This window comes from Euprymna scolopes, chromosome 13, assembly GCF_053919585.1.
Source record: "Euprymna scolopes isolate OS-2025 chromosome 13, ASM5391958v1, whole genome shotgun sequence".
Taxonomy (NCBI): domain Eukaryota; kingdom Metazoa; phylum Mollusca; class Cephalopoda; order Sepiida; family Sepiolidae; genus Euprymna; species Euprymna scolopes.
The window spans coordinates 146,286,054-146,358,142 of record NC_136494.1 but is presented as its reverse complement, the minus strand read 5'-3'; the positions used below and the strand labels follow the sequence as shown (position 1 = coordinate 146,358,142).

The window sequence follows — 72,089 nt, the reverse complement described above, 5'->3', positions numbered from 1 at the left end:
ACAAAACCTGAGCTTAGGTCTGCCTATGTCTCATACCCCATCCTCCAGTTGTGAAAACAGTATCTGATAGTCGGGAGTTCTCCATTCTGTTTACGTGCCCGGCCCATCTCAGGTTTTTCTGGATGAGCAGGTCATACATGCTTGGGAGGTTGGCTTGTGATAGGATCTTCCTGTTGCTGACAAAGTCATACCACTTGACATTTAAAATCTGCCGGAGGTGTCTCATCATATAGGTGTTGAGCTTGCGGGCTACCAGTTTGTACACTGGCCAAGTTTCTGCACCATATAAGAGTGACGAGAGGACGATGGCATAGTACACCAAGCATTTAGTTCTGAAAGTCAAGTCTTTATTTTGCCAGACCTTCTGTTTGAGTTTTCCATAGGATATGGAGGCATTAGCCATTCTTGTAGAAATCTCCTCGTCCATTTTGTTGTTGTTCATGACCTTGGTCCCTAGGTATTTGAATTTGCTGACATTGTAAAGCTCCTGGTCTTGAATCTTATTGGCTGACTTGTTGCTGGTGATTCAGGGGATTGTTGATACATCATTTCGGTTTTCTTGATATTAATCTTCAATCCGAAGGCCCTGGCTGATCCTGCAAAGCAAGTTATTATGTCCTGAGCATCTTCGTGACTATGCGCTACAAATGCGGTGTCATCAGCAAACATGAGCTCCCATATGAGTATCTTTGTTGTTCTATTTGCGGATTTGTGTGCATTGACATTAAAAAGGTCTGTTTCCGGCCTAGATCGTATAAAAACACCCTTGTCACAATTTCTAAAGGCATGCCGAAGCACAACTGACAGGTAGAGTGAGAAGAGGGTTGGAGTGAGGACGCAGTCCTGTCTGACACCATTCTGCACGTCGAACAGTTTGGAGAGCTCGCCCTTCAGCTCTGTGGCTTTCATGCCTGAATGAAGGGCTCTGACAAAGCTGGTGAAGTGTGCAGGAAAGCCAAGCTTCAGCAAGACTTCCCAAAGAGTGCTTCGATCTACCATGTCGAAAGCCTTCATAAAATCTACAAAGATCATGTACAGCTCCATATTTTGCTCCACACACTTTTCCTGGATCTGTTTGAGTGAGAAGATCATATCCGCTGCAAAAGATTAACCGAAACTGAAACACGCTATGCCAACATAGAAAGAGAGTTGCTAGCAGTAGTGTTTGGATGCGAAAGATTCCATGCTTATATATATGGGAAAAAAATACAGGTCGACTCCGATCATAAACCCTTAGAAAATATTCAAAACAAAAACATTTCATAAGCACACACCCCACCGACTATAAAGGATGCTACTAAGGTTACAATCATACAACGCGCAAATCAAATACAAGCCTGAAAAGAAAATGTATATACCGGATTACTTATCAAGAACCCAACCTACATCAGGCAAGGAAATCGAGCTGGACCTAACAATATACATCATAAACATGACAGCTAAGAAACAAATAGAATTGCAAAATGCAACCGAAGAAGACAAAGAACTAAGAGTCTTCAAACAGGTGATATTGAGTGGATGGCCAGATGACATAAAGAATACACCAAAAATAATTAGAAACTACTGGTCACTAAAAGAATGCCTATCAGTACAGGATGAAATGGTCACGAAGGGACAGTCCATAGTCATACCGAAAAGTATGCAACATACAATGGTACTACAAAGAATTCACGATGCACACCAAGGCATCGAGAAATGTCAAGTGATGGTAAAAAAACAGTGTATTCTGGAGAGGAATGCACAAGGATATAGAAACACTAGTGAGGACGTGTGAGATCTGCAGAGAGCATCAGAGAAAAAACTCTAAGGAAACAATGATCATCAAGGAACACGCAATGCGGCCGTTTCAGATCGTTGCAGCTGACAATTTTGAATTTAATGGTAAACAGTTCCTACTGATTGCCGATCAATATAGCAAAATGCCATTCGTTAAAACACTAAAAAGCATAACTAGCACCAGTTGTATCGAATACTTAAAAGCAATCTTTGCCGTTCATGGCATACCTGAAAAGCTATACACGGATAACGCCAGGTACTTTGTATCCAATGAATTCCATAACTTTGCCACAGAATGGGAATTCACTCACACCACATCAAGCCCAGGTACCCACAATTAAATGGATTTATAGAACGCATGGTCCAAACCGTAAAGAGAACATTTACAAAAGCCAAACAATCAAAATTGTCAAATGGCTCTTCTATGCCTCAGAACAACCCCACTTGACAGCCATCTGCCATCCCCGGCAGAAATCCTACACAATAGGAAAGTAAGATCAAGACTTCCAACCCTGTTAAACATGGATACTTCAAAAGATAATGAAATCAGGGAACGATTGTGGGCCAAAAGCAAAAAACAACAATGACACTACAACAAGAGTGCAAAAGACCTCCTGGAATTAATTGTTGGTAGTAAAGTGTCTGTCATACAGGAAAACAACACCTGGCAACCAGCGACAGTGGTCGAGAAATGCGCAGAACCACGCAGCTACATCGTCAAAATGCACAGTGACGGAAGATTGCTGAGACGCAACAGACAACACCTACAAGAGCTACATAATCCCCAGAGACAAACCATGTGTAACACACCCATGCAACAGAACAGTTGGGATAATATAACACCACCGTCCCAACAGCACACTGACCCATTGGAGGCCAGAGCTCCATCTAACATCAGCGATGGATACATCCCATCAGACAACCCAAGTCAACCAATTGAATCGAACTAACAGCCAGAAATAACAACCCAGGGCCAACACAAAAGAACACGGCGAGCCCCCCAGAAATACAAGGACTTTATACTATTCAAATAGATAATAAATAATATATATATGTGTAGATACATATATATGGTAATAAACACCTTTTCTCAACAGAGAGGATGTAACAGTAGGATAACTCTGTAAATTATAAGAGTTACCTCCCTTGTATTGAGTTGTAGAGGCAGTAGTATTTCCTCCAAGATGGGCGAATAAAGCAGTTACTCTTAACCTCGTGTCTTAAGAGTATTCATTACAATTATATACGTAACTTCGTATTTCAGTCATATTTTGAAATGTGTTATAAATTGTTTAATACATGTAAAATCGTAAATTTGACGATGTACTTTTTGAAAAAATATACAAACGGATTGTTAAACTTTTATATTAAGCTGTCTACATGTTTGGATTGGAAACAAATATTGTTAAAAAACGATTTTCAATTTGTATCTATAATGTATTGTAATTTTGTACTCAGGAATTCAATGCTGATAATTAAATAGATAGAAATTAAAAGGAAAAAAAAAACATGTTATAAAGAAGAAAATAATAATTAAAAACGATGACTTAGACGAATAGTTGGCCTAGCAACAATTTAGAATTTTAAAGAGCAGACAAGAGTAAAATTTATGTTAACGGGTATTTATGAGAGGTTCGGGAAGTGATAAGCCAAAAGATAAGAATTTTTTTCGTCCATATTTTTTCCACAAGAAAAGTTACTTGCTAGGTCTTAGCACAATAATGGGGTGCTCCTGTAGGGAAAAAACAAATAGACTCTGCAATATTGTGTGCTTTAGTTAAAGCAGGCAGTAAATACCGGCTTTGAGTCATGGTAATTCTCGACACAATAAATTAAAAATGCAGACGTTGGAAGACACAAGAGATATTCAGGTACATAGATGACTGTTGCATGCGGGATTAACAAGAGTTTTCACCGTCTCGAGTTGCGTGCCTTACCGGTGTACGTTTTTTCTTTGTTTACGAATGATAAATAAAGACGCCATTATGTAAAAGCCGATCGATCGTTGTGTCTTTTCAAATCCATTGACATCCTGAATAAGATAATGAACAATGCCGGCAGCAGTGAGATGGAAAGAGTCCAAGTAAGATGTAGAAAAGAATAAGAAGCAGAAAGTTATTTGCAGAAACAGATAAGTAACTTTATTGTTCTTGTTTCAAATTGTAATTTATACGTACGTCACGTGGACGAGAAAAAAATGTTGGAAGTGGACATGGAAGAAACAAACAGACCAGTGGCTGGCATAAGGCCTCCGGCGCCCCTATGTATGGAAGTGTTACAGTGTGTTTTGTATGGATACGAAACTTCCCAATAGCACTCTCCCTGATGAAGCGCTAGCTCTGTATACTACTCCAGTAGTGTCCGCTATGTTACTTTATAGTGTTGACATCAGACCCAACATATCGTTCTTTTGTGCTAATAAAAACCTTTTTTAAAGAGTATACAGTATTTGTTTTACTTACAACAATTTTATTAACACAGAAGGGTAAAGAAAAAAGTAAAAGATTTTAAAAATGGATCGTGCCCTGAGGCCTTCTGGATTGGACGTAAACCCTAATTCATCTAATGACAAGCGAGAGTTTAAGCACTGGCTTGTTACGTTAAAATATTTTTTAGCATTACCCCAGGAAAATCTCAACAAGTTGTCGGTCCTGATAAATTTTATTTCACTGGATATTTTTGAATATGTCAGCGATTGAAGAAATTATGAAGAAGCCTGACTCAAGCTGGAGGAACTCTTTATCAAACTAAAAAACGAGATATACACACGGCATGTACTCGCCATGAGGCGTCAGCAACCAGGAGAAAGTCTGGACGAGTATCTTCGGGCATTACGAGTCCTTAGCAAGGACTGCAATTTTAGGGACGTCAGCGCAGCAATATACCCTAATGAATCGATTTGGGATGCCTTTATTGCCGGAATTCAGTCCCATACAATTTGCCAGCGTTTGTTGGAAAATAAAACGCTCGACCTGGACACTATGTTTGACCAGGCCCGAGCACTGGACAATGCAACAAGGAATATGGAATCTTATTCACCAGCACGATACCGGAACAAACCGCTGCAGCCCTCGGGAAGGAAGAAACATCGGACTTGGATTTTAATCAAATAAACCTAAATGCTGCTAAATCAGAAATTAAATGTTGTAACTGTGGAAATTATAAACACCCATGTGATAGGACAGGAGAACTGAGTGAGCTTAAAGTAAGCTCTATTTCACTAAGAACAACGCGGAGAAACAAGTCCACATGTTCTACATTTCATATATAGGATAAAAACTAAAGGGAAATAATTCGCTTCCGGTAAGGGAAGTAATTCGCTTCCGGAAGGCATAGAAGAGAATTCTTCTTTTGTCAGCACATTCTCCGCCACTCAGAGGAATCCGAGGCCGTATGATGATCTTAGGATGTAGAGTTACCAGGAACTGCAGGAGCGGGTTTCTGTTTAAGCTGCAAAACAAAAGAGAAAAGAAAAGTTCAAAGCAGATAGTTTTCAGCTAAATATTGGGGGCTTCGACGAACTCTAGTAGAGCGTCGAAGATTCGGCTCCTCATTGTCCTCCAATGATCTCCTCTGTGGATCATCTGATTGGGGAGAAGTAGGAACCGAATTCTCGAGGGGAGAGTTTTCGTGTACTCGTGGCAGGGGGTCCGAATCGGGCTGCTGAGGTACGTCCTGTAGCTGTTGGTTCTCCGGCACGGGATCTATTTCTGCCTCTAGAATGCTCGATCTATCACCCAATGGAGATAAGTGGCATAGGGACACTGTCGTCTCCCGTCTGTTATTGAAACGGATATGAGCATAGCTAGGATTGACTTAAAGTAGGTCTACAGGCTCGACTAGGGGCTCGTATTTGCTCCCGCGTACATGTCGCTTTAAAAGAACAGATTTAGCATTTGTTAGCCAGGTGGGCATAGAATTCCCAGTGGCTGATTTCCTTTGGAAATTAAAGAGACGATCGTGAGGAGTGCTGTTCGTAGAGGTGGAAAGCAATGAGCGGATGCTGTGGAGGGCTACATCTAGCACACTTTCCCAATTTGTAACATGGAGATTTCTTGAGCGTAGAGCTAGACTCACTGTTTGCCAGATAATACCGTTATATCTTTCCACTTGTCCATTACCTTGAGGATTGAAGGCAGTTGTTCTGCTAGTAGCAATGCCACGAGAAAGTAAGAATTCTCTTAGTTCGTCTGACATGAAGGCTGTTCCATGATCAGACTGTACAAAGGAAGGATTTCCAAACATGAAGAATAAGCTAATTAGGTGTTTTCGGACAGTAGCAGCTGAGATGTCGGCACAGGGGAAAGCGAAGGGGAAACGAGAGTATTCGTCAACCACTGTCAGAAGGTACCGGTTGCGAGAATTTGAGGGTAATGGCCCCTTGAAGTCCACGCTTATTCTTTCAAATGGTTGACTTGCTTTAATGAGAATCTGAGGTGCCAACTTAAAGAACCTAGGTTTTACTTCAGAACATACCCGGCAAGTCTTCGAAACAGCTCTCACCTCCTCCACAGAGTACGGCAGATTTTTGGTTTTGATGAAATGTAGCATCCTGGTTACCCCCGGATGGCATAAGTCTGTGTGTAATGAGTGTAATTTGTCAGCGGAGGTGGCGGAAGAACAAATTCGAGACAGAGTGTCTGCAGTAACATTTTGTTTCTCTGGTCTGTAATGTCTTTACCAAATAAAGGGAGACCACCGCAGGTGTCACAGGAGTTACGGCCCCTGGCGACATCCGGGGTAGTAGTCAGTCTGATATCCACCGAGCACAATATTCCTTGTTCGTTTTCTCTCTCTCTTCAATCTCCGTCCATCCTACAACCTCACTATGGTAATAACCGATATCTAGCAAGTATCGGTTACTTACCATAAGGATTATCACATTGGCGACGAGGATAGAGTAATTTACAAAAAATAGACATAAGAAAACACGAAAAAAAAAAAACAACAACAAACAGTCACACGTGTTGCAAAACAAACATGGCTGCCCTACCTCACTACCCGGAATTCGACTGCGAGTCAGAAGCCAAAGCAGCAAGATGGACGAAATACATTAGCAGATTGAGGAACTATTTTATCGCCCACGACATAGAGAGCGATAAAAGACAAAAAGCAATTTTGCTAACGTTTGTTGGTGAGGCGATGAACGACCTCATTGACGAATTACCAGCCGAACAGACCACACCAAGAGAAAACGAAACCCACTTCGACAAACTCGTCTCGGCTGTACAGGCTCATTTCAACCCCCAAAATAACACGGAATACAACCGATTTGTATTCCGTAACATCAAACAAACCACGCTGAATGTAGAGGACTTCTACCGGAAATTGAAAGAAGCAGCAGCTACATGTCACTTTGCAGACGCAAACGCTGAGATAAAGTCTCAACTGATAACAGGCTGTTCATCAGAAAAAGTCCGGCAAAAGGGTTTAATAAATTCTAACATGTCACTACACGACTTGATAAATTATGCCAGGACGACGGAAATAATAACAGCGCACCTACAACAAATGCGCTTAGAGGACACGACAATACAAACTACTACTGCAGTAGTAAACAAAGTCACGTACGGACAGCGACAGACACATGACTGTCCCCGGCAAATTCAGTGCAGGAATTGCAACGGAAAATATCCACATGAACGAGGACCAACGTCTTGCCCAGCATTCCAGAGCCAATGCACTTATTGCCGGAGATGGGGGCACTTCGCTTCTGTCTGTTTTAGAAAAATGAACGACGAGGACAGACAACGTAGAACAAATCGTCCTCCACGTCCACAAGTCCAAACCAGCCGCCGACCGGTGAACTGCATCGAGGACAACCAGCAGGACTCAACCAGCGGCAGTGACACAGAATATGTGTTTCATACAGGTAAGATGAAAAACCTTCCCTGTTTTGATATATCTTTTGGCAATAGCCACCAAACGCTCAATGTGTTAGCCGACTCAGGAGCCACTATCAACATTTTGTCTGAAGCAGATTTCAAGTGTTTAAAACCGACACCATGTCTCCGACCGACAAAAACTGTGATATCTGGATTTGGGGTCAAGCAAACTACTCCAGTTCTAGGCCAATTTAGGACTCTCCTAGAGTTTGGGGGCATCTCCTGCCAAGCTAACATACATGTAATAAAAAGCCCAGAAAAACCTATCATTAGCTGGGAAACATGTGAAAAGCTTAAACTTTTATCAGCAAAAAAGCTCCCAGTTAACCACATCAGCAACTCTGACACACAAATCCCGCAGACAACTCTTAAGTTTTTGGAGGACTATGCAGACCTATTCAATGGCTTAGGTAAACTTAAAGAGAAAAAAGTCCATCTGCACATAGATGAAAATATACCACCCATCGCTCAGAGATACCGCAGAGTCCCCTTTCATGTAAGGAAAGACATAGAAGAGCTAATACAGAAAGACGAGAAACTGGGGGTGATTGAAAAAGCGGAAGGACCAACCCCGTGGGTATCCCCTATTGTGGTGGTACCTAAGAAAGACCAAAGTAAAATCAGAGTTTGCATTGATATGAGAGCGGCAAACAAAGTTATCAAAAGGGAACGTCACCCTACCCCCACACTTGATGAGCTGAAGGCCATTCTATCGGGAGCCAGTGTCTTTAGCAAGTTAGACCTCAATCAGGGCTACAACCAGTTGGAACTAGCTGAAGAATCCCGATACATTACCACGTTCGCAACACACCTGGGCCTATATAGATACAAAAGACTATTTTTCGGTGTCAACTCCGCCAGCGAAATATTTCAGGAAGAGATTAGCCAGGCACTCGCAGGGATTGAGGGAGCCATCAACATCAGTGATGACATTCTTTGCTTTGGATTGGACCAGCAAGACCACGACGGAAATCTCCAGAAAGTATTTCAATGACTATGCGAAAAAGGCCTAACACTGAATAGCAGCAAATGTGAATACAACAAGAGGTCATTGGAATTCCTCGGACACACATTCGGTAATGAAGGCATCAGCCAAAGTAACCATAAAATAAAAACAATGCTCGAATTACCAGACCCCCAAAACGCATCAGAAGTCAGAAGTTTGTTGGGGATGACCAACTTTTGCGGTGCACAATTCATTCCAGACTACGCAACCCTGACTCATGAACTGCGTCAGCTAACAAAAAAAAAAACACTCAGTGGTCCTGGACTGAGCACCACACTGAATGTTTAAAAAACCTCAAGGAGGCTTTGAGTAAAGCATGCTCACTTGCCTACTTCGACCCTAACAAACATACTGAGATATATACCGATGCCAGTGTTGTAGGCATATCTGCTGTACTATCACAAGACGGGCGGGTAGTACAATTTGCAAGCCGAGCACTATCCACAGTTGAACAAAGATACTCTCAAACAGAGCGGGAGGCCCTCGCCATCACGTGGGCATGTGAACACTTTCACATATATATCTTTGGGGCCCCATTCACGGTTCACACAGATCATAAGCCCTTAACATCGATCTTTAATAACACCCGCTCCCAACTATTTGCGCGCATTGAACGCTGGGTTTTGAGAACACAGCCATACAATATGACTGTCACATACCGACCAGGTCATGACAACCCAGCCGACTATCTCAGCCGCCATCCAGTACATCTACCACCAAGCAACAGGGAGCAGAAAATAGTGGAGGAGTATATAAACTATATTCTCTCAACGTCGACCCCCAAAGCAATGACAATTGATGAAGTTGCAATGGAAACTGCGAAAGACAAGACGCTCACTGCAGTCATTCAAGCCATCCTCACCAACAAATGGCAAGGTGCCAATGACGGCATAAACAAAGCTACGTTTCTCACCCTACATGCCAACCGTGATGAACTATCACTAGCACATGAGGACAGTATTATTCTGAAAGGGCGCCGGATAGTGCTACCTGAGACCCTACAAAACAGAGCTGCCAAAATAGCCCATGCCGGCCATCAAGGCGTCGTGAAATCCACGGCCCTCCTCCGGGAAAAAGTCTGGTTTAAAAACATGCAGCCTTTAGTAGAAGAAAACATCAGGAACTGTCACACCTGTCAGATCAGCACTCACAAAACGGCAAGGGAGCCACAGAAAATGTCCCCACTACCAGCAGCCCCATGGACAGAGGTTAGTGCTGACTTTGGACATCTCCAGAATGGGAAATATCTTCTTGTTGTCACAGACGAGTACTCACGCTATGTTGTTGTCGATATCCTGGACTCTATCTCAACAAACTCGGTCATACCCCGTTTAGACAAGATATTTGCCGAATTCGGGGTACCAGTATCCCTCAAAACAGACAATGGCCCACCATTCAACAGCCATGATTTCAAAACCTACGCCTCCGTCACCGGTTTCAGACACAGGAAGATAACACCTCTATGGCCCCAGGCCAATGCTGAAACAGAACGCTTCATGCGCACTGTAAAAAAATCCATCAAAGCCGCCTTAATCAAAGGCCAAAGCTGGAAGCAGGAGCTATTCAAATTCCTGTTAGATTACCGAACGACACCGCACTGCACCACCGGTGTTTCCCCAGCCTCAATTCTATTTGGCCGGACCATAAAAAACCGCCTGCCACACCTAGTTGCACCTATAGCTGGAGACCATAGCATTAGGGTACGTGACACTCAAGCCAAGAAAACAATAAAGAAATATGCTGACAGAAAAGTATACGTAAAGCCCAATAATCTGAGTGTGGGTGACACCGTCGTTGTAAAAAGCGACCACACTTCAAAGGCACACACCCCCTATCAACCTAACCCATTAACCATAACAAAAAAAAAGGGATCCATGATTACTGCCACACACAAGGACAACCAAATTACAAGAAATGCCAGCTTCTTCAAAAAAATCCCTAAGCCACTAAGAAACATCACACATGACCCACCTGAATACTCTTCATCTGAAGATGAGGGACACATGCATGTGACAGCATCACCAAAATCTAAAGAAAACCAGGGACAACACTCTTCAAACTTCAGACGCTCAGGCCGCACAAGACGGCCACCCAAAAGATTTGATTGCTAAATGCTACAAATACCCCTGTACATAATAATGCATAATTATCATTTTCTTTCCCTTAGGTTGACAGATGCTTCCCTCCAACCCAGCAACGCAAACACTCCAGTCACACCACGCATGAACAAACTCCTTGATGAATATAAAAAAAAAATAATAATAATAAAATAAACTTTAAAAAAAAAAAAAAGAAAAAAAAAGAGCATTGTAATGTCTTTACCAAATAAAGGGAGACCACCGCAGGTGTCACAGGAGTTACGGCCCCTGGCGACATCCGGGGTAGTAGTCAGTCTGATATCCACCGAGCACGATATTCCTCGTTCGTTTTCTCTCTCTCTTCAATCTCCGTCCATCCTACAACCTCACTATGGTAATAACCGATATCTAGCAAGTATCGGTTACTTACCATAAGGATTATCACATGGTCGATAGGCAATATCATAGCTAAAACAGGCAAGTTCTAACTTCCATCTTGTTATCTTTTCATTTTTTATTTTGCTCTTTCCTTTAGGGTCGAACATAAAAGAGACAGACTTTTGGTCAGTGGTTAGCTTAAAATGCTTCCCGAGCAGTAAATGTCGCCATTTTCAGATCGCCTCCACAATTGCATAGGTCTCCTTTTCCACTGAGGAGTGCTTTTGCTCGGCGGAGGTTAATGTTCTTGAAAAGAAGGCCACTGGCCGAGAGTTCTGGGTCAGAGAGGCAGCGATGGCATGTTCCGAGGCATCAGTTTCAACCTCAAGGGGAAGAGAGGAGTCTATGGCTACTAGAGAGGATTTAGCAATAATGATATTTCGTTCTTCCGGCTTGATTGCAACTTGATGATAAGCACTAGTTAGATCAAGAGTGCTAAACACTTGATAAGTGGCAATCTCATTTACCATGTCCTCCATTCGAGGAAGAGGATAAGCATCTAGGAGAGTGAAACGGTTTATCGTTTGAGAGTAATCCACAACAAGTCTCTTCTTGTGATTCTCAGGAGTCACTACGAGCGTTTGGGCTCGCCATGGAGATTGGGAGGGCTCTATAATACCTTCCTTTAGCATGCGGGTTATTTCCGATTTAATAAATTTGGCATCTGGTAGGGTATGTCTCCTGGATTTAACCGCAATTGGGCGACAGTCTGGGGTTAAGTTTGTAAAGAGAGACGGGTAAGGGACATTTTTAATGGCGGTAAGCCCACAAACAGTGAGAGGGGGGAGGGGTCCTCCGAAAGGTATTTCTACCGACGAGTGTTGGTTCAGAAATGTATGTCCGAGAATTACATCACTGCACAGGTTGGCCATAATCGATAACTTGACATTATCGTACTCCCTTCCATTCAGACCCAGAGATACAACACAATGACCGAGAGTAGAGGATGAATGAGACTGCTAGCCATCAAAATCTTCTCGGAACTTGGCAGGACCGTTAACCCGAGTACCTTAACTTTGTCAGGATGGATAAAATTTTCTGAGCTCCCAGTATCGATGAGTATCCTCATGGGTTCACCTTTGATTTTTCCCCATAAGGACGAACGAGAGAGACTCTCCGAAAAGTTAAGAGAAGGAACTGACGAAGCAAGAAGAAACTCACCGTAGTTTATAGCAGCAGCAGCAGCAGCCGTTGGCGATCTGCAGACACGAGCAAAATGCTCTTTCTTCTTACAGTTTTTGCAAAAAGAATTTCTGGCAGTGCACCTCGCCCGGTCATGCCTTGGGTTTCCACAGAAGAAGCATTTCTGTCCTGAGAGTGACGCTACTGTAGGTTGCTCCTCGCATCTAGACTGGTTGTCGTCTTCTTCCGTTCCGACTGCAGATATCGACGCAGTCAAGGAGTCTGACTGAGCGTACGATGACAACTGTTTTTGAGCTATCTGGAGCGTGAGAGCCAGTATGCAGGTCGAGTTTCTTATTCTTCAGGAGCCTCTGTCTGATGTGGGATGACTCGATTCCGTTTATGAATGCATCCCTGATGTATTCATCCCTCGCTTGTATTGCCAACACAGCCTGAAAGTCACAATCCTTGGCAAGTTCTTTTAAGGACTGTAAATACTGGTCCACGCTTTCGTTTCTTTGTTGACGACGAGTTGCCAGTAAATGACGACAGAAGATGCTGTTTTTAGGTTGAACAAAAACCTCTTCTAGGGTGTTCATAGCTGTCTGGTAGTCATTAACGTCAGAAATGTGTTTATAAATCGCTGGAGACACCAGGTTGATTAATAAATTGAGTTTTAACTCGTCTGTCAGTTGCGGACCACTAACCGCCTAGATAAATATAACAAACGACCTCTTCCAGTGTTGCCATATATCGGCTGCGTCCGCCTTTGTGGGTTCCAAATCAAGGCGTTAGGGTTTCAGGTACTTCTCCATAGTTCTTTAGTGAAATAAATTGTGATAAATAGGACAGGAGAACTGAGTGAGCTTAAAGTAAGCTCTATTTCACTAAGAACAACGCGGAGAAGCGAGTCCACATGTTCTACATTTCATACATAGGATAAAAACTAAAGGGAAATAATTCGCTTCCGGTAAGGGAAGTAATTCGCTTCCGGAAGGCATAGAAGAGAGTTCTTCTTTTGTCAGCACAACCCAAAATCACGATGTCCAGCGAAATCGAGTGTTTGTCATTGATGTAAACGGATCAGGCATTTTGCGAAATGCTGCAAATCAAATAATACTACTCAATTGACTTCTGCCTTGGTCCATTATCCAACCTTAATCTCTATAAATTCGAGTTCGGCAGTTCCATCGTCCCTACAGGGATCCACCATAGAAATCCACATTTTGGGTCGGCCATTAAGAGCACTAATGGACAGTGGTAGCTCTGACAGCTTTATTCATACCAAAGTAGCTGAGGATCTGGATTTAAAAATAACAGATTCAGACTTGAGAGTTTCGATGGCATCATCTGACCCCTCATCCAAAGTTGTAGGTGCTTGTTTTCCTAACATACTTTTAAACAAAAGTATGTATCCCAACCAGAAACTGTCCGTTTTAAATAACCTTTGTTGTGATGTGATTCTCGGACTAAATTTTCAAAGTAAACATGAAAGCGTTACCTTCAAGAACGGTGGGAATTCAACTCCTATTGAGATTTGTGGACTCGTTGTGGCTTCGGTGGAACCGCCTGAATTTTTGTTAATATAAATAAGAACTGCACACCGGTTGCCACCAAGTCTAGACGTTATAGCTCAAGTTCATTGACTCAGAAGTTAAGCGCCTTTTAAAGGAGGAGATCATCGAAACCTCAAACTCCCCCTGGAGGGCACAAGTGGTCGTGGTTAAATCTGATAATCAGAAAAAGAGAATGGTCATTGATTATTCTGAGACTGTGAATAAGTACACAAGCCTTGATGCCTACCCCCTGCCTCGGCTGGATGATGTAGTGAATAAGGTTGCTCAGTATAATGTATTCAGCGCAATCGACCTGAAAAATGTGTATCAGCAGATCCCCATCAATGAGAATGACAAACTCTTCACTGCTTTTGAAATTAACTCCGGTTTGTATCAGTTCACCCGAATACCCTTTGGGGTTACGAACGGAGTTGCTTGTTTTCAGTGAGTTGTCGATGAAACTATTAGTTCTGAGGACTTACATGACACCTTTGGATACCTGGACAATATTTTCATCTGTGGAAAAGATTAGGAGCAACACGATGAGAATCTGGCGAAATTTATCAAAGTAACAGAAAAATGGAAAATTATGTACAATAAAGAAAAGTGTGTGTTTTCTGCGAATGAACTGAGCTCCATGGGTTATATGATTGGACCCAACCGTCAAATTAAACCCGACCCTGAGAGGTTGAAGCCTTTAAAAGAACTCCCTTATCAAACTGACAGCAAATCACACAAGGAAGCCTTGGGGTTTTTCTCGGATTATTCAAAGTATTCCATAAGTATTCTGATAAGATTCAGCCTCTTATTAAGACCAATTTATTTCCCCTTAATCAGGAAGCTCGAAATGCATTTGACAGTATAAAGCTAGATATTGAATCAGCTGTAATAAAAACTATCGACGAGAATGCTCCCTTTAGTTGGAGACTGATGCCTCTGATTGTGCTATTTCTGGAGTTCTCAACCAAAATGGTAGACCAGTTGGTTTTTTCTCACAAACTCTACACAGCTCTAAACTAAACCATTCAGCTGTTGAAAAGGAAGCGGCTGCCATTATAGAAGCAGTTAGATATTGGTGCCATTTATTAATTTATTTTTATTTCGGACCCGACTATGAAAGATCAGATAATAAATAAATGTGGATTTATAAGATCAAAGAATCCAACCTTGATCGCCCTTTGGGACCCGTGGCGCAGTTGATAGAGACGTTGAATCTTTACAGTTCCAGATGAACATTGTCTGAAGATAGCAGTTTCAATCCCACCCAAAGCATGCCAGAGGGTTACTTGGCCAAAATGTGGTGAAACGACAACAACTACGGATGGCAGTGATGGCTGAGAATGCAGTTAGGAGATTCAAAGTTCCTATCCGTCGCAGTTACCACCTGACGAAGGCCAGAGGAATAGTTGGCCGAAACGTTGTGAATAAAAACAAACCAATAAAAGATGAAAAACAACTAATAAAGATGAGACTAATAGTCCGAAATAAAAATAAATTAATATATATAATGCTCATCTCAAAAAACGAATTCCAATTAAGGAATAATATATATTGGCGCCATTATCTCTTGGGGAAGCACTTCAAACTTATTACTGATCAGAAATCAGTAAAATTTGTTTATGACCAAAATCACCATAGTCGAATAAAAACGATAAATTGCTCTGTTGGAAATTGGAGCTTTCATGCTTCAATTTCGACCTTATCTATCGCCCTGGTAAGAATAATCTTGTAGCTGACGCATTGACACGTGCTTCTTGCGCTACTGTGAATAGTAGCAACAACCTCCTCAATTTGCATCGATCCGTGTGCCATCCTGGGATTACAAGAATGATGGTCTTCATAAGGAGTAGAAACCTCCCTTACTCTCTTGAGGATATTCGGCAGATGACAACGGACTGTATTGTTTGCAACGGGTGCAAACCAAGATTTTTCCGCCCTGTTGATGGGCATTTAATGAAATCAACTCAAACTTTCGAGAGATTGAACCTCGATTTTAAAGGACCCCACCCTTCATCTACCCCAAATAAGTATATGTTGGTATTAGTTGATGAATACATCCGCTTCCCATCATTATACCCTTGCAAAGACACAAGTACTCAGAGTGTACTACAATCTTGCTCCCACCTGTTTTCTATATTTGGCATGCCCAGCCAAGTTCATTCAGATAACAGGAGTTGTTTCAAGAGTGCTGAGTACAAGAATTATATGCACGGCAAAGGGATCTCCACCAGCTACAGCACTCCATATCACTCGCAGGGAAATGGTCAAGTGGAGCGAATGAATGGAACAGTGTGGAAAACTATTTCATTAGCATTGGAAGACAAAGGTTTGACAACTGAACACTGGGAAGAGGTTTTAGCAGACTCCCTCCATTCCATTCGCTCTTTAATATCCACAGCCACAAATGAGACACCTCATGTGTGCCTGTTTAAACACCCAAGAAGATCAGTGTCTGGGACAGCGGTACCATCTTGGATGATCGAATCTGGTTTTGTTTTAATGCAGAGACACAACCGGTTAACTAAATATGAACCTCTGGTTGATAAGGTTGAACTTCTAGATGCTAACCCACATTATGCTTTTGTTCGATCTAACGAGGGTAGGCAGATGACTGTATCTACACGTGACTTGGCCCCATTGAAAGACTTGTGAGAGCCTTTTCTAGTCTCACACAAAAACACGCGTTCACATCTCAAGCTATATTACTTGTCATATACATACGCGCACACAAACATACGTACGCACGTCCACACACGTACATATATTCACGTTCACGTATATACACTCACATTCATGTGTATACACACACACGCTAACGTACACACATGTACTCACACATTCACACACGTGCGCACACAAGGACAATGTCACTTCCCCTTTCAAAGGAAATCCACATATGCGCAAAAGACCACCGGAAACAAGTATAAAAGCAAGAGCAATAAGCAGCATCTTCCTTTTCGGACCAGCTTCCGAGGTGAGTGGTTGGTGCACCAGCCGCCGCCGTTTCGGCAGGTGTGTACACGCATGCGCGTGCCTCACGCCACTTGCTACCATGTGGGGCAAAAAGCTAACAGACCGTACGTACACCTTATATGCTTTCTCTCTCCATGGCCTGGATTGATTTTTTCTCATTTTCTCTCTTTCTCTATACCACAATAGACTTTCCTTCTCACCAGCTAACAGCGAGAGACACACACCAAACTGGATTGACTTTCTTTCTCTCTCTACAACAATAGACTTTCTCCTTCTCACCAGTAAACAGCGAAAGACGAACGCGGACATGAACACGTGTTGTACCCTTTTCTTTCACTTGTTTCTTCATGAAATAAATCCTAGTTCGTTTAATTCAAGTAAACACATTGTTCGTGTTCCTTCCTCAAAGCAATTCCTTTTTCCTTTCTCAATTCAATTCATTTCTCCTATTTTTCCTATTTTGTGCGAGTGGGGGATATGTATAATATATCCACCAGTCCACTAAAGACTTTCAATTCACCGATCACCCGCATGACTCAGAAAACTGGAATGATACACCAGCAGATCAGCAAGAGGAAAATTCACCCCCATCAGTAGAACCACCTGTTTTGCGACGGTCAGAACGTAGTAGAAGACCACCAGATATGTTGAATTTGTGATTCTAGAGTTTAGTGAATCTTGATTAAATTTATTTTGCGCGTCAGAACTATTAAATTGCACTTCTTACATTGGTTGTGATCAACCCACCTTCATACACTAATACTTGAATGAACTTCCCACCCACAGCAGGAACTTTCTAATTTAATGGAAGAGAGAATGTTGTATTGCTTCGTATGGATACGAAACTTCCCAATAGCACTCTCCCTGACGAAGCGCTAGCTTTGTATACTACTCCAGTAGTGTCCGCCATGTTACTTTATAGTGTTGACATCGGACCCGACGTATCGTTCTTTTGTGCTAATAAAAACCTTATTTAAAGGTTATACAGTATTTGTTTAACTTACAACAGGAAGACAATTTAGCAGCAAATTGGAAGTTGTTTAAACTGAAATGGTATAACTACACCATTATTACGTGTTTGATGAAACAGTCATTACAATATCAGAGGGCACTTTTGCTTCATACGTTGGGAGATGACACATTGAAAGTTTACGAGTTTCAATTTTCAATACCTGAGGACGAAAGAACACCCACCGAAATTATTCAGGCATTTGATAAATATGCTATAGGGGAAACGAATGAAACCTATGAGTGTTATGTATTTCATTCCAGAAAGCAAGAAGAATCAAAGACTGTGGAATCCTTCATTATGGCAAACATGCAATTTTTGCAACAATTGTGTTTTATTAGTACTCATAGATCAGGTAGTATTGGGAATACACAACCCCCAGACACAAGCTGAGTTATTGAAAATAAGACAGACTTACAAAAATGTATTGATATCTGTAAGCTGTCTGAAAATGCTACAGCCCCGTCCAGAATCTAAGGCCTGAAGGAGTGAACAGGGTTAATTTTAAACCCAAGAGAAAGACATCGGCACAATCTGACAGACTCAATGTCCATCTTCTGTTCAAAAACATCTTGAGACATGACTAGGCCAAAGGGCATTCTTTTGAAACACTATCTCCTGAAGGGTGAATGGAAGGTCGTCAGTAATTGTAACTCTCTGTCGAGTTTGACTGACCAGTAGCCATTTTTGGCATCTAGCTTGGAGAAAAACTTTGCACCAGAGAGTTTGTGCGAGAGTTCCTCCATGATTGGGGATTCGTGGTGACAACACATGATGTCCCTGTTTAGATCTTTTGGGTCTAGACGTAGGTGTGGGGTATATGCGAAAGGTGGGGAGGTACTGTTTAAAGCTAGATTATGGTTAGGAAATTTTTTTTTTTTTAAATAAGACATACCGGGCGTATCTGCCTCGCTCTTTGAGAAAGAAGAAGGAAAGGATGGCTAGCTCATTTATATACACGAAGGGCATCTTGGGAAGGCAGGGCATGATGGGAGAAGCTATTTTTTTTCCTGTCTCTTCCTTTATTTTCTAGATAGGAGGATATAAAAGCTGGGGAAAATTCCCTGGAAGGTACAAAAAGAAAAAAGTTATGAACATCTCTTGAAAAGTATTTCATGCTGCTGACGTTTAGATTGTGCGGTGTGACATTGGTGGTGAGAAGCCAGATGTGATCGATTGAAAAAGAAGAGAGCAGAAACGAGCTGTTGTCGAGCAGGTGACTCACTCCTTCCCGAACCCCAGAACCAAATCCTGATCATAACCTTAGGAGCTATTTCAGCCTGTCAAGCAGGTTAACACGGCTGACTGGAGACTGAACACTCAGATGTTGAGACTCTTCACTGGGGAGGGTTACCTAATTAAATGGCTGGAAAAATTAAAGATGGTGGCAAGGTTGCAAAAAATCGAAGACGTGGTCACCCTGCTACCGCTATACTTAGAGGGGGAAACCCTCACTATTTACCAGCAGATGCGTGATGAAGATAAGTGAGACCTTGCCTCAGTGGAGCAAAGACTGAAATTGGCTTTTGCTGAGAGTCCATTTGAAGCATTCGGCAAGCTTGCAAGTTTGAGGTGGACTGATGAGTCTGTTGATGTCTTTGCTGCGGAGATCAGGAGACTGGCAGGATTGGCTGGTTACGTGGAGAGGAGCCTGGAGATGACGGTAAAGCCATACCTAGTGAATGGCTTCCCAGAAGAAATCTCCACGAACATGCAGAGAATCACTGAGATCAATACTATGGAAGTGGACGATCTCTTGATCCACACCAGAGTCCTAGTCAAGAATGTCAAGGGCCCAATCGTAGCTGCAGTTGTGAGCAGCACTGTCCCCCTTCGCAGAAGCACCCGACGGCGGCAATCGCCACCCCCTGCCGTCTCTGTGATCATGAGATCAGGGGGGATTGTGGAGAAAGAAGTGGCTTACCGTTAAAGCGGCTGCGCGTTTGTGCCTGCAGAGCACAAATTGAGAATCAAGATGGCGCCCACAGGCTTTTATGTGGAAAAAAGTCTTGTGGAATCTCGGGGAATCTCGGAGAATCTCGTACCCTGGTTCCATAAATAACGAGGAAAGGAAAGCGGGAGGACAGACGATTTTTAGTCACTAAAGCGAACGGACGTGTGTAAAAGAAGAGGTAGAAGAAAAGAGTGTGGTGAACGAAACAAACAACGACTCGGTTGAAAGTAGAGTTGTAACGAACACAACATCAGATCATAACAAAATAATGTAATGTCAACAAGAAAGGAACACAACACAAATAAAAATTGTTATATAACTAGTATTGAAAAGAAAGGGAGGAAAGAAAGGATGTTTTCTTTCCAAAAAACAGTCGCGTTTTGCAGAACTTATCTGAAGGATTCGTCCTGTTAACGTTGAATGTTTTTTGTGGAGTTTTGGCCGGGTTGAGGACAAAAAGGAAGCCTTAAGTTTTTTGGTGCTGTAGTTGCTGTCGAAAATCCTCCCACGTGTCTGGTGTTGAATGACAGAGAGGGCAAACAGATGCATGTCTTCCTCAAGGCCCCGAAAGCAAAAGAGGTAGAAAATTCGAGTAAACCGCTCTCGTGATGTTGGTGAGGATCTACAAGAGAAGACTGTGATTGGCTGCTTTTTATCCAATCCCAGAGCACCCCATTAGTAACTCTTTAATAATTCCGATATTCTCCCCCAAAATAAAATATGAAATCATTGCAACATAGTTCTTTACAGTTGCAATGTTTTGGAGGAAGAAAACAGTCAAAACTGAAAGTTCGCAGGAAAGTTAGTTTTTTTCTTCAAGGCAAAATTAGCCAAAGATGAAAATATTCAGAAAATTTATTTTTTTATGGCAAATATAGCCAATGATAAAAGATCACAGAAAATGTTTTTAAGGCAAAAAAAAAAAAAAAAAAATAGCCAAAGATGAAAGGTTCACAAAAAAATTGATTTTTTATGGCAAATATAGCAATGATAAAAGTTCACAGAAAATGTTTTTAAGGACTTTAAATTAGAAAGTAGAAGAGGTAAAGATTTGTTTCCAAAAAGAAGTTCAAAGTTTGAAAGAAGTGAGTATTGTATTTTATTTGCACGCGAAGAAAATTTCATTTGGTGCACTAATAGGACTATAGAAATTTAATCCTTTCAATAATAAAGTAGGATATCATTAATACTTATTTTCTTTGTTCCACAATAAGTACTTATAAGCTAACGTATGTGAAAACCGTAAGTTTTAGATAAAACTGAATTTAGTAGCATATATAAGGATTATTGGGAGATTTTTAAAAATTATTTTTTAAATTTTTAGTCGTCTTAGAACGTTGTTTTATCGCAATAGATGCAATCTTAGTATATGGTACATCGTTAGATACTTTTGATTTTGCAAGATCAATTTTTTTTAGCACACACTCCCTTCGAGTCTGGAATAATTCTAGTATGTGGTCATGGTAATTGACTTGAAAATCTTTATTTTTACTTTTATACTAGATTTTATTGCACAGTTTTACAATGTTGAGACATTTTTCATTGCAGGATTATTAATATAATTCCCTTTCCACAACTTAAAATTGTCTTGGTAAGAATTAGGATTTTTTAAATGCTTTAATTAAGGTTGTATATTATATTAATTATACCGAAAAGTTGATGGTAAATACCAAAAATTAAACAGATTTTTGGTAATTACCATCAACTTTTCGGTATAATTCTTTTTGAAGAGTTGGTGATATTTTGAAAAATCATATGGCTAATCAATTCATAGCTTGGAGTGTTCTCTCCCCAAAAATCTAAATTATATTAGGTTTTTAATTCAGACAGGTCAGCTTTGATTTCTGACAAAAAACTTTTTTTATGTTGACAAACTCTGTCATATTAAGGGCTACCGCCTAGTAATTGCTTAAGAATTTCGTCAATAATGAAAGGAATACCCAAAATTCCTTTCTCAACAAATGGAGAACCACATCAAATTTTTCATCTTCTAACGAAAGATGAAACATTAATCGAGACACATAGCCAGTTAAAAATAAAAAAGTTTTAAAAATGACAATTTGGCTTTCTTAGAGTGTACTGCGTCCACAAAGTTTTTACAATGAACTAGGAAATTTTTAAACTCCAATTTACCAGCTCGTATTCCACTAAATTTAACACTGTGATCTCGGAGCTGGAACACATGAGGCTGTGAGTACACTTGTGGATTTGGAACTGAGGTGGATTCTGTATCGAAACTAGAAATATTCTCTTCCAATTCCGTGAGTGTTTTGAATGTGTTGTAAACAAACTCCGCTTCTAACTTTTCATCTTCCAAAAAAGCGGTGTGTTGTGATCTTCTGGTAGTGGGAAAGGGTAAAACCAGGGAAGGAGCACTGGTGAATCAAGACATAAAGCTCAGGAAGCTGTTGCAGAGATGTTGTGAATGTGGGATGCGACTGAATATGGACAAAAGTGAATCTGTGATAAACATTTACATGATTTCTCGGGCACATGATAACCAGTAAGAGTTTACGCCCAGAACCTGACAAATTAAAGGCCATAAGAGATATGCCCTGCTCAACAGGCATGAAGGGAATGCAACGACTAGGAGGATTTGTGAAATATCTAGCAAAATTTCTACCTCACATTTCTGACATGATGGCTCTAATTCACTATTTAGCAAAGACGGGTGTGCCATGGACATGGTCACAGATCCATGAAGAAACTTTTGAAAAAAACAAAAAGCTAGTGAGTGAAACACTAGTATTGAGTTACTATGACCACAAAAACCCGTTAGTCATTCAGTGTGATACAATTGAAAAAGGCATAGGAGTTGCATTTCAACAAGAATGTTAACCTATAACTTATATCAGTCGAGTGCTTACAGGCATAGATATGCAGATTGAAAAAGAACTTAGCGGTAGTATAGGTGTGGGAATGATTTCACCAGTATACGTTTGGTCAACAGGTCACAGTGCTGACCGATTATAGAAAGCAATAATGAATAGAGAATTGGGGAAATGCCCAAAACGACTGCAAAATGTTATAATGTTATAGTTCTATACCATTTTGGCAAGAAAATGTTCTTTGCAGACACTATCAAAGGCATAAATCTATGTACTGGATAGTGAATATATAGATGATGATGATGATGATGATGATGATGTCGTCAGAGAAACTGAATATATTCCTGTGGCAGAGGGAAAGTTTGCAGGAATTGCACCCAACCAAAAAGGAAGACAGAAGCATGCAGCTGTTGAAGTGGGTAATTGTAGAAGAATGGCCAGAAGACAAAGTACATCTTGACCCAGAGGTGAGGCCATATTTTAACGTGTGGAATGAAATGACTGCACAAAATGTATTAATTTTCAGTGGAAACAAAGTAGTGATATCAATCATTCATCAGGCTGTGTTGAAGTAAAGATTGCATTGAACTTGCGTAGGAGTTGAAGGATGTTGCAGAAGAGCAAAAGAATGTTTGTATTAACCAAATATGAATAATGACATGAGAAACTATGTTTCAAAATGCTCTACTTGAAGAAAATATGAGGTAGCCAATCCGCTCAAGCCCTTAATAGTCCATGAGATTACAAAGAGACTCTGGGCAAAAGTAAGAGCAGATCTCTTCAAATTTGTAGATAGAGACTATTTCTGCACAGTTGATTACATGATTAATTTCTGGGAAATTGGTCATCTCCTAACTGCATAGACAAAGACGGTGATCACAAAACTTAAACACTATTTTGCATGACATAGAATACCAGATCAGATGGTCACTGAGAATGGACACCACTTCAGTAGCCAGGAATTTTCCACTTTTACAAAAATGTGGTGTTTTACACACGCACACTGGTCAGTTCTTACAATAGTTCTTACAATAGCAAGGCAAATGGAAAAGTGGAATTTGTAGTAAAGATGGCAAAGAACCTTTTCCAGAAAGCGATGGATAAGGTTGATCCATACTTAGCAATGCTAAACCACAGGAATACACCAGCTAAAGATGTCTTATCATCAACACAGAAACTGATGTCCATAAAAATAAAAACACTTCTTCCAACCAGAATTACTCAAAACTTTAAACAAGATAATTAAGTAGGGAAGCAGGAAGCAAGAGCAGTATTTCAATCACAAAATAAAACTACTTCAACTCTGGAGATGTGGTATGGGTGAAACTACACCTGAAGGGTCAGAAAGAGTGGAAGAAAACCATTGTGTGATGGAGACTGGATGAGAGCTCATACCATGTCAAAGTTAATGGCGTGCTGCATTGACGGAATAGGATAGCTTTGATAAAAGAAACAAACACCCCGATTATCATGACCAATCTATCAGTCATACCAATTGCATAGTGAAGTATCTGCAAATGATGGACAAGATACAGAAGGGACGTGCAACCCCCAGACTTCTCAACAAGAAAATGACAAAAAGGAAAGAGTGAGCGCAACATCATCTCCAACAAAACAAAACCCAGAAAGGGTGAGGATAACATGATTGGAAAGACTAGTAAGAAATCATTCTAGATTCAAGGACTATGCATCTTAAATTAAATCCAAAGTGAAAAGGGTAGAATAATCCGTGTTAGGCAAGAGGGTAGTCAACTCAGTGAATGCCATGGTCACTATTTTATTTTTGTCTGTTAACTTTTATTAGATTCCTTTTTTATTCTTATTTTTGCTTTTTTTTTCAGAAAAGAGAGATGGCTCATGAGGAACTAATTAGGGTCTACACCGCCTTGAGTCTTGTCACAATAGTTTTACCTCTGAATAATGCTATTCGAACGCCATACACATGTTGTGTTGTATTTTATCTATTGCCATCCACATATGTGATAATTAAACAAAGATAATAGTTTTATGGAATTTTTTTAAGTTTATGGAATTTCCCCACAAAGTCCCGTCTGAAGTTAAGAGATTCCAACAATTCGATCCTACTTGAAGGATCAGGACAGAGGTTATCAACCTCATGACTTCAAGCAATAAACCTGTTTGCAAAAAATGGTTTGAGGTCAAAATATTTAGACCCATATCAGAAGCAATATAAGTGTGTGGTCTGTCATTAACAGTTTTCTCAACATCTGAAATGATTGTTAGGAAATCGAAATATTCTAATTTCTTCCTTCTCATTAACTTAAAACACTGTTTAACCATCCAGATCATTCATTCCCACACACTTCCGTGCCTGACAAAGTCTTTACATCATCAACGTTCTGATCCCCATCTGGCATCAATTGAAATGAATGGCTCTCATCTTGAGGAGTCTCCATGTTTTGACAAGTTCCTGGGCTTGACCATTACTCTTGATCTGAAATGGAACACGTACATCAAATCTGTTGCCAAGGTCGCTGGGAAAATGGTGGGATCCTTCTATTGATTAAGTAGATATCTCACTACTAGTGCAATTCTCTATCTATATAAGAGCCAGGTACATCCAAAGATGAAGTACTGTTGCCACATCTGGACAGGAGCTGCTAGAAGCAGCTTATCCTATCTTGACAGAGTTCAAAATAGACTTTGTAGCTTAGTGGAGGATGCTCTTTTCTCTTCCCTGCAACCTTTTTATCACAGAAGACATTGCAAGCCTGTTTCTGCTTTATCGTTATTTTCATGGCAAGTGCTCATCTGAGAATGGTCCCCCCTTGCCAAACTTTTACGAGAAACACTCGTCAAGCTGAAAACACTATCAATAATTTCCCCCATTTTATATCTGTGCCTTAACCTAATCGTAGATTCCATGAACAAAGTTTCTTTCTTAGAACTGCACACCTGTGGAACTCTCTTCCTTTTCCCTGCTTTCCAGCTGACTATAATATGGTCGTCTTCAAGTCCAATGTAAGCAAGTTCTTGATGAGCCATTTCCCTTAATTAATCCAATTTTCTAAATTTCCGCTACTAACAATTATTACATTGTACCATTGACCACTGTACGCTTATTAACCCTTATTTTCGAGTGGACTCTGGGCCTTGATAAGTGGTGACTCCTTTGTTAAAAAAAAAGAGGAATTGTGACATAACAGACATCGATCTGAAATGTTTCTTGAATTCCTTGGAAATAAATATTTCTCATAATCCTATTAACTTTAAGCAAAAATGACCGAGCACTCATATATGTCCACTATTCAGTTTATAGTGACCAATGTTTCTATTGTAGGAAGCGCTATATACAGCTGGAATAAATCTTCGACTGAGACATCCACTGTATCAGAAAACATAAGAAAACAATGTTGCGGATTGCCAATCCTCACACATGGAATAAAGGAATATGTTACATTTCGCATGCAAACAGGCTGGAATGTTCGAGAACACCTCTATATAAGGATTTAACTGTTAAAATTCAAAGTCCAGGATGCACTTCTCCAAGTAAACATCACCGCTGCCCATGCTCAACACATACACCAGACTGTCAATTACAAACATAAAACAACTTTGCTGAGAATGTTGCAAAATATGTACCTTAATTCTTATCAATTACCTTAATTCTTATCATAGAAAATTACCATATCAAATGAGAATTATTTTTTCTTTTAACAATGTTATTTCTGATTACTGTTCTTATGTGATGAACACACACACACTTTCGCGCTCATGATTAATGACTGTTTTCTCCCCGGAAAATAATCACATTTTCTTCAAGCAACGTGTGACACTCTGTTTATAAAAATCAGTAATCTTAAATTTTATGCTGTTCTAAAGAGATTCTCATTTAGCGAATCCTGCCTAATGAACAGTCATTACAAAAAAACACTTAAACTAGAATGCTTTGAGCTAATTTTTTTAACACGTAAATAAATGTTGCTATTTCATATTAATTTTTTTTTTTTTTTTTTTTTTACAAGGTGGTCACCACTTATCAAGGCCCGGAAGCCACTCGGGGATAAGGGTTATTGCGTGTACAGTACATTAATGTTGAGATTTAATAAAGTGTCTACTTAAGGGGGCGGTCTATCAGGAATTTGTTTATGTTGGACTTGAAGACATCCAAGTTGTAGTCAGGTGGGAAACAGGCAGACGAAACAGAGTTCCACAGACGTGCACTTCTAAGAAAGAAGCTTTGTTCATGGAATCTACGTTTTTGGTTTTGGCACAGATAAAGAGTGGGGAAAATTTTTCACAGTGGTTTCAGCCAGACGGGTGTTTTTCGCGAAAGATCGGCAAGGGGGGACCAGGGATTGGAGCTCAGACAAGCACTTGCCATGGAAGTAACGCTAAAACAAAGACAGGCTTGCAACGCCTCTTCTGTGGTAGAGAGGTTGCAGGGAAGAGAAACGGGCATCCCCCACTAAGCCACGAAGTCTATTTTGTAATCTGTCAAGGCAGAATAGAATGTTTTTAGCAGCTCCTGCCCAGATGTGGCAACAGTATTCCATCCTTGAACGTACTTGGCTTTTATATAAGTAGAGAATTGCATCAGCAGTGAGATATCTTTTGAGCGGTAGAAGGATCCTACCATTTTTCCAACGACCTTGACAATATACTTGATGGACGTGTTCCATTTCAGGTCAGGAGTAAAGGTCAAGCTCAGAAGCTTATCAAAGCATGGAGCTTCCCCTAATCGAGAACCATCCATTTCAATTGATACCAAGTGGGGATCAGAGCGTTGATGATGTAAAGATAGGAGCTTGGTTTTAGATGCATTAAAAGTAGCCAGCCACTTCTTTCTCCAATGTACTATGCGCTCAAGATCAGAGGAGAGAGAATCAGAGAGAACTTTGTCATTTACGGCCTTTGATGTGTTGCTATAGATGGTTGTGTCATCAGCATAGATGCCAACGAATGATTTAAGTATGTGTTTTGAGAAATCATTGATGTAGATCAGGAAGAGAGTTGGGCCCAGGATGCACCCCTGAGGCACTCCAGCATTAATACTGAGGGCCTCTGATTTCTGCCCATCAACCACTACTCTTATGAGCCTATCAGAGAGAAATGATTTAATGATCGAGAAAATATTTCCAGTTATACCGTAGCTGGAAATCTTGTGAAGTAGGCCCTTATGCCATACTTTAATACAGTGATCTCGAGTTCTATGTCAGGTGTTGTTATTTCTATATTTTTATTTTATGAGGATATGATTTGGTGACACCTTTCTATTAGTCGGCAATCTTGATAATTTACCTTTAACAATCCTGTGGATATCGTACTACTTTCGACATAGATATTCCTGCACTTGCAACCTCGGTCCTAAAATTGATAGATCCTAATTATGACTTGGTGGACGTCGACTCACACCTTTACAAGTAGGTTCTCTGCCATGAAAGTCCTACACTATCAAGTAATCAATATATGTTATTGACAAAACATTTTCCCTTAAAAACATATCTAGGATGTGTTGACAAAATTCAGCTGATAATGCCAAAACAGAAAAAGTTCGGAGTTTTTTTTGTTCTTTTTGTGAATCAACTTTGCATAAAAACCTGATCTGATGAAGAGAAATGGATGCCATTTCCTGATTCAGCAGTGCAAAAAATACCCTAAATCCAAAGTAAAAATGTATATAGGTATATAATATCAACAGTATGTTCTTTGATATGACAGGGGAGTGATTGGAGTGAATGTTTCTGCCTAGAGCACAATTGAACAATGATACTTGACATTTACATTTTAAACTTTAATTAAAGGCATTATATAAAAATAATTTTATAAAATCAACATAAGGTTCTCTACAGTGCAATGTAGACTACAGTGTGCTGTGGACTAAGTAACTGCGAGGAGAATTGAAAAATGTGTGTTTTATCGATTTTGATGACAATAAAATGAGAGAATGAAATATTTGTTTATCCGTATTCATTTCCAGGAAACTTCAGGTTGTCTTGTTCAACATAAGCATTTATTAAAAGAAAACTCAATTTACGGATATTTTTATTTATTATATTTAAAAAATATATTTTAATTTCGACCAACATTTTCAGTGGGGTCTTCAAATTAACTAACACCATTTACTTCTGAAGATTTTCAAAACTGGAACTCATTTGGATAAGTAAATATGTGACATCACCAAACAAAACTGAAAAGCAGTATTTATTTTTTTTTAAATTTTAGGTCGACCCTTTCTTTCTTTTTTAGGGAGAGCGGTGTCTTTGTTTTGTTCGTTTTGTTTTTGTTCTTTAGGGTGGATGAGACTGGAGTTTTATATTACTTTTATTAATAGAATATAATGTTACAATACATGCTGTTATCTGCATGCAAGCTAACCACACAGTCATGCTTAGTGAGCAAGCTAAAAGAGAGTTATTCAATGAACCAATGTTACTTATATAGTAGTTCCTCATGAAAAGTGCTTTGGTTTTTATTAGGATCTGCTGTCTTTTGTATAATGGAGGTAGATCTCTAGCATTCCTGTCATGTTGAGCTTTCTATGATTCTCATCTTTCATTCAACTGACTAATGACATTGTCCTGACTTTGGGACCTGTTGCTTGTGTACAAAGGCAATGTGTCCTTTATCCTTCTGTTGAAGAGTAGTTCAGCAGGATTAGACAGTTTAGTGATGTTTTGAGCACTATCATCATTAACTCTTTTTGCTTTCCGGCATGTGTTTTTTATTGTTTGAATTTGCTTCTCAATAAATCTGTTAGATCTGGATTAATGTGATGAAACCCCCATCTGATTTGAATGTAGTAATCAGCAATGACCAGATAGCTTTCAGCATTCAATGAGACTAGATAGTCTCATGGTTTGGTTGACTTTCCTGTTCACTTTCTATTTCCAATAATGTGCATTTTTATTCATCCTTGTTTTCACTCATTTTTTTCATTTGTTAAAATTAAATACCACTGATTTTCCATACGATGCTTAAAAATATGAGTACATACATTTCAGTATTTAGCATCACTTTTTCTCATTGTCATTTTCCCCCACTGAAGAAGAGATGTACTCGCATATCATAATCTATTTATAGAATGTGACAAAATGCATCGAGCATGACTATGTTTAAATTCTTTTTGTAGGGGAAATTCACAGCTCTTAATTTTATTATATAAGCCAAGAAATTATACAGTGATCACTGAAGAATTTTAAATGCTTTTAATGCTTTAGTGAGCATCAAGTGAACATTTTTTTTATTTTTGATCGAATTTTAACATAGTATAAAAAGACAATGTAGATTTGTTTAAAAAAAATAAAAACAAGGATTTATTTATGAAAAATAACACTGAAAATTATACAAGGTTTCCAAGGTGTCACTGAGGAATTTTAACTTGAATAGATTCTTTATTTTTTATGGTAACCTATTGGAATTTTAGCATAATACAATGAAGACGATGGAGATTTGTTTGAGGAAAGATCAAAAATGAAAAAGCTAATTCTGACCTTTAGTGAGCATCAAGTGAACACTGAGATTTTGTAACATCATTGAGAATTAACTGGTGCATTTAGATCTAAGAAATATTTGTATAGTTGTTGAAAATTGTTAGAGATGAGGCAACTTTTTATTTAAGACATTTAAAAACATTTTTTAATTTTAAACTGCACTATTAGATTTAATAGTCTGCCTGAAAGAATTGAACTCAAAAACTACAACTAGATTCACTCCTGAACATAGCTTTCAGACATTTTATGTAAGAAATGCATGATTCTATAAACATTGCATTACGTTACATATAGTTGTTACTTAAACAGTTGAGGCAGTACCAAAGTAGATATCTATTTATTGATTTTTACTATATTGTTAATCTACTTTTATTTTGCATAGTTTTCTTGCAATCCAAGTCTTCAACTTTATATCGCATTGTCAATCTTTAATATTTTAAACTTTCAACGTATGGTGATATAGGTACAAAAATATTTTTGAAGATGGGGACTTCATGGTCTTTTTAATATAATGTAACATTGGACATTCTACTATCATTGAGACAAGATGGTAAAACAGGTAATAAAATGCATTTCATATTTTTTTTCTTCACTTACACCTTACATTCTAATGTTAAAAGACAAACATATTTGTTGAACATGTTAGATGTGAGCATTATCGAATTTTGCTATATTGTATTATCTATTTTGTAGTTTGTTTTTCAAACTATATGCGAGTTTTCAACTTTCTATCATATTCTCACTATCGTTAATATTCTAAATTTCCAAAGCATTATGATATAGGTAAATTATTTCATTATTGGAATCCTTTGAGATGAGTAATTTGTATATTTATTGATTTGCAAACTGTTATCCTCATCTTCATATTTGTTGTTTCATGATGTTTTGGCTAATTATTCCTCAGGCCTTCATCAGGTGGTTAACCGCAATGGGATAGGAATGCTGATTCACTTAACTGTATCTTCAGTAATTACTGCCTTCTATAGTATCAAAATGTCCAAGTTTGACAAGATACACCTGAAGAAATTTGGAGGTTCACTCAACAAAAACCTTGTGAAAATAACATTCAAGATAAGAACAGTAATCTGAAGAATTCAAATAATAGGAATTACAAGTCATCATAAGCATAATATTGAATCAAACGAACTAGATGTAAAAAAGTGACATACACTTGTTTCTCTCCAGATATGATAGTTTAAACTTGACTTAATAAGTTTAAACCTTCACCTGATTTGTTGAAAAATATTTGATGTTTAGTGAGAAATTTCTTGAGAATATTTTACATATTTTACATTTGGATATTTTCTTTTTTCTTTTCAATTTTATATCTAATACATTCCAACCGAGAGATCTTTTTTAAGTGCAATTGTTTGAATTTCTCTTGCATTTGATCATCCAGTATATTTTCCAGATAGTTTTTTAAATTCTTTTTCATAAGTCCAAGTCACTCCTATAAATACTGGAATAACAGAAATCTTCCTAAGCTTCCAGTTTCTTTTCATGTCTTACATAAGACCTTGATATTTCATTTTTATTTCCTCTCGGCTGTTTATCCCAGCATAATTGAGAACACTAGCTTCTACTAAACTTACTTCTTTCTCCTTCTTGTCCTATATTCCTATGTCAGATTGAATAACTGTTTTCTAGGTATGTAGCTCTAGGAATTGCATCATCATAGTCGATGGTGTATGACTTATTTCCAACTGTTCTTTCTAGTATATATTCCCAGGAGTTGCTGCTGTATTCGATATTTAACACTTTTCAACTATATTTAAACACGCCATTGTGTGATATTATATAGTAGCCATTTCCTAGCAGAACCTTACAGTTGGATTTCAGGTGGATCACACTCTCTACTTCTTTTTGTTATGTACGACTTTATGTTTGGTCAAATTGGATGACTGGGAAAACGATGCCCCACACACTTCACAGATATATGGTTTCTCTCCAGTGTGTGTGCGAATATGATATTTCAAGTTTGTAAACGTCACAAAAGAATTGCCACACAATTCACAGGAATATGGTTTCTTGCCTGTGTGTTTGAACTTGTGATAAAAAAGGCCAGCTGAACTCGTAAAAGATGAACCACAAAGTTGGCACAAATATGGCTTCTTTCCAGTATGCTTATGTCTATGATACCCCAGACTAGATCGAAATTTATAAGATGCACCACAAATCTTGCAAGAGTATGATTTCTTAGAAGAATGCTTACGCATATGATCTTTTAAACTACCAGCCCGGGAAAAAGAACACCCACATTTTTCGCATATAAAAGTTTTCTCTTTTTCAACACTAGAAGACCGTGAAAATAAATCATTAACCTCAGAAGTATCGTTCGCAAGAGTATGCCTACGTTTATGATAGCACAAACCTGATCTAAATTTATAAGAAGCACCACAAATATCACAGCTATACGTTTTCTCCGTAGAATGTACACGCATGTGATCATTTAGATTGGATTGACGAGGAAAAGCTGCATTACATTTTTGACATATGAATTTTTTGGCTTTAGGAAGCAAAATTTGAAACGAATCTAAATTTTCTTCTAAATTAGAGGAAAAAGAATCATTTGCAACTTCAGAAGTATCAGGTTTCTCTTGAGTATGCCTACGTTTATGATAGCACAAACCTGATCTAAATTTATAAGAAGCACCACAAATATCACAGCTATATGGTTTCTCTGTAGAATGTACCCGCATGTGATCATTAAGATGGGATTGACGAGGAAAAGTCGCTTCACATTTTTGACATATGAATTTTTTGGTTTTGGGAAGCAAAATATGCAATGAATCTAATTTCTCTTTTTCTAAATTAGAGGTGAAAGAATCATTTGTAACTTCAGAAGTATCATGTTTCTCTTGAGTATGTCTACGTTTATGATAGTGCAACCCTGATCTAAATTTATAAGAAGCACCACAAATATCACAGCTATACGGTTTCTCCTTAGAATGTACACGCATGTGATCATTAAGATGGGATTGACGAGGAAAAGTCGCTTCACATTTTTGACACATGAACTTTTTGATTTTATGAAGCTTCAAGCCTGATGAATCTGCAATAGAAGAACTACACAGATTACTAGAATATTCTTTTTCTTGGGTATGTGTATCCTCATGTGATGCCAAATCAGATGAGTTTGTAAAAGATACACCACTTTGTTTACTAGAAGAGAATTTATCAGCAATATGTATATTCTCTTGATCTTCCTGAAAAGTATGCCATGAAATAAAAGAACTTGGCTCACACGGAACTGTTCTGTCTTTAGTATGCATACTCTGATGTTTCTTCATGGTAGATAATTGTCGAAATGTGGCCCCACATATTTCACAAGAATAGGATTTCTCTTTGGTGTGTGTTCGCATATGTGTATTGAATCGTGACTTCAACATAAAAGAACTGCCACAAATCTCACATGTGAATGGTTTCTTTTGAGCATGTGTATGTATATGTTTCTTTAAATTAATTAAATGTGAAAAGTAAGCACCACAAACTTTACAAAAATATCTTTTTTCTGTATGTGTCTGCTCATGTGATTTCAAAGCTGAAAGAGTTTTGCAAGAATAAACACACACTTTACAAGAATATTGTTTGTGTGTGAGTTTATGTTCATTCAAAGTTGTTTTCGTTTCAAAGGCAGAGCCACATGTTTCACAAGTGAAAGATTCCATTCCAATATGTTTGCATGTGTGTTCTTCCATTTGTGAACTCTGTACAAATGAAGCATCACATAATGCACATATAAATGGTTTCTCATCAGCAAGTTCTTGTATTCTGCTGTCTGGACTTGTCTTTGTTGGACTGAAAGTTTCATAAACCTCATGGGAATATTCTTCATCTCCTTTGTGTGTTTCTAAGTGGATTTTTAAATTTGAAATATTAGAAAATTTCAAGTCACATATTTCACAATAAGATTTTATCTCAACGTTTTCGTTGATAGTTTCCATATTTCTGGCAAATTATCAAATGGATTAAAGTTTACTAAATTTTTCTCCAGATAGAAAATCTGCAAAAAAAAAAAAGAAAGAATAAAACATTTCTATGAATCTTTTACAGACATTTTATGCGGAAAAATGATTGTTAATTTATTAATTGCTTGGGAATAGCAAAATTATTAGGTATTCTGAGCTAGAGTATCATTTTAATTATATTAAAATATTTTTAATGTGGGTACATAAATCTGCAAAACAATGACACCAAATTTTATTGCACTTGGCTGAAAAGATACTATTGTTGAACATGGTTTTCATCTCAACCTAAAATCTGTTGTTTTAGTGTTTTGATTTGTCAGATCTTTAAATGTTTATATGAATATACATAGTTTTTAGCAATATTAGTATTAGATATCACACATAAATATTTGCAAAACATAATGATATCAAATTACTTGAGCATGGCTATTGTTGAACTTGACTGAATGACAGTATTGTTTAATCTGACACTAAAAACCTGACAGTGAAAACACTATTGACACATTTGTTGAATTTGGCTGAAACAACACTATTATTGAGCCTGATTGGAAAGACACACTTGTTTAATAAGGCTGAAATGGGAATTTTGTTTTTTATTGAACATGACTTTTGCCACAATTTAAAATTAATTGCATTTTAATGTTTTCATTCATCAGATCTTTAAATTTTTGTTTGAAGAAGCATAGTTTTTAGCAATGTTATTATTAGATATTCCAAACACATATTTAGAAAGATTTATAAATTCAACTGAACACTCATCTTGAAAATAAGAAAAATATTTTCAAATATTTAAAAGAGATTAATAAAGATTTGCGTTTCCATTATTCCCACTGCAACTGTAGTGACATTACTTGTCATAGTGTAATATATTGGTAATAAAATCTAGTGTTTACAGATTGAGGAGTGGCTGTTACAATACAATGAATGAAATAAGCACTAAAAATTTCTGCCATTACTAACCAGCAAAGCATTATCACTGATTAACAAAAAGAGTCTGTCCAACATGTGTATGTAGTGTGATCATTTATGGAAGTGAAACAAGCCATTGAGTGTTAAGGACGTCATAAATGGAGAAATAATATGAGAATATTACAATGGATGAGCAATGTGTGTCTTAAAGACAAGCTTAATTTTGATGACCTCAAAGAAATCTTTAGTTTGGAAAGTATATTGAATGTGTGCAGAACAAGAGACTTTGATCGTCTGGCCATGTGGTATGTCTGCATTTACTGATGCATTTTTCTGTGAATGCTGCCTCAGCATATCCCAGCAGCTTATGGAGACCACCAGAATATGTTGAAAACATTCAACCAATGAAAAATCAATTGACTATTGTAACGTGACGTGGACAGAATCGCGAATTGTTAACCCTCGGTGGCCCTGAGCACCCCGTTCGCTCTGCTTGTAGTTAGGAAAAAATAGCATTGATGAGTGCTCGGCCTGGAGGACGGTTGGGGAGATCGATGCCTGTCAGTCATAATTGCATTAATAAATACAAGGTTTAGGAGTAGGATAATATATCCGAATATTAAATTCTTGGAGGATAAAACATTAGTGTTTGTGGTTGAATTGTCGAAGAGGATTCGATAGAACGAGGAACCAAATATAAGGTTTATCAAGTTGTACCCTATTCGCTGAACACACCCAAGTTAGGGTTTGTAGCCCGTTACAGAGTGGAGTCAGAACATGAGCTAATTGATGATGGCAAGAGACAGATTTATGCTGTTGAATCAGCGAGAGGCAGGAATATGCCGAAATAATGGTCTTGGAATTTGTCAGTCACAGAGTCCGTTGTATGTCACTGGAGATCATGAGTTGTGCGTGTTGAGATTATTTCAGGAGGATGAGAGAGTGATAAATAGCGTCTGCAAGGTTGAAGTGGCAAGTGAAGGTCTTTTGCCACTGGCTATACGAGTAGCTGAAGGCACCTGGTTGGTATCCACGCAACAGAAGATGGAATTGTCTAAGGTATGCAGTAATACGGCTGCTGGGATAATCGAGGTGGGACTACCTTTAACTATGGTAGAACTGGACAGGGGTTGTGAAGCCCAGGGAAAGGGCATAGGATTACCTGCATATTATCAGGTTGAGGAACGGTATTTGTTAAAAGCACCTCAGGTAGAGTGGGCGAATGACCAATTGACTAACCTCACTGACCTCTGGGATCCCCTGGTCCATCGTTCACTGCCACATACCCGACTTAGGTTATCAAAAGCTATGGGAGGAGTTAGACGAATGGATTTGAGTGAATTCCAGGCCAGACTAAACGGTCTGGAGATTACAGAAGCTAGGGATAGGCTTCATAAGGTAGTGGTTACAGGAGCTGGAGTGAGCACGCTAGTAACGATAATTGTGCTGTTGGTGATTGCATGGTGCGTGAAGAGAGCAAAGATGAGGGGAAGGCAAGGTGATGAACATCTCGAAGCCAATTGCATAGGTGGCAGGAGAGGAAGAAATCCTGGTTTAAGACCGCCTGTAGTTCTGGAAGATGCGGCTGCTGGTGCTGACGAAAATGAGATGCAACCTGAAGGCCTCCCTGATGCTGAAATCCAGAGGAACTGAAGACAACTTGAAGATCTTTTCTTTTTCTTTCTTTTCTTTTCTCTTTGTTTTACCGAAAATTCTTGCAGGGAGCTGAAGCTGAGAACCGTCAAAAGAAAGTCCCAACGATACCTTGAATGGCCGTCTATTGAGGTGAGAAGTCCTCAGTGAAAGAAATTCTTACAAGATGCTTATGAAAGAAGACTTGAACTGTGAAATAAAAGGTGAAGGTTCAACTATAACTGCTTAAGGTGAGAAGATTCCCCTAGCTCAATAAAAAAGCGGGTCCTTTGAGAACCCTGATTAGGGCTGCAACTCTGTATTATGAGACTGTGCTGTTGATAGCAGCGAAGTGAGAAGAAAAAAAAACCCTTGAAAAAACTCTTGTAAATTGTGATTGTGACTGTGAGAAAAAAACTATAAGATTGATGAGAAGAAATTGGAAAAAGGGGAATAACTCTTATAAAGCCTTGAAAAAAGTCGAGTAATGTTATTTGAAAAAAAAGGGACAAAACTTTTAAACAAGGGAAGTAACTCTTACGAGTAATTGATAAATTTAATGCATTTTATGGAGTGACAATTTTTTAAATGATGATTATCTTATCTTTGAATTATTAATGTATATAGAAAAAAAAAGAATATATAACCAAGGAAAAAAATTTGCATGTGAAAAAAAAAAATTATATTAGCCCTGACGAACTTTGAACTTTTTACATTTTTGATGATTTTACGAACTTTTTTGAGTTAACTTTCTTATGAACTTTTGAATGAAAAAAGGGGAGAACCCTGCATAAAAAGGGTGGATATGGGATTGTGTATATGTTATCTTGTTGACGGATAATTTGAGGATGGAGAGAGGGGTCTGTGGAAAAAAAAATCTGACGGCGAACTGTAAAAAGGGATGGAGTGGTGTGTTAAGGAATTAGACTCCATTGGTCTTTGAAAAGAACTTACAAAATCTGAATGAGAATTGTAAAAACATTTTGTACATAATTTTGTGAAAATTAAGCTTTTGTAGATAGACTACAATTGTTTGTCTTTCTTCCTGCCTGCCACTTCGATATTTGCTTTCAGTATACCAGATTCATGTAACAACCTCCGAGGAGTCTAGACGACACGTGCCGAGAATCTAGAGAAAATAAGAGTCCTTAACCACCTTCTTGAGTGAGGCGTTACACTATATGACATTACAAATGCGCTGTATGTTTAGTCAATGAAAATCTCAGCAGATAACTTAATAAATTGGAAAAATATTAGTTTTATTCATGCAAAAATGTTAAATCATTAAATACATTTTTAGATGTAACCATGAATCTAGCGAACTTGGATATTTTACAGTTGAATCCCTGTTCAATACAAGGAAACAACGTTGAGATGATTCTCAAACCGTTCTGGATTTTCAGAAACTATGATTCTGTTAAGAAGGAGGGTTTCCTGGTGATAGTACCAAACTGTAACACCAAACACCTAACTCTTCCCATAATGAAGTATGTTCTGACACTAGAGATCACATCATATCTTACTATTGAAAAGCCTACAGCAGTTTAGAATCAGAAATTCCAACACCTAATGGTGAACCATAATCTTAATTTCATAGACCTTATCATGAAGCTACTACAAATTATGTGGAAAGGATATCCTCTTTGTCGTTGATGGTTGCTCTTCAGTAAACTGAAAATATTCCTTAGTAAATAACCAACCTCTTAACCTTAACAGAAAAAATAGAAAACAAAAAGAATCCCCCCAAAAAAATTACATTTAAAAAAATCCTTTTTACAAAGAAATTACTAACAAAAATAAACAAAAGATATTTTCAAAAACTCCTCTTGCAAAAATAAATCCAAAAAACTTTTCTCACAAAACAATATGATTTTATTTTAAAAAATATTTATTCATGAAATTTATGGTAGGTTGATGTTATATTTGCATTTTTCCTCGTTGCACTTACAACACTCGTTGCACTTACTACAGAATAATTTTTTTCTAGCATTTTAAAATCTGGTCCGCATTCAGCATATTTGTCTCAGAATAAATATATCACCAGTGTTACTATTCTCAGGCATAAAACGAAACTGCATTTTATGTATGCTTATCTGACTTATTTACTGTTCAATTATTCTTTTAATCACTTGCAGAACTTGATCCATCAACTTTAAGCCTCTATAATTATATCTATCAAAAGATTCTCATTTACTCTAATAGTTCACAGTCATAGAAATATCATAGTCTTTCAGATCAACTTCTTTTATGATCTGATTTGTCAAGTCTGTGATCTTCTAAATGACTCTTTCGCTTACAAGAAAGTTGGTTTTAACAGCAGCCAGTAACTCAACATGAGATCATGTCACCAACAAAGCATGTACTAAATATGTATTATATATTGGGACCCTATGCTAGTAAATAGCGACTGACTTAGCTAGTGTGAATTTTGGCCAGGGTCACCTTTGTTCTAACTTAGGCAGATGCATTGCCTATGATATGCAAAAGCTTGTGTATTGCTGATAATTTCTTTTATTCTAATAAGAAATCTTTTGATTGTATTTTAAGAGGGTTAGGATTTTCAGGACTAAGTTTGAGGTTATCAGTCGAACTATTACAGAACAACAACTTTTTTTTACATAATATCGACTCATAATTAGCCAACTAACATATTAAGTACAAAAAATGTCTTCAGTATTCTATGCAAATGTCTATAAAAAGACCATACTGGAATGATCTAAGCAGATTTGTCAGTACACAATCATGACATATCCTGTCCAAATGTCAGAATGAACTGTATTCTGCCATCAACGATTTACCCAATTTGAAATAATGAAATGACATTGTTGTGATCATTGTCCTCCTCATCATCAGTTTAACATCCGGTTTACATACTGGCATGTGTTTCAATGATTTTAGAAATTGACTTTCAAACCAACATCTCTGTCCAGGTCTTTATTTATCACTCTTTCTCATAAATATCCTTATCGTTTCTTCCCATGTCTTCCTTGACCATTTCCAATGAACTGACCTTGCCACCCCAACAGTTGTATATCTACTAACACAAGCTCTCATTCATTCTTTCAATGTCAAAATCTCCTGTTCTTAAAAAACAGGCTGAGATAAGATGATCTTAGAGGAAGATTAAATCTGGACAGTATATATATATATATATATATATATATATATATATATATATATATATATATATATACGTAGTTATGTGCATAGTAGATTTTGTTGATTTGGTCACATTGAAAAAATGAATGAGAGCTCTTGTATTGGTGGATATTTGAGGTAACAGAGTGAGAAAGCAAAGAGAAACATGGGAGGAAGTAATATGGTGACTTAGAAGAAAGAGGGATAAATGACGATTTATCCACAGATAAGTTAGTTTGAAAATCGATTCCTAAAAATCTATGTGAATGTCTATAAAAAGATGACACTGAAATGGCTGAGAAGATTCTCCAACAGAAAACACAAGAATGAACTGTATTTTAGCATCAACAATTTACCCAGTTTGAATTAAAACAAAATCTGCCGTCATTATCATTGGTTCAACATCCATTTTGCATGCATGGCAAAAATTTCCCCTTTTTTTTCATTTTCGTTTGCTTATTTAAAAAAAATCATGATAATATTAACTATTATTCAAGTTTCAGTGTGTGGAGAAAGAAAGCAAGAATAATAACCTCATGCTACCAGATCAGGCTGTTTGAAGATACTGGCTTCCTTACCTATAATGCACAAAACACTAATGTTTTTCCTTGCCCTTTGCAAAACTCAATCATGTTCTGTAAAGTCAAAAACAAAAACAACAATTTTCCTCTACAAAACAATGAAACCAAACTTAAATATTTGAAGCATAAAACCTTTTTCTAAAATTAGTGAATTCATCATTAAACAAGCAGAAAATGCAGTAAAAGAAAACAACTAAAGTAGAATAATGAAGGAATAATAAACTCAGAAAAGAGGGGGATATTAAATTTATAATGAAAGTGAAACCAAGGAAGAAATAAGATAAAAATAGCTGAACATTAAAAAAGCTGAATTAATAATGCACCAACAAAATTAATGACAAATTCAAACAAAATTAAAATATTTTGGTTCCTTAAAATTTCTTACACAGGCAACAGAATATGATAAAATACAGTCAAGAAAACCAAGGGAAAATCTAACATAAGATTTTAAGTCAAAGAAATTATGGAAAAACGGTCAGAATCAGAATTGTCTTCTCTTTTTGATTTCCAGTTTCTACTATCCGTTTAACTGGATAGTTAAGCATGGTCAAGTGGACAAAAAAAACATTCTTAACATGGGAAAAGTGGGTAGCTTTCACGTTATCTGTGAAGAAGATAATCATTCATCAGAAGGGACCATATTTTGCTTGTTATTGTTGTCCCATTTGCAGAACAGAAACCGAAAGTCAAAATGAGCAGAAAATCTTGACTATAACCAGAAAAGCTTAGAAAAAATTAAATTAGGAATATTCACACTTAATTGTAAACAGAAGTCATTTTAATAAAATGTGACACGAGTATTTTTATGTATGACATTGTGAATAAGTTGAATTTATTACACACTCTTTTACTCTATTCTTATTTTGTTTCTAAATTACTATGTGTATGTATATATATATATATATATATATATATAATATATATATATATATATATATATATTAGTAATGTGTAATAATAAATATTTATATATAATGATGAATAGTAAGGTAGCAGATCTAAAAACAAAAATAGGTTTACGGCTTCTAAAATTCATACTAGAATTGTCTGCAAGGACAGTGGATAAAGTACTTTGTAAAATTCAGTTGTAAGCTACCCACTTCTGGAGGTTAATGGTTCAATCCTCAGTGTGGGCAACACTCAAAAAATAAAATTGTGAATTACTTGGTTGTTGGAACAAGAGTACACTACTCCTGTTCAAAGGTTTGTGCAGATTCCTGATGATAGAAAGATTCCCGAGTTCATTAGAAAGATTCCAGACTTGGACTAGATACATCTGAAGTAGGTTGGAGCTTACATCAATAAAGAGAAGAATGGTAATAATAATATAAATTACATTGTGTATTGCTGTATTACAGCAGCACATGAAAGCTGTTCAAAATGATAAAGCATGCAAACATCCACAGACAAGTTTTTGCATTCATAGTTTTGTAAACGCAAGGTATTTTGTTCATTAACTACTTTTAGAAAGGAAGACACATCAATAACGAATATCAGGCTTAGATATGGTTCTGTTTAATCCTAAGATGTCAATTTCCCCAGGCTTCACCTTCTCATTAAAAAAGTATTACTGATAATCACTTGTGGCTCCTACCTTTCTAGGCCAGAGTGCACTTGATCTAGTACACTGCCTTTTCATAACTACTCTGACCTATGCCTGCAGAGGATATAAATAAATACATAGACTTTCTCAAAGGATGACAGTGTCAATGAAAGTAAAATTCAAGACATGTTTTGTATTGCTGCGTTACTTGTTTCGCTGTTGTTATTACATTTTGGTAGGTGAAACAAGAATCTATGGCCACCATGTAGAGTAAACTTATGAAACTGATACAAATTTTCTCATGGTTTGATGAATTTGTTATGTGCATCTTGATTATAGAGTTTGTGCTGACGAATGTTGGGATGATTAACCAAAATTGGAACTTTTGGAGTTTCAGAATCAGAAAAATTTGTGCCTAATTTCAAATTCCAAGAAGTGATCCTTTTCTTTTTGTGTGGTATTCAGAAAAAATACCAGTTTTATCAAAACATATCTGTTGATTAAGTATATTTCTCATTCCATAAAATTACCATGGGTCCCGTTAGTATATCATAATAAAAATGGAACTGGAAGAACTGGCATGATAAAAATGACACACATAAAGCAGGAGTGGATAAATGAAAATTAAAGATGAAAATTTCACAATAACTTTATCAAATCACTATTTTCAATCAATTACAAGGAAAACACTGGTGAAAAATAGGAACGTTAACATTACAAGAAACCTTTAGAGACCATTTAAAGTCTTATTAACTCGCAGAGAGACTCAACATTGCTTGGAACTGAATAAATATCACTACAACTATGGACTTTCTAACAACGTTCATAACATATTTATTGTAGTACCTCTCTTTCTACCATTTTTCCTTCAATATAATACGAAGAAGCTGAAATAGTGGAAAATTCTCAATATTAATGTCTCATACATATGGTTTAAATTTCATTAAATTTACATTGAAGTTTTATAAGACTGTTCTGTTTCAATGGGTTACTTAGAGGTAGGGGCACATAGAGGATAATGTAGAAATTTGAAATCACTTTCATTGTGTTCAGAGAATTTTATATGTATAAATTTCATTAAAATAGTACATATTTGATACATTAAACAAACATTGCACACGGATCCTTGATAATCGCTCAAAAGTCGAAAATTAAACAAAATGCTAATACAAACCATTCAATTAATGTCACTAATTACATAAAAATGTGACATTCTACTCGTATTTTGGAGAAATTATCAAGAGTCCCTGTGCAATGTCTATGGCAACCATGATTCTTTTTTTCTTTTCATTCGAACTAAACAAAATGTGGACACATTTTTTAACAGAAAACTGCTTTAAATATGTGTAGTTTAATATTCATTGATTTGCATGTCAATGAATTAGCGGCCCTAAAGAGGCATTACAAAAAAGAGTGTCGGCAAGAGGATGGGGGTATGATTGGCAGCAAATAGAACACAACAAATGTAAAATGTTGTGAGCATGCTTTTAATTATGTTTTTTTCTAACGAGATTATAAGCCCTTTTGGCAGAAATGTAAAAGTGATGTGACTGTTATGAGAGTTGGATTTTGTGAAAATTCAGTATAAATTGGAGAGATTAAAATACATTAAAATATGATTTGGGTTGGACTTTATGAAAAGCATCATCATCATGAAATGGGAAGATTAAAATATGATTTGGGTCGGATTTTATGAAATGTGCTGTCCAAATTAAATGAAGATTAAAATATCATCCAGGTCGACTTTATGAAAGTGTCATCATAATAAAATGAAGAGATTAAAACAGGATTCAGGTTGGACTGAGATATGCATGGTTAAGTTATGGATTTTAGCCAGACGTTTTTTTGAATTGGCATTGTTGTACTGCATGGGTTAGTTGCATCTAGCCATGCTTGATAAGCTAGTTGTGTATAGCAGTGTAGTGTGAGCTAGTTGTGTAATGTGGGTTGCATGTGTTTAGCCATATAGTGGTGGCTGGTTGTGACTAGCTGTGTGGTTTGGGCTGGTTGTGCCTAGCTGTGTAGAGTGAGCTAGCTGTCTAACCATGTAGTGTGAACAAGCTGTATCTCGCCATGTAATGTGAGCTAGCAGTGTCTAGTCATTTAGTGTGAGCTAGCAGTGTCTAGTCATTTAGTGTGAGCTAGCAGTGTCTAGTCATTTAGTGTGAGCTAGCAGTGTAGGGTAAGCTACCAAGGTCTAGCAGTGTAGTGTAAGCTATGTCTAGCTGTTAATAAGTGCTAGCTGTGTCTAGTTGTGCAGTGAGTGCTAGCAGTGCTTAGCCATGCAGTGAGTGCTAGCAGTGCTTAGCCGTGTAATGAGTGCCAGCTGTGTCTAGCCATGTAATGAGTGCCAGCTGTGTCTAGCCATGTAATGAGTGCCAGCTGTGTCTAGCCATGTAATGAGTGCCAGCTGTGTCTAGCCATGTAATGAGTGCCAGCTGTGTCTAGCCATGTAATGAGTGCCAGCTGTGTCTAGCCATGTAATGAGTGCCAGCTGTGTCTAGCCATGTAATGAGTGCTAGCTGTGTCTAGCCATGTAATGAGTGCTAGCTGTGTCTAGCCATGTAATGAGTGCTAGCTGTGTCTAGCCATGTAATGAGTGCCAGCTGTGTCTAGCCATGTAATGAGTGCCAGCTGTGTCTAGCCATGTAATGAGTGCCAGCTGTGTCTAGCCATGTAATGAGTGCCAGCTGTGTCTAGCCATGTAATGAGTGCCAGCTGTGTCTAGCCATGTAATGAGTGCTAGCTGTGTCTAGCCATGTAATGAGTGCTAGCTGTGTCTAGCCATGTAATGAGTGCCAGCTGTGTCTAGCCATGTAATGAGTGCCAGCTGTGTCTAGCCATGTAATGAGTGCTAGCTGTGTCTAGTTGTGTTGTGCTAACATTGTCTAATCATGTAGTGAGTTCTGTGTCCAGCCATGTAGTGTGGGCTGTATGAGTCTTGTCGTGCACTGACAGGATTCTGCTAGTGTCATTAAGCAGTTGCAGAGTATATTCTGTGAAAGAGGGCTACTGACCAAATTGCTCACTGATAATAGTGTGGCATTTGCTGACTTTTCACAGATGTGAGACATGGACATTCGATTTCAGTGCACCCACATATCCTCTGAAAATGAAATAATCGAGAGGTCTCATCGCACAATAAAGCGCATTGCAGCAAGAACAAAGTGCACGACCTTAGAGGCAGTGTACTGGCTCAACGTCACACCTAAGGATGACAAGATGGCCATGAAGGCACTTGCGAATGTGCTATACAATTATAGGATCCATGTCAAGGGTATCGATGAAGTGATGGTGCCCAACTCTATAGTTGCTAATCCATACAAGGAGGGAGATGCAGTTTGGATGAAGAATCCATGGGGAAGATATATGACAGTTTGGCACAGGAATGGTGACAAAAATAAATAGCCAACATTCAATCTCAGTTGATGGAACACCACGCCACATAAAGGATGTGCGCCCAGCATGCCGACATAATTGCATGATCAACGACAAACTCATCTCATCAGATCAAGCCTTATCCCTGAGTGGCTCCCGGGCCTTGATAAGTGGTGATCACTGTGTAAAAAAAAAAAAAAAAGCTACACTGCTGTACGAACAATGATGAAGAAAGGTCCTCAGACAATGCTGCACCCAATGATTCAGAGCAGGAAGAGTTTAATGATACAGTAGATGCAGGCACCACTGAGGAAGTTCCTGAGCCTGTACCTTTAATATTGTTCGATGGCATGTTGATTCAATGATATTGTTTGGGATTATGTGGAGTAATTTGTTCAGGACCGTACCATCACATGATATATATATATATTTTATTGGCGTTCTCTCTTCCCTAGTGAAGCAACATAACCGTGTAGTAAGTGCTAGCTTTTGAAAAAAACTTAACTATCACTTGAACTACATATTTACTAAAAAGAAAAAACGTTTTAAGGCACATCTATTCTAACTCTATATTATTTGGATTTATTGGATTATTTTTCTCATCTGTGTAAGGTTTCCGAGTCGACTATCGTCGTAGTCGTCGTTCTTCTCCCGGTGCGTGCGTGCTCTATATATACTACTAATCAGACGACGGTGTCACTCTTTTGTGTGTCCCGTCTTAATGGTCGTTCCTATTCTCTACATGCCCTCCCCCCACCATGTGACCACACTACCGTCGTTTTGTGGTCATGTGACTGGAGAATTCCGTGTAGTAGTGAGTTGGTCCTTGCATTTGAGGGGAAAGTGGCCTTGGTGCTCGTGTTACCCTCATGCTGCGTCGTGGGACCGGACTCGTCTGCATTGGCTTGTGGTTGATCGGATCTTGGTCCACCTCCATATCTGTTTCTGATGTGTCACAATCAGCTTCTTCCACCTCCATCATCTCATGCATGTTGCACGGTGGTTTGCTGTCCTCCCTTCTTGATGTTTGGGGAGGTGGTTGATGGGGTTGTTGAGTAGGTGGATACTCCGGCGTATCCATGACCGGTTTGATTTTCCTGAGGAAACGGCGATTGCGTAATGTGATCCTGCCGCTACCATCCAACCATATCCTGTACTGCCTGTTACCCATTGTCTCGACGACTCTCCCAGTTTTCGCCCATCGTCGTGGATTTGGTCCCTCCTGATTCTGCACCTGCACAGACTCGCCGACTCGGAGCTGTTGGAGGGGGCGGCTGTGTATGTCGTACTGTTCTTTGTTAAGTACGTGCCTTTTCGCCATCGCCCTCTCTCTCAAATCTCTGGTCTCCGTCCAACGCTTGTGGATGCAGTATTTTTTGCGAAGTGCGGGGAGATGGCCCCTTACTGTTCGACCATATAGTATTTCCGCCGGCGACAATCCAAGGTCCTGACTGGGCGTATTCCTATGAGTCATCATCGCCCGTGCTGCCCGATCATGATGTAGGTGTCCGTAGCCATCAACGCAGTCCATCAGCATTCTTTTGGCCGTTTTTACGGCCAGTTCAGCTCGGCCATTACTCTGGGGGTAATGTGCAGATGATATGCGCCTTTTTACGCCCCAGTCTTCTAGGAACGATTTGTATTCTAGTGAATCGAATGGTGGCCCTCCATCGGATGATATTTCCTCCGGCGCACCATACGTGCAAAACCAAACCCTCAGGGCGTTACACACAGCTGCAGCCCTTCCTGATGGTAGTGGTGCGACCTCAATCCAACCGGTATATCGGTCCGCGTATACCATGTAACTTTTCCCGTGCATATCTAGCAAGTCAGTGACTGTCTTTTGAAATGGGAATTCCGGGTTTATGGGTGGCATTAGTGGTTCCCTAGGCTGGGATGGGGCGATCGAATTGCAATTCCGACATTGCGCCCTTGTTTGTCGGATGCTGGCGTCTAAACCAGGCCAAAATAACCGTTGTCTGGCGTTAGCCAACATACCATTCACCCCTTGATGGGCGGAGTGTAATGCCTCTAACACCTCGGCTCTAAGCCGTTTTGGTATCAAAATTTTGTCCCCTTTTATGGGTACCCCTTCCAGACAATATAGTTGGTCTGCCATCGGCCAGAATTGCCGGATTTCTGGTGGTAGCTCGTGGCGTGACCTTGGGAACCCGTCTTGAATGTATGACGCCAACGTTCGGCACTCCTCATCGGTGGCTGCAGCTGCGACTATCCTATCCCAGGTGATCGCTCGGAACTTGGGGTCATGTGCGTATGCAGCTATGATGGATGCTTTTATACTCCCCTTGATTTGCTGGGAAGTGTCAGTGCCCTTTAGTCTGCTGTGTCTTGACGGCGCCGGGTATCGGGATGTGCAGTCCGGTGCTGCGTTGAGTTTCCCAGGAACATGCTTAATCCGGAACCTGTACATCAACGACCGCTCCTTGAATGAGAACAGGCGGGGATTTTTTATATTCTCAAAGATCTGATCCGAGAAAATTTTCACTAGGGGCTGGTGGTCCACGGTGACCAATAGGTCTGGGGATCCCAGGATGAACATCCTACAAGACTCCAAGCCATAAATCAGCGCTAGAGCCTCCCCCTCTATAGGGGAATAACGAGATTCTGCATCTTTCGTGAAGCGAGACCCGGCCAAAATCATCTTCCAGTGGTCCTTACCACAGTTGGGACCTAATTCCGTTGGGCATTGGCAATGCTTCTGGAACAAAAAATACCCAATGCCAACCTTACTGAAGTCGGTTGAAAGGCAGGTCGCTCTGTTCATTTCGAAGGTTTTCACCCCTTCTTCGATTTTCTGAACGATATTCCTCTTCGACTCTTCGAAAAGTCTATTCAATGTGTCATCCCAGTAAAATTTACGGTTCTTTGTCCGCAGCAACTCTCGAAAAGGGGCCATTATATCGGCCTGTGCAAATGTATACGACACCTGGTTAACTAAACCAAACCAGGACCTGATACCAGTAATGCTCGTTGGGGTTGGGAAATTGAGAATAGCCTCCGTCATTTTTTTAGTTGGCTTCACGCCGTCCGAGGTTATCACAAAGCCGGCAAATTCAACTTCATCGTCAGCAAATTGAAATTTGTCAGGGTTAAAGACTATCCCACTTTTACCACAATGGGTAATATAGTCCACAGTATGCCAGAAAGCCAATTCTAAGGACCTGTCCCATAGGAGTGTGTCGTCTATACACCGGGTCTTTCGAGGCATGTCAACTGTGATGTCATCGAACCGACGCGTGTACCCGTCCCCGGATGCATGAAAACCCTGGGGAGCCCTGAGATACCGATAACGACCCCATTCCGTTATGAACGTGGTCGCGTCCCGGGCTTTTGGGGAGAGTGGCAGACTATGGTACCCATTCCATGCGTCCAAGACAGTCTTTTTGGTTTGGGCAGGCACCACGGACACCTGATTAAAAGGGGACGGTGTGTGATGAGTCTCTCTCATCGTTGCTGCATTCAATTTTTGTAGGTCTACCGTCCTTCTTGGTGACCCGTCTTTCTTTGGAGCGACTACCATCCTCGAACACCAGATCGTAGGTGTGCCTGCTGGTACCGGTTCGATAATACCCAACGCAACATCTCAATCCAAATCATCCTTTACCCTTTTCTTCCAGTGATGAGGGACTGGAATGGGTGTGTGTATGGCCGATGGTTTCGCCCCCGGGGTAAAAGTTATATCCAGCGGCCTCCCTAACATGACTTGTAACGGTTGATGGGGGCAGGTGTTGAATGCGCTGAACTTAAAGTGTTCACGTAACCACTTCTCTAACCGTTCCCTATTATCTCCAGTGGGGGTAAACGGGATCCTCGCTGGCTTGTCCGGGACGGATTCTCTTTTCGGACATCCACACGGTGCTGTCCCACTTTCTGAAGCCGATAAATCAGCCTTTGATACTTGATGCGGGAAGTCGCGATTGATTACTCCTAGGTCTTTGAGGGCCGATTCTGACAAGTAGAATTCTGACGTGTTTTCTGAAACGTAGACCACTTGTCGCGTTTTCTTCTGACCGAGCTTAATCTGAGTCAGGACCACCCCCTTGATATCTAGGGGTTCGTCTGATTCCCCGTATCCTGTGGGTGGTAGGTATCAGGATCCTGCTGGTGCACCCTAATATTTTCAATATTTCTGGGCCACTCGAACACGTCTGGGCACCGGTATCTGCAATGGCCTGGATGCGGTGTTTTCGACGGCTTACTCCCTTATACAAAGCGCACCCGAATTTAGCCTGGGACTCTGGTATCAGGGACACATCTACCATTAATGAGGGTGGTGGCTCAGGGGGACTTCTCCTGAACCCACCACTGCTCCATGCAAGGTGTGGCACTGCTGCTATTCTACCTTTTTGATTGTAACATGCCGGTGCCCCCTCCATTCTGCTGCCGAAAATATTCGATTGACGTGTGGCATCGTTTGTTGACTCCGCCGTCGACCTCTCCTGTTTCCGGCACACTCTTTGTAAGTGGCCTGTGACGCCACAACTAAAACATTTTAGCCCCCTCGCCGGGCAGTTCTTCCGCCCTTTTAACCCACTGGGGTGCGAGGTCCTCCCACACCCTTCACAAGGACTCTTCTGAGGGGTTTTGAGCGGTTGCTCCTTCCGAGATGGTTTTTTCTTGGTTGTTAGTAGGCCAAAAGTCGAGTGTCCCTCTGAGCCTCGTTGCAACTGAGGAGCAGACGTCTCTGTAGTTTCTAAACTAACCAGCCTGTGAAGCTTCTGCTCCACAGTGGTTAGAATATTTGCTTCGGCCAGCAATTTACATTGGTACTCCGCATTTGCCAGACCGGCTACAAGTTGGCCAGCTACCATGTCCTCCGAATAGTTTACGGCTTGCCGGCAGTTCTCGTTGGGGCACAGAACCGTGAAATTGCAAAACCGTGCCTGGGACCGAAGCTTTGCCAAGAACTGTGCGGGTCCCTCCCCCGTCTGTTGTCTGATGTTATGAAATTTATGTCTATGCACCTCCGGGTGTAGACCTTTCACCGCAATGAACTGTATATGCCTTAAGAGTTGTTCCTCTGTGACAGAATTGAGGGTTTCAGGCCCAACTAAGTCAAATAAAAGTTTATTTACCTCATTTGAGCAGGCTGTCCTTAGTTCATTGCGGATTTCCACGGGGTCGGTAAGGCCGCACATTTGTTTGTATCAGGCCCACGAGTCGATGAAAAGCGCCCAGTCCGCATCGGTGAATCCATGTTCGATACGTGGCCGGTCTGGTTTCTTGGTGTTAGACCGACTCGAGGCACTCCCTCCGCGAAGCTCATTTTCTCTTTGCAGATTTATTATTTGTTGAATCAATTGCATGTATTGGCCGTCCTCGTGTTGTCCTGACGCCATTATACTCCAAAAATCGTGCAAAAGAAATTATGTTGAAAAATAAATCCTGTTCGTAGCGCCATGTAAGGTTTCCGAGTCGTCGTTCTTTTTCCGGTGCGTGCGTGCGTGCTCTATATATACTACTAATCAGACGACGGTGTCACTCTTTTGTGTGTCCCATCTTAATGGTTGTTCCTATTCTCTACAATCTATTTTCTCACCATTTCAGTCGATCTTCTTCAGGTGTATCTTGTGGAACTTGGAAATCTTTTTATCACGCATGAAAATCTGTACAGAATTTCAAACAGAACCTTTTATTTAATCCACAGCATAAGTAAAAGCCCAAAGTAATTTGCATTGTATTTTAAGTAGTGTTGGGACGATTCCTAATTTTTATACGATTCCGATTCCGATTCCAGGAAAATATTGATTAACGATTCCGATACCAAGTACGATTCCGATTCCGATTCCTAGGGAATTTATTGTTTTGAAATATACCAGGTAGTTTTATACTTATGGTCGATAGTTCCCAAATATGTTCCCTAACTTTGGAAGAGATATTTTATGTCTACACCGTCGTGTTTTGGATTAAATAAAATTATTATATAGCAAACTAAACGGAAAAATTAGCAAAATTTATTCTAGAGAAAATTTATTTTACTTAATTGGAATACAGAAAAAAAAACTCAAAGAAAATAGAATTTATCCTTCAGAGAAAAAACAAATAAAATAGAATTTATATAACAGAACAAAAACAAGAAAATTAGAGAATAAATACACACGATTCATTATTTTGGTCCTCATAATTAACAGATTTAATGAATTAAATAAAAAAAATATAGCGGAAGAGAAAGAAAATATATACTAATTAAATATAAAAAAGATAAATATTTAATTTAATAATTTATAAATGAACGTGCGTAATGAAAAAAAAAAACAATATACCACGTGACATGGCGCCGTAGATACAAAATAACCGGGTTTGTATTACTGTACACATAGATTCGAAAAAGTTGTCAAAAAACAAATATATAACAAACAAATATTATCAAAGGCAAGATAAGTTACTTTTCTACCAAACTGGATACATTTTTTTGTTTTTATTCAATGTAACATGTTTATTCAGCTCGAAAAACATGCAGTGTTTACCGATGTATTGGAAAATTCAAAATGGCGCCCGACACTCTCTTTAACATGGTAAGTTCGGGAAAAGGTGTTATAAATAATAAACTAGACAAAATACTATTAAAAAAACACTGAATATATATCAAAATATGTCACGGTAACATATATTGAGCGAGTTTCTAGCAGTATTTTGTATAGTTTATTATTTATAACATCTTTTCCCAAACTTACCGTGTTAAAGAGAGTGTCGGGCGCCATTTTGAATTTTCCAATACATCGGTAAACACTGTATGCTTTTCGAGCTGAATAAACATGTTACATTGAATAAAAACCCGAAAAATATATCCAGTTAGGTAGAAAAATAACTTATCTTGCCTTTGATAACATTTATTTGTTATATATTTGTTTTTTGACAACTTTTTCGAATCTATGTGTACAGTAATACAAACCCAACTATAAGTCCTTAGTAAAATTCTATTTATAAATACTTTTTAAAATGAAATTATTTAATTAATCGTAAATATTATTTAGACATAAAAATTAACTGATTACAAAACCTTTTAAAAATATATATATTAATTTCTTTTTCGTTCGGCAAAGAACTGCGCAAAACACTTTTAATTTTCAATTTAAAATTCTAGAAAAAAGATTATATTATTCTGCTTTTAATATAATCAAATTCAGGGTTTTATCTTTCTGGAGAAAAAAAATAATGGATTTTATTTCAATGAAATTAAAAAAAAAAAAAACTTGACTGAATTGAATTAATTACCCTTAAATTAACGAAGGGGTTATTTAATAACTTTAGGTTTGGAAGAGATAGGTATGGGGTCGATTTTTTTGAAACTTCAAAAGAAACCGACTACTGTCAAAACTTTGCGAAATAATACAACGTGATCAATTTCATTTTAGAGATATTTCTTTCAAAAGCCTTCTTTTAAAAAAAGAAAAAAAAAGTATATTGTTCTATTAAACCTTTTACTGTTTAAATAATTTGACTTTGCTCGTTTTATTTTAAGAAAATATAAGTTGAAAAAGCATTTTCATTCAGTATTAGAAGATTTGTCAGTAAAAAAAAACAATCGCCAAAAAGATAAGCGTTTTTTTTTATTTTTACTCGCAATGTAGAGCCCTGCATACTTCTTTTCAAGTTAACTCTTTTGTATTTTTGATTACAATAGATCTGAATGAATGAACCTTGTAAGGGAGAGGCACTAAGCATTGCCCTGTTAATAATGAATTTCTTTGGTTTCTTTTTATTTCTCTCTTGCAGTTAGAAATATCAGGAATTTTTTTTCTTTTTTTCAACATCAGACTAAAAGAATCGTAATGAAGGAATCGGAAAATTAAGGTATTTTTTAACGATGCGATTCCGATTCCGATACCTCCCAAAATACACGATTCTTACGATTAACGATTCCGATTAATCGTCCCACCACTAATTTTAAGTGTAACCTGCATTGAAGATTGAACTTTCACCCTCCAGAAGAGTTTAAATTGACTTTTACATTCTTACTACTTATCACCATAAATCAATATTACTACAGATTACTATATAGGTCAAAGGTTACATCACATGAAACATTGTGTGCATAACATTCAAAATTAGAACAGTAATCCAAATAATACGAATTATCAATACTCATTTCAGAAATTTAGAAATATAATCACGTATCTGTTACAAACGTTTACAAATGCAAGAAACTTTCAATGTCTTTACTGATCTGCCTATTTTAAACTTCTGAAAGTGTTTTAAAGTTTTGTTTTTTATGGTTTAAACATTGTGGAAATAATGTAAACGTTCTGAAAAGATGATAACAGTAGTCCAAAGAATCTAAATAATACGAATAAACTAAGTACATCTCAAAAATTCAGAAACATTATTCTGGCTTGTTTAAAAATTCTTTTAAAAACAATTGTCAGATTTTCAAAATCAAAAATAGGGTACTTTTTACTGTAACTAAGAGAAGAAAAAGAGAGTAAAAAAAAACTAATATGCAACAAATAAATGTTACCAAAGGCAAGATAAGTTATTCTTCTACTTATCTGGATAATCAATTTGTGTTTTAGCTTATTTTAAAACATTGTTAATATTTAGCAGTTCAAAACAAAACCAGTGTCCACTCTGTTCAATTAGAATGAAAAAATGAATAGTGGTGCTTATAAGCCATGCAAGAGGACCCTTGATAATCACTACAAATCGAAAATTAAACAAAACATTGGAAGAAACGCATCCAATAAATGTCAACAGCCATAGGAAAATGTAATATTCTACCAGTGTTTTGGGTTTTTGTGAAGAATTCCCTCTATAAAAAAATAAAAATCTGTATGATGTTTGATTTTGATTTGACCAAACAAAAATATCATATTCCAATAATCACGTGAATTGATCAAGTACTTTTATTTTTATAACAAAATCAAATTTTATGAGTATCCGTGGTGTGACTGTCTTCCTTGCCATTTAAAAAAAGTATCAAGTAACAAAGGGAAATAACTCAATAATAATTCATTATTATTAGATCTATGCTTTAATGTCTACAAATTCCCATTAACCACTTAAAAATGATTTTCTTTATAAAAATAAAACTACTTGATCAATTGACGTAATTTTTGGAATATGACACATTCATTTCGTCACGGGTACATACATCATACAGATTTTTTAATTTTTTATTTTAATATGTGGGAAATGGCATTCAGGCATATTCCTCAAGACATTTCATTGTTGAATTACTTCCCCTATTTTCTAGATATGATGGATGATTTGGCGTCCGCAATGTCCAACAGCTATTTTAACTGAAGGAATTTATCACATTGTTAAATGAATTAATTAGTACTATTATGCTTATTATTATTATTATTAGTAGTAGTAATAGTAGTATTATTATAAGTAGTAAAAGATATGGGTCTTTTTTTATAATTTAAAAGCAGTTCATAGTTTTGACAAAGGAAACTCGGAATGTAAAGAGTATTTACCAATTTCAGTATTAAATCATGACTCATTGAGTAAAAGTATTTTTAATTTTAATTATGTATTTTTTCGTTATGCAAGAAATTTACTTTATTGGGGGGGGTATTGGTGGTTGTTTCTTGATTATGTAACTAACACAACTTAATTCTGTGGGGGGGGGGTAAAAAACAAAAACACAACTTAATTCTGTGGGTAAAAAACAAAAACAATTGTCATTCCAGCATTCATTCATCAAGACATTTCATTGCTGCATTACTTCCTCCATTTTCTAGACGGTGATAGCTGATTTGGTGTTCCCAATAAAACATCTTCCAACAGATATTTTAACTGTAGGAATTTATCACATTCTTAAACGGATTATTATTAGTAGTAGTAGTCGGTGATAGTAGTAGTATTTGTAATATTATTATTACTATTATGCTTATTATTATTAATAGTAGTAATTGTGTTATTTGTATTATTATAAGTAGTTTGGCATACGAATGATATTTTTCTGAAAAAAAAAAAAATTATTTTTAAGAATGTTTCACATAAAAAAAGTTAATTACAAGAAATAAATATTACACATTTATGAAATAAAAGTAAGAAATGTTCACATTGTGCCACTTATTTTTATATAAAATGTTAATGATAAATAATAAAAATAATATTATGATATTACATATGATATATTCTAATACATAATATCTGTTGGAAGATGTTTTATTATGGATGCCGAATCATCTATCATCGTCTAAAAAACAGGCGAAGTAATTCAAAAATGAAATGTCTCAAGAAATATGCAAGAATGCTGGGGAATTCTGAAAAGAATTATATTTTGGTTAATTTTTTCAATTTGACCGATTATCAAGGGTCCTCAGCTTATTTGAGTCATTTTTAGTTCAATCTTAACGGAACAAAACGTTTTAAAATAAGTCCAAAGTTCAATCTGATTAAACAAAAATACAGAAAAACCTGTATGATGTAGGTACCCATCACTAAATTAAAATGTACACCTTGAGTCATCTGCACAATAAAATTTGCCAAATGTAAGGACCGCACAAAACCAATGTAAACAAAGGAATGCTTAGCTTGAAGAGAACTCTTAAAACACACTTTGTTGCTGGTTATGTCTTTCTTTTTTTTTTTTTTATTACATTTTCACCCCAAATAAGGCACATTGCCACTTTGGTGTAGGGGGCTACTATTAGGAGCAGCAATTACTGGGGCACTATGTTGGGATTTGGACAACAAGATGTCGGTTCACGTTACACTTGAACTTCTGCATGTCAGTACAGTTAGGGAAGCAGGGACCTGGAATGGAATTCCAAAGTCTAGTGGTTCTGGGGAAGAAACTACTAGAGTAGAAAGATTTTTACATCTAGGGATCTCTACTGTGTGGGGGTGGGATTTAGCTGCCTGTTGGGTTTGTCGAGGGTTTCTACGTCGTGGGGGCACAAGTGTCTGCAGTTCATCACTATTAAAATACTTGTAGAACAGGCAGAGGGATGCAACATTTCATCGATGGGACTGAGGCTGAAGCTTAGATGACAGTTCAGGGCCTATTAGATTGGCAACTCTCTTTTGAACATTGTCTAGGAGCGAGAGACTAGCAGCAGATGCACCAGCCCAAATCTGACAACAATACTCCATACATGGGCGAATGGTGGCCTTATAGAGGTACAGGATTCTTTCAGGTGTCAGTAGTTTTCTAGCACGATAGAGAGAGCCTACCTTTTTCACAGTGGCCCTGGCAATGTTTTCAATATAATTGTTCCAGCTCAAGTTTCCTGTGAACGTTAGGCCAAGCAGTTTGAAAGATGTACTCCCAGACAGGGAGTCACTGGCCATTGCTATTGGTGGCAGAGAAAGTTTCTTGTAATTATTGAATGAAACCAGTTTAGTCTTGGAAGCATTGAATGTGACCATCCACTTATGTCCCCATTCCACTACAGATTGGAGGTCATCCTCTAATATTTCTGCCATTTCTTTAGTTATGTGTTCATTTGTTTTCCTGTCATGTCTGCTATAGAGTGTGGTGTCATCAGCATATATACCCATCTCAGAGGCAGTTTTGTCGGGGAGGTCATTAATAAATATTAGGAACAATAGAGGTCCAAGGATAGACCCTGAGGCACTCCTGCATTTATATCACACTGTTTAGATGTACAACCATCAAGGACAACCTGGATTTTTCTCTTATCTAAGAAGGATTTAATTATGTTAAGTATTCTACCAGTGATACCGTATGATTTCATTTTCCTAAGGAGACCCTCATGCCATACCCTGTCAAAAGCCTTAGATATATCTAGAGCTACTGCTCTGCCCTCCCCCGCTTTGTCCAGTGAATGGTATAAGATTACAGTGAGGATGTCAGCTGTGGAATGGGCTTGTCTAAATCCATATTGTTTGTCAGTCAGAAGTTTAGCATCTGTAAGGTGCCGGACTAGAGCATGGTTAGTTATGGTCTCAAATATTTTGGCAAAAAGTGTGAAGAGGCTAATGGGGCGATAATTTGATGGGTCAGTTCTTTCGCCAGAATTCTTGAATACTGGTACCACAGAAGCAGTTTTCCAACAGCCCGGAAACCATGATTCATTAAGACATATTTTTTTTTTTTTTTTTATTACATTTTCACCCCAAACAAGGCACATTGCCACTTTAGGTGTAGGGGGCTACTATCAGGGGAAACATCTACCGGGGTACTATGCAGGGATTTGGGCAGCGAGATGTTGGTTCACGTTGCACTTGAACTTATGCATGTCAGTACAGTTGGGGAAGCAGTGACCTGGAATGGAATTCCAAAGTCTAGCAGTTCTGGGGAAGAAACTACTGGAGTAGAAAGATCTTTTACATCTAGGGATCTCTACAGTGTGGGGGTGGGATTTTGCAGCTTGTCGGGTCTGTCGAGGGTGTTTACGTCATGGGGGCACAAGTGCTTGCAGTTCATCAGAGCATTCACCATTATAATACTTGTAGAACAGGCAGAGGGATGCAACGTTTTGACGATGGGACAGAGGCTGAAGCTTAGATGCCAGTTTAGGGCCTATCAGATTTGCGACTCTCTTTTGAACCCTGTCAAGGAGCGAGAGACTAGTAGCAGATGCACCAGCCCAAATATGACAACAATACTCCATACATGGGCGAATAGTGGCCTTGTAGAGGTACAGGATACTTTCGGGTGTTAGAAGTTTTCTAGCACGGTAGAGAGAGCCCACCTACCTCGCAGCGGCCCTGGCAATGCTCTCGATGTAATTGTTCCAGCTCATGTTTCCTGTGAACGTTAGGCCAAGGAGCTTAAGAGACGTACTCTCAGATAAAGAGTCGTTGGCCATTGCTTTAGGTGGTAGAGAAGGTTTCTTGTAATTATTGAATGAAACCAGTTTTGTCTTGGCGGCATTGAATGTGACCATCCATTTATGTCCCCATTCCACTACTGATTGGAGGTCATCCTCTAGTGTTTCTGCCATTACTTTAGATATATGCTCATTTGTTTTCCTGTCGTGCCTGCTATACAGTGTGGTGTCATCAGCATATATACCCATCTCAGAGGCAATTTTGTCGGGGAGGTCATTTATGAATATCAGGAACAGCAGAGGTCCAAGGATAGATCCCTGGGGCACTCCCGCATTTATATCATATTGTTTAGATGTACGACCGTCGAGGACAACCTGGATTTTTCTCTTATCTAAGAAGGATTTAATTATGTTAAGTATTCTACCAGTGATACCGTATGATCTAATCTTCCTGAGGAGACCCTCATGCCATACCCTGTCAAAAGCCTTGGATATATCTAGAGCTACCGCTCTGCCCTCTCCTGCTTTATCCAGTGAATGGTATATGCGTTCAGAGATTACAGTGAGGATGTCTGCCGTGGAACGGGCTTGTCTAAATCCATATTGTTGGTCAGTCAGAAGTTTAGCATTTGTAAGGTGCTGGACTACAGCATGGTTAATTAAGGTCTCAAATATTTTGACAAAAAGTGGGAGGAGGCTAATAGGGCGATAATTTAATGGGTCAGTTCTTTCGCCAGAATTCTTGAATACTGGTATCACAGAAGCAGTTTTCCAACAGCCCGGAAAGCAAGATTCATTAAGGCATTTGTTGTAGAGTTTGGAGAGAACTGGAGCTACTTCAGCTGAGCACTTTTTTAATAGCACAGCTGGGATGAGGTCGGGTCCACATGCTTTTGAAGTGTCAAGGTTTTTTATGATAGCATGCACCTTAGCAGAGGTGATTATTAGATCGTCAAGCATGGCATCTGTCCGCATAGGAAATTGAGGTAGGGGGTGGTTTAGAGGGCCCAGTGTGGAGTTTGAGGCAAACCGACTGGCAAGCATGTTAGCCTTCTCGGTTGCTGAGCAAAGAACCTCGTGATTGTTGGTTAGTGGAGGAATTGTTGATTGCCCATTATTTACTACACTGTTGTAGATTTTCCAGAAGTCACGAGTTCCTAGTTTTTGTGCTTCGATGCGTTTTTTAGTGGTTTCTGTAAACTCCCTCTTAGCTGTCACTATTTCTTTCTTAACGTTACTTCTAGCTTCTATGTACTTCTGTCTGTTTGAACTGGACTTATGTCGGTTAAACCTGCGGAATGCATGCTGCCTTTGGGCAATGGCAGTTGCGCAAGTCGAAGTAAACCATTGGGGAGAGTGGGGCTTGCTATAGAATTTGCGCATGGGAACATGCGCTTCGATTGCAGTTTTGAACCATTCAGTGGTCTCGGTTGCACACTGTTCAGCAGGAAGAGAAAAAATATTTCCCCATGGGGCGTCTCTGATAAGATCTCTGATGGCTTCCCAGTCAGCCTTTTTATAATATCTCGTTGTTTTGAGCACTGGCTCTTCAGTTTTGGGTTTAGAGTTTAGGGCGATTTCAACCATTATCACCGCATGATCAGCGTTCCCAAGTGGGCTGTCGGCTTTCGTTACACAGTCATCAGGAACTGTGGTCAAAAACAGATCTAATAGTGATGCGTGTTGTTCTTCCTGATCAGGGAAGCGGGTTGGAAAAGTAACAATTTGCGATAGGGAGTGGGATACAGAGAAGCTATGAGTTGCGCTGCCTGCTGCATCTGTGTAAGTAGAGAATCCAAGCCAGTTTTTATGATGAACATTAAAGTCACCAAATACATGTACTTGGGCGCTAGTGTCGAAGGAGAGTGCTGTGTCTATGCTGTCAGATACTTTGTTTATTATGGTGCAGTCTTGGGTCGAGGGAGAGCGGTAGAGAAAGTAAAAGTAGCTAATGTTGTGTTGCATGATTAGTCTAAAGCACATAAAGGCTTGATCATCCGTTTCTAGGTTTGTTTCTCTAGTCAAGGGAAGGGTATTACGAATATAAACTCCAAGTCCGTGCATATGTCTGTCAGAGTCCTTACGGCAGAGTGGGAGATATCCAGGCATGTTAAAGTAGTTAGAGGGGATGGAGGAGTGTAGGTTAGTCTCACTTAGTGCTAAGATATCCGGGGTATTTGTTAGGAGAAATGCTTCAACATCAGCTAAATTAGTTCTAAGCCCACGGATATTTGTGAATGCAAGCCTCAAGGGAGGAGGCAAGTTGGATTTGTTTGACCCTAAGCCTGGTTTAAGCTTATTTTTAGATTGTACTGTCATCATTTTTTAATGAGTTTCAGTTAGGTTAGGGGAAGCCGAAACAGGAGGTTATGCAGAATATCACACATGCATCATAAGTAGACCATCAGCTGACCCTCCATCAACTAGGACTGTGGCCTCAGGAAAGCCCACCGGGGATGAGTGCAGGGTCCCTTTCCATGCGCGCCATGGTACTGCAAACATCCAGATATTATACAACTGTTGATGGAGCACCGCTCTAAGCGCTACCAAAGTGTTAGGACTCCTGTACTACCAGTCGGAAACAGCAGCCAGTAACTGTCAATCCGGTACCCTCAACCCATCAGAGGAAGTTCAACCCAATCTAATTGCTCAGGCATAAATGGTACTCAAGCATTCTCAAGTGCCCAGCTTTAGGGGTGGGGTGTGTCGGGAGTGGGGGAAACGGCGTTCATTGCCCTAGACAAGAAACAAGGTCTACCAATGGGTGTTTCTGTCGAATCACTGTGATAGTATCTCTGCGCCTGACTAATAGGCAAAGGAGTATGGAAGCCGGGCGATAGGCAGGACCTATCTACTCCTTAAGCAATTTAGGTTTGCAAACCGGTAATTTGTTTGAGTCACCAGCTCTAGGAAGGTTGTCATCCAAAACTGAAGAGGCCTCCTTCCTCTTTGGTTTAGTTTCATAGTTTTCCTTCTCCTAGACGGATGATCTGGGAAGATCTACTGGGTCCATCAGCCCTGAAAGGGTTTGCTCCATGCCTGGGTTCTAATCCAGGTATTTCTGCAACCCCGCGTGGTTAGTTAATGTTACAGGGTTAGTTTGTAGAGGTTATATATCTAATGAATAGTTACACTCCTCAAAGTGATTTTGGGGCATGCAGTGGAAGCAGTTTTGTGGGAAGGCTTGTTAGAAAAGCGTTAGTGCGGATTAAAACTTTTACCTTTAGGTTTTTCCATTTTTTTTAACTTTATATTAGTTTAGGTTCAGGATAACGTTATAGTTTGAGTAGGTATTAGGAACTGAGCTAAGAATTTTGCCCAGTCACTGTATATTTAGATTTACGAAGGTTAAGGTGTAGGTGCAGTACACTCAGGGTGTAACTGGAGGTACATTTTAAGTCATGACGTATTCCATATGTATAATTAAGTAAATAGATATTTGGGCAAGTTTTCAGTAAATGCAAATAGATAGAAGTTGTGTTAGTGTTTCTACTATTGAGGGGAGATAATTTCAGTTTTCATTTAAGAGTCATCGAGCATTTTGCATGACAGGGAGGTATCGGATTTGGTTTAGTATTGTTCGTTGCAAAACCATCTAGGAAGAGGCAATTGTTATGTAATGAAGATCGCTTTGCATCCGAGTGCATACTTTGGCTGGTAAGTACCAAACTGGATAGGAATGAACTCTAATGCATGTCAGAGGTAGAAATGTATAGATGTTTAATGATGACTATTAGGCGGTTAGCATGTGAAGTTAGGAGCTCGAGGCTAAGGATTCCACTACTAAGGCGTATGTATAATGTAGGGTTTTAGTGGCAGCTAGAGGGGTGTAGCAGATTGTTAGCTTTCAAGGGTCGGGGTTATTAACTTACAGAGTACAGTAAAGTTTCATTTGGATTTAGAGTTTACAGTATTGTTTTAGCTTGGGAGAAAGGAATAAAATCTTCCCTTCTTTTCCCCTATTTTGCAGGCAGGTTAGAAATAGGCAGTCGTCTTGGAGGTAAAGAGAAACAATTATTTCGTCATGATTCGGAATTCATATTTATAGGCAGTCGTTAAGGTTGGGGACAAAACAATTGTATCTATTCAGAAGAAAGTCCTAGTGACGCAGCTAAGATCACTGTAGATTTCAGTTACAATTTTAGTACAGTTAATTCTAAGCTATATCCAGAGGTTTGGTAGAGAAATAAACAAGGCCTCTTTATTAATACTAGCGAGCATAAGGTAATTGTAGATATTAAGTATATTACTTAAATAAAGTTCTTCTGACTTCTACGCTAGAAAAAATAAATCCACGTTTGTGTTAATTTCAGAAAATTTATCCTGCCTAATGGTATTTTATCTCTAGCCTTAGTACAGAGCATGGAATTATTTAAGCTGGAAGAGAATGTGGTTGAGTTTTGCTTGGGGGGGGGGTATAAATTTAAAAAGCTAACCAGAGAAAACAAGACAAATGCATATATAAATTAAAATCCACATAATTACAAAATCAAATAAGAAATTTAAAAGAGAAGAAATAACAAAGTTAGTATTTTTTAGGACTAGGATGATTTAGGAAAATACTTAACTTGCGCCACGCACGACAACACTTACAGTATCACGGCTAACCAAATTTGGAGGAGGGGGGAGTGATTTCTTGGACCGGATATTGTGTGTTTGTTCTATTTTATCTTCCGAATTCTACGCACATGTGTGTATATGTTAATTTTACTTTTTTTTCTTTTTTTTGATTTTAGTTCTTCTAACTTCGAAGGTAGATAAAATAAATCCATGTTTATGCTAATGCTACGTACTTAATTATCATGCTGAAAATAGTAATATATCCAAAAATTACAAAAAATTTATACAGTAGAAAATTGTTTATAGTTAAAAGTAGGCACAGCCAAAATGGAAAGAGAGAGTAAGTATCTTTTGACGGAGTCTCTTTTTAAAAATCTACCAAAAAATCAAGTAATTATCCAGTCAATACGAAATTTTCACTGATTATTAAGTGAAGAACGAACTTTATAATATTGTTGGGGTTTTTTCATAATCGATATTTATATAAATTTTTTGCCTACACAAGCCCCTTCTTTATTTGTGGGTACAAACATGCTTAAAATAATCAGCCGAAACTGAGCAAAACTAATTGAATTGTGGGGAGGGCAAGGATTATGAATAAAACAAACACAAAAAAACTGCACACGTATCAAATTTAAAGGTTGAAAATCCGAATTTTGAATGTGTTCACAAAACGCAACAAACTAAAATTTTGTAAACACGAAAATTACGAAGGCCCAAAATTCCAAGCAGTCGAAAGACTGTGAATGAATGACGTCATGTAATTAAAAGAAGTTCTTTTCCCCCCCCCCAGTCCCGCATCCGTACATTCCTTTTTTTGAACGTTTGTATTAATTTTTACATTTTTAATTTAATTATTTTTCTATGTTCCTATTTTTAAATTAATTTTTTTTCTTAATTATTGTTCAATATTATATAAAAAATATGTTACGCCGAAAGTTTCACATTCTTGCGAGCAAGGAAATTTATTAAAATCTTGCATATAAAAATTATGCGAACCCTGTAATTTAAAAAAAAAAAGTAGAAATATTTTTTGCGATTATAATTTTTTGTGTGAAAATATTAAATAAGCAATGCTTAATTCAATGGTAATATCGGTAGTTCGAGAAATTCATTTTTCTTCGAGTTCGGGTTTGTATTACTGTACACATAGATTCGAAAAAGTTGTCAAAAAACAAATATAGAACAAATAAATGTTATCAAAGGCAAGATAAGTTACTTTTCTACCAAACTGGATATATTTTTCGTGCTTTTATTCAATGTAACATGTTTATTCAGCTCGAAAACCATACAGTATTTAGCGATGTATTGGAAAATTCAAGATGGCGTCTGACTCTCTCTTTAACACGGTAAGTTTGGGAAAAGGTGTTATAAATAAAAAACTGGATAAAATACTGTTAAAACTCGCTCAATATATGTTACCGTGACATAGGTTGACATATATTCGGCAGGTTTTTAATAGTATGTTGTCTAGTTTTTTATTTATAACACCTTTTCCCAAACTTACCGTGTTATAGAGGGAGTTAGGCGCCATCTTGAATTTTCGAATACATCGGTAAACACTGTATGTTTTTCGAGCTGAATAAACATGTTACATTGAATAAAAATATGAAAAATATATCCAGTTAGGGAGAAAAGTAAATTATCTTGCCTTTAATAACATTTATTTAGGCACCGCCAAAAATGGCCGCAAAATCAAGTTGTTGTTGTTTTTTAAAACTAAATTACATTTATTAAAATCCATTATTTCTGAGTAACTTTTTTTTTCCAGAAAGATAAAACCCTGAATTTTATCATATAGAAAACAGAATAATGTAAAACTTTTTCTACTATTTTTAATTCAATTTTAAATGTTAAATTTTCTCAAAAAGTTAACAATTGACATTTTTTGTCTTGCACAAAAAACGTACTTAAATATTTAAAAAAAAAGGGTTTTTGAAATAATTTATTTACTTATTTATTGTCTAAGATTTAGGATGATTTTCTAAGAGAATATGCAAAAATATTATAATATAAGTACCTGAATTTCAAATAATTCCACTTATTCATATAGGTAACCAGATATTTCGCGTCGACGTAGAGTTCAGATCGACTCTGTTTACGTTTGCGTTTGATAAGAAGAAAACTATGGAAGACCAAACAGGCCAAAAAAACTTATTTTTCAGTGACGAAAATTTCAATGTATTATTAAGCTGAGGCTGGCCAGTACCAGATGGGTGACCATTTGTATGAGTTTGGTTTTTAATGTGTATGTGTGTGGGGGCCAGGCTCCCCAAAATGGGGGAGGGGGCAATTTAAAGCAGAATAAAAAAAAATTATTTCAGTGCGTTTGGTCCACCGTAGTCGAAAGGCGGCAAACGTTTTCAAACGAGATCGAAAAAAATGATGCTATTTTTAACACAAAGGGCACAATATTTATCGAATTTTTTTTTTTTTTGTATCGATTATTCAAAGCATGCTCTGTTTAATAAAGGTCATGCATTATTCGGCTCGCTAAAAAAAAAATTGTTAATTTATTTATCAAAAATTTTAAAATGGCTTTTTTCGTATAAATATTAAAAAAAAATTTTTTTGTTTTGCTTAACTTAAATTAATTATTTTACTTAACATATTCACCGAATTTCACACTTCAAAACTCAAAAGCGGGATAATTAAACACAATCGAAGTTCTGATATTCAGACGTCAAAATAAGGTATGCAAACAATTTTTTTTTTTTTTTTAATCTATAATTCTGTCCCTTACAACAACACAATATGTTTTGTTCAGTTTCAGATGATTATTTTAAGCATATTTGTTCCCACTTCAAAACAAGGGAGGGGGGGGGTTGTAAGCAAAAAAAAAAAAATATATATATAAATATCGTTTATGAAAAATAAGTACACTGTTATAAAGTTCATTCTTCTCCTAATAATCGCTGAAAATTTCGTATTGATCGGATAATTACCTGATTTTTGGTAGATTTTTAAAAAGACGGTCCGTCAAAAAGTACTGACCTGCCCCCCCCCCCCCAGTTTTGGCGGTGCCTCGTTCTATATTTGTTTTTTGACAACTTTTTCGAATCTATGTGTACAGTAGGCACCACCAAAAATGGCCGCAAAATCAAGTTGTTTTTGTTTTTTAAAACGAAATTACATTTATTAAAATCCATTATTTCTGAGTAACTTTTTTTTTCCAGAAAGATAAAACCCTGAATTTTATCATATAGAAAACAGAATAATGTAAAACTTTTTCTACTATTTTTAATTCAATTTTAAATGTTAAATTTTCCCAAAAAGTTAACAATTGACATTTTTTGTCTTGCACAAAAAACGTACTTAAATATTTTTAAAAAAGGGTTTTTGAAATAATTAATTTATTTATTTATTGTCTAACTAAGATTTAGGATGATTTTCTAAGAGAATATGCAAAAATATTATAATATAAGTACCTGAATTTCAAATAATTCCACTTATTCATATAGGTAACCAGATATTTCGCGTTTACGTAGAGTTCAGATCGACTCTGTTTACGTTTTCGTTTGATAAAATGCAAACTATGGAAGACCAAACAGGCCAAAAAAAACTTATTTTTCAGTGACGAAAATTTCAATGTATTATTAAGCTGAGGCTGGCCAGTACCAGATGGGTGACCATTTGTATGCGTTTGGTTTTTAATGTGTATGTGTGTGGGGGCCAGGCTCCCCAAAATGGGGGGGGGAATTTAAAGCAGAATAAAAAAAAATTATTTCAGCGCGTTTGGTCCACCGTAGTCGAAAGGCGGCAAACGTTTTCAAACGGGATCGAAAAAATGATGCTATTTTTAACACAAAGGGCACAATATTTATCGAATTTTTTTTTTGGTATCGATTATTCAAAGCATGCCCTGTTTAATAATGGTCATGCATTATTCGGCTCGCTAAAAAAAAATTGTTAATTTATTTATCAAAAATTTTAAAATAGCTTTTTTCGTATAAATATTAAAAAAAATTTTTTTTGTTTTGCTTAACTTAAATTAATTATTTTACTTAACATATTCACCGAATTTCACACTTCAAAACTCAAAAGCGGGATAATTAAAGACAATCGAAGTTCTGATATTCAGACGTCAAAATAAAGTATGCAAACAATTTTTTTTTTTTTTTTTTTAATCTATAATTCTGTCCCTTACAACAACACAATATGTTGATTTCAGTTTCAGATGATTATTTTAAGCATATTTGTTCCCACTTTAAAACAAGGGGGGGTTTTGTAAGCAAAAATATATATATATATAAATATCGTTTATGAAAAATAAGTACACTGTTATAAAGTTCATTCTTCTCCTAATAATCGCTGAAAATTTCGTATTGATCGGATAATTACCTGATTTTTAGTAGATTTTTAAAAAGATGGTCCGTCAAAAAGTACTGACCTGCCCCCCCAGTTTTGGCGGTGCCTAGTGTACAGTAATACAAACCCTAGAATTCATTAATACGGATTTGGAGTCTTTTTTCGTTATGTTCCCATAAAACTTATTTTATTTTATTTTTATTGTTACAAATTACGAAAAAAAAAGCAAAAATAAAGTCTTGCGTTTTTTATTTACTACTGAAAACTATAACTTTAGTAAAGGTATTTTTTGTTTAAACAAAATAATACATTTCCATTCGGATTTAAATAAAAATAATCAGTTCATTATATTCCGCGATCATTTTTTGATAAATACTGAAAATTTTATTGAAATTGGTTAATTTCCTGATTTTTGGTGATTTTTTTAAAGTAAAGGGTGGGATCAAAATGTTTATACATTTTGAGTATCGCCATTCATTTTGCCCGTACACCACCTAGTAAGTAGAAAAGTAACTTATCTTGCCTTTGGTAACATTTATTTGTTATATATTTGGTTTTTGACAACTTTTTTTTTTTCGTTTTTTTTCTTTTCTTTTTTTTTTTTTGTAAAACATGTTCGGTAGAATAGTAACTTATTTTGTCTTTCGTAACAATTTCTGTTGGATTTAAAAAAAATTATTTTGACCCTTTTTTGTTCTGTTAATTACAGTATAAAAATGCCCCAAAACTATCATTTAATTAAACCGAATGTGTTTACCTTTCTATATTTATATTTCTCAACTTACCTTAAAAATGAGAAATTTAAAACAAGCAAATCAGTCAATCTTCACAATTTCTAATTTCTTCGATCAGTGTATGACAAAATATTGAAAAAAAAAAAATAATAATAATAAAAATGACGTAAAGAAACGAAAATTTAAATAAACGGCTTCATCATCACCGACCGGTGTAAAACTATACATGGTTCCCTATGAAAACAAGCCCATCGGCTTCTTCACCCATAACCGATATGAGGGCGCTTCTTCGGCGCTTCGCTTCGCTTCTTCGGAACGAACAAAGTTCGAAAATCGAAATATTGAATTACAATTAAAGCAAATGATACCTACATAATTGTCATGATGTAGATATCCAAATATTACAAAAGGCGATATGGTAGAAAAATAATTATTAATAAAAAACAGTTTTGCTTTTGTTGTTTTTTTTTATTACATTTTCATCCCCAAACAAGGCACATTACATTGCCACTTTGATGCAGGGAACTATGGCCTCAAGGTTTTATAAAAACAGGATTAGGGGTGAGAAAAGGATGCCATAGAGGCCACAACCAAGAATACATGAAATGAATAACGTTGGAAGTGTGTAGATTCTGACTCCATATAATTAAAGACAGATGAATATTGAAGGTTGAGAACCGATTTTATTTACTACTAACAACTTGTATTAGGAGAGGCAAAGTGTTCGTAGGATGAAATGTGATTTAACAAAGGAGATGAATGTTCATAAAATATTTGTAGGTATGTATGAATTGACAAGGAATGAATGTTCATAAAATGTTTGTAGGTAGGTATGAATTGACGAGGAATGAATGTTCGTAAAATGTTTGTAGGTATGTATGAATTGACGATGAATGAATGTTCGTAAAATGTAACTTATCTTTTGGACGATGGAGATTGTTAGGGTAGGCCGGTCATCCTGCTGTCGGTGATGCGTGTCCTGGCTTGTAACTGGAAAGCAAGTGACTTTTTCATCAGCCTCTAGCAGCCCGGCGTCTTCGTCTTCTTTTTCCTCTTCTCTTCTTTGGTTTGTTTGAATTAGGCATTGTTTAGAATTGAAGGCGTTTGGCCCATAACATGAGAGCGTAGTTGGCTTCAGTTCACTGGTGCCTTATTTCTTTTTCTTCTTCATCTCTTTAGGTCGGATGGGAGAATCCGTCCATGCGTTCACTGACACAGCAGGGTGAATCTCTATCTCCCTCCTTTTGGTCCCCTCATTTTATAGTGGTAAACCGGCTCCCAGCGACTGTGATATTTGAGGTGTTTATTTTAGGTGCGGAGCTCTGCCATTGGTCGATAATTATTTTGTGGTTATCTTATTTTTTTTCTTCCCAAACGACGATTTTTCATTTTGTCTCTTATGGTGGATGCATTAACATCCGGTTCGCTGCTAATTCTCATCATGTTCCCACAGCTACTATCAGGGACATAAGCTACGGGGGTACTATGTAGGGAGTTGGGCAGCAAGATGTCAGTTCACATTACACTTGAACTTCTGCATGTCAGCACAGTTGGGGAGGCAGGAACTTGGAAGGGAATTCCAAAGTCTAACAGTTCTGGGGAAGAAACTACTAGAGTAGAAGGCTCTCTTACGTCAAGGGATCTCAACCGTGAAGGGGTGGGATTTTGCTGCTTGTCGAGTTTGTCGGGGGTATTTACGTTGAGGGTGTACAAGTGCTTGCAGTTCTTTGGAGCATTCACCGTAAAGTACTTGTACAACAGGCAGAGGGATGCTGCATTTCATCGATGGGACAGAGGCTGAAGCTTAGATGACAGTTCAGAACCTATTAGGTTGGCGTCTCTCTTTTGAACCTTTTTTAGGAGTGAGAGACTAGTAGCAGATGCACCAGCCCAAATATGACAACTATACTCCATACATGGGCGAATGGTGGCCTTATAGAGGTACAGGATACTTTTCGGCGTTAGTAGCTTTCTAGCATGGTAGAGAGAACCTACCTTTTTCGCAGCGGTCCTGTCAATGCTCTCAATGTAATTGTTCTAACTCATGTTTCCTGTGAACGTTAAACCAAGGAGTTTAAAAGATGTACTTTCAGATAAAGAATCTTTGGCCATTGCTATTGGTGGTAGAGGAGGTTTCTTGTAGTTATTGAAGGAAACCAGTTTAGTATTTACAGCATTGAATGTGACCATCCATTTTTGTCCCCATTCCACTACAGATTGGAGGTCATCCTTTAGTGTTTCTGCCATTTCTTTAGATATGTGTTCATTTGTTTTCCTGTCATGTCTGTTATAGAGTGTGGTGTCATCAGCATATATACCCATCTCACAGACAATTTTGTCAGGGAGGTCATTTATGAATATTAGAAATAATAGAGATCTAAGGATAGACTCCTGAGGCACTCCCGCATTTATATCATATTGTTTAGATGTACAACTGTCGAGGACAACCTGGATTTTTCTCTTATCTAAGAAGGATTTAATTATGTTAAGTATTCTTCCGGTGATACCGTATGATCTGATGTTACTGAGAAGTCCTTCATGCCATACCCTGTCAAAAGTCTTAGATATATCTAGAGCTACTGCTCTACCCTCCCTGCTTTGTCAAGTGAATGGTAAGATTACAGTTGTGATGTTTGCTGTGGAACGGGCCTGCTTAAATCCATATTGTTGGTCGGTCAGTTTTCTAATAGATGGAGAATAAAATTTTGTTCGATATTTTAAATTGCATGTGTATATATTTTTACTATATTGTACACTCTTTAATGCTTATCCTCGAGTGGCCTCTGGGCCTTGATAAAAAGAAAAAAGCAACAGAACTTAATTATCTCCCCTATAAATTTATCATTTTTTTAGTAAGCGTAATTAATATAGTGATTTTGCTTCATTTCCCAAATTTCTGTTTTATTAATAATTATTTTTCTTCCTCATCGTTTTCGTAATTTTGGATATTTTACTATTTGTGCCATGACAATTGCGTAAGTATCATTTACTTTACTTGAAATTCAATATTTCGATCCGTTTGTTCAATGTAGAAACATCTAATAATGTTATGGAATAAATTCACGTTTGTCTGTATCTTTTTCTCGCATGGTGACACGTTGAATAAAAAAAAAAAAACTTGGTTGGGACGATTTCGTTTTGCTAACAATAATACAATAAAATTTTGTTCCATGCTAAGTGAAGAAAAATGAAGATACTCGTGCATTACTGCTTTTTGGGCAATATTTTTGTTTTATTTTGAAGATATCAGAACTGGGGGGGGGGACAATTCAAGAAGTCCCTAAACACAAATTTCAATAATGGCTGTCCGAACTAAATTTTAATGATTATTTTTATTTTATTTGCTACGAAAATTTGACTTTTGTAAAAAAAAGAAAAATATTTTCTCAAAACAAAACGTCATGCATCCTGTACTTCTATACGGCCACCATTCGACCATGTATGGAGTACTGTTGTCATATTTGGACTGGTGCATCTGCTACTAGTCTCTTGCTCCCAGACAAGGTTCAAAAGAGAGTCGCCAACCAGGTCCTGAACTGTCATCTAAGCTTAAGCCTCTGTCCTATCGACGAAATGTTGCATTCCTCTGCCTGTTCTACAAGTACTTTAATGGTGAATGCTCTGACGAACTGCAAGCACTTGTACTCCCTCGACGTAAATACACCCGACAAACCCGACAAGCAGCAAAATCCCACCCCTTCACAATTGAGATCCCTGGATGTAAGAGAGTCTTCTACTCTAGTAGTTTCTTCCCCAGAACTGCTAGACTTTGAAATTCCCTACTGGGTCCCTGCTTCCTCAACGGTACTAACATGCAGAAGTTCATTATCGAGGATGTCAATAGATATAACAACAGATCAGCTTCTATAAAAATGGCATCTTTATTTACATCTAACAAACATGAGTACACCGGTAAGGGGGCGTAACTCCAGCCGATGAAAACTCTTGTTCAGTCCCTCGTGCAACATCTTCCCTTTTCTCAATAATAAAAACAGAAGATAAAGACAAACAAAACAAAAAAAACAAAACAAACACAACAAAAAGTCTGATAAGAATTAAAACAGTCTACAAAACACAGTGATCTAGGCATTCCTTGGGCTGACTACCCTCCTACCTAACAGGGATTATTCTGCCCTTTCACTTATGTTGTGAAATCCTTGAATCTCACAAGATCTCTTATTATTCTTCCTGACCGTGTTGTCCGCAACCTTTCCGGACTTGGTTTTGTTGGGGATGGGGTCGGGTTGAGGTTTTCTCTTATTTCACCTTCATATTGAGGTGGTTCTGAGTTACATATCTCTTCTGTACTCTGCCCTGTATTCTTGGGTAACTCGCTCTGCACTTCATATGGCTGGTGTATTCCTAATGTGAGTGGGGGGTGTCTCTGCAGTTTTCTTCGAATCTACTCTATTCCGTCGATATAAGTCCCCATCCACTTTTACATGGTATGATCGCTCATCCAGTCTCCTCCATACAACAGCTTTCCTCCACTCTTTTTGACCATTTATGTGTGGTTTCATCCGTACTACATCTCCAGGATACAATGGTT

The 72,089-nt window shown here is 37.9% G+C and overlaps 1 protein-coding gene across 1 annotated transcript; it reads right to left on the bottom strand.

Annotated features, from left to right (window-relative positions):
- Positions 1–20,101: 20,101 nt before the first annotated feature.
- LOC145292225 (uncharacterized) lies at positions 20,102–67,781 on the bottom strand. Its single transcript, XM_080138546.1, has 2 exons — positions 67,592–67,781; positions 20,102–34,082 (listed from the first exon to the last, which is right to left on the bottom strand). Exon 2 carries the CDS (start codon positions 34,021–34,023, stop codon positions 31,933–31,935), a length of 2,091 nt encoding a protein of 696 aa, XP_079994672.1. The 5' UTR covers positions 34,024–34,082; positions 67,592–67,781; the 3' UTR covers positions 20,102–31,932.
- Between the last annotated feature and the right edge of the window lie 4,308 nt (positions 67,782–72,089).

Excerpts from the sequence above, each read along its gene's own strand:
- LOC145292225 (XM_080138546.1), bottom strand. The coding sequence starts at position 34,023 with ATGGAAACTATCAACGAAAACGTTGAGATAAAATCTTATTGTGAAATA.